At 44.9% G+C, this 70,155-nt stretch overlaps 1 protein-coding gene across 1 annotated transcript; it reads right to left on the bottom strand.

Annotated features, from left to right (window-relative positions):
• Window positions 1-31,780: 31,780 nt before the first annotated feature.
• On the bottom strand, window positions 31,781-32,821 carry LOC309567660 (galactoside alpha-(1,2)-fucosyltransferase 2-like; the record flags this gene model as incomplete). The annotated part of the gene is made up of 1 exon (XM_082273081.1): window positions 31,781-32,821. The coding sequence occupies one exon, from the start codon at window positions 32,819-32,821 to the stop codon at window positions 31,781-31,783; it is 1,041 nt and encodes a 346-aa protein (XP_082129207.1).
• Window positions 32,822-70,155: the final 37,334 nt, after the last annotated feature.

The following is a 70,155-nucleotide window of genomic DNA, read 5'->3' as shown; positions in this document are numbered from 1 at the left end:
TCGAGGGAGAGGAGTCTGTGGACCTCTCAGACCTCATCAGCGCGGGTATCTCCGTTCGTGCGGCGGGATCGCTCCGGGTGACGTCATCCGCCGGCGACTCTGCCCCTAGAGGGCGAGGCGGCTGGTGATTCGAGCGGTCTCCGGCGCCATGTTGCCGAAGACCGTGAGTCGCCGGGAGGAAAAAGTCCGAGAGTTTCCGGACGGCGGGTGCCGCCGTTCGTCTCCTAGCCATCGTGGCTGTGTGGAGCAGGTGTTCCCCTATCAGGATCGGGGTAGTTGTTGTCCGTGAGGACGCTGTGATGGGCCGTAGATATAGTAGAAGCCGGATGCCGCCTGGAGCTCTCAACCTATGCGGCCATCTTGCTCGGCGGTCGCCACGCCCCCCCTGACTGACATTTTTTACACTTTTGGGGGTACCAGTGACATTACTACAGTAATCAGTGCTATACATATGCACTGTTACTCTAAAAATGACACTGGCAGGGAAGGGGTTAATTTTTATTGGAGAGGGAGGGGTTAATGTATGCCTGGTGCTTACTAACGTGTGTGGGGGGAGGTGACTGAGTGACACAGGGACAGATCGCAGATTAAGCTATGCTGAACCCTGCAATCTGACCCTGCCTGTCACTTAGGAGATCCGCCCGCTTTGTTTACACAAGCGGGCGGATTTCCACACTAGATCCCCGACGATCGGGGAAGAGCAGCGGTGATCATCGCCGCTCCTCCCCTGGCCCGACTCCCGCTGTAACTGAATACAGCGGGAGCCAGAGGGGAATGTCTGGTGATGTAGGTCTATGTCGCCAGACGATAACGAGCCACTTTGTCGCAGTACAGTCAACGTGACTGGTCGGCAAGTGGTTAAAAAAGACCTGGATTCTTTCCTGGGTGTACATAATATAAATGGGTACTAATATTTGTAGGTAAAGTTGATCCAGGAAATATCCGATTTCCTCTCGGGGGATCAGGAAGGGTTTTTTTTCCCCTGCTGTAGCAAATTGGATCATGCTTTGCTGGGTTTTTTTTTTTTTGCCTTCCTCTGGATCAACTGCGGGTATAGGATTGTGTATATTGGATTTTGTTGTTGGGTTTTCTTTACTGTTTTTTTTTTTGTTTTTTATTGGTTGAGCCAGATGGACTTGTATCTTTTTTCAACCTGACTAACTATGTAACTATGTAATTATACAGTGAACCCTTAGCTAGACTATTGGTTAAGGGATACAGTTTGGATTAAATTACTATACATAGAGGTATTCGGCAGGGTTGCCCCCCTGTCCCCCATCCTATTTATTTTAGCATTAGAACCCCTAACCATCAAAATTCGGCACAACACGGATATTCGGGGGATAACTTGCAGAGACAGGGTGCACAAATGCGCCCTGTTCGCCATGACATCCTAATGCTTTAAAAGAAATTGCGGTCCGTGACACCATACGTAATGAATGTGCAATAAACTTTTATGATATGTCATTATTTTTACTTACTGTTTATTTGTGTGATGAGCCTCATTTAAAGTCCCCTTGACCAATGTTCTTCTTGCTTTGTACATATTTTGGGATGGATGCTCATCACGTATGGTGCCACAGACCGCAATTTCTTCTTTTGCATTGTATTTTGGGTGGTAGACACCCTGGTCACTCAGTGGTCTGGTAAACAATACACACCAGGTCAGAATTTAGCCACTTGGCATTATGAGGAGTTGGGGATTTATATTTCCATATATGTGTTCCAGGACGTACACACGTCAGATAGTTGTTTCCCCTCCTCTGTATATACATATATTTTCTGACCTGTTCAACAACAATTTTTTATCATAACATGATTACATACTCATCCATATTAGGATACTACCTTCATACTTCTCTGGCAGCAGCTGTGGATGTTCGGGCGCCCTGGATTTTGTTGCCATGGGGACTGTGATGCGCCACTGGCTCGGCCCCTCCCTTTCTTTCCCATTCAATTCTTTGTTTAGACGGTGGGGGGGCGGTCCCCGGTGATGCATCAACGCCATGTTTTCATGCCTGATGCGTGACATCATATATGTCCTGGCGCTGTGGCTGTTGGTTTTCATCTGATGACGTACACAGGGCCAAGTGGATAACACGCCTTCTGGTTTCCGGTATACGTGCTGACCAGCTTTGAGCTCCATTCCTCCCTAGGCCCCTTACTGTTGACAATACATGGCATTGGCGGTGGGCCCAACACTTACCTCATAGCTTGGAGGTGGGTGGTTCGGTATGATCACCCCTTGTCCTTTGGTCTTTCATATCGGTGGACACGCCAAACTGTCTTTCACACCTAAGATATTACTTATAAGTAGTGCTGAGCGAACATGGACTGTATTATTCGTGTTCGTACCGAATAATTGGATTTTTGTTACCCGAACACGGACCCTAAAACTTTACTGTATGTTCGGGTTTAAAATCCGTGTTCGGTCATTTTCTTTCCTGTTTTGTATGTAATGGTGCGCTTTTAATGGCGGGCTTTCAACAGCCAATCAACAAGCGTTTAACTGGTGTGCCTTAAGCCATGCCAGCCATGCCTACTAATGTATTAGTAGCTGTGATTGGCCATCTGAAGCATGTGACCATGTTTTTATAAGTTCGAGAGCCCCAGCGCGCTGCGTCATTCTGCTGTAGATTAGGGAGAGAGCACACATCATAAGTGCTGGCTGCTGATTAGGGACAGACAGTGATTCTGTGAAAAATCGTTTCCGAAAAGAATGCAGGGACAGGTCGGAGTGCAGGCAGGGAGAGTTATTAGAGCATTTTAGGGCGAGGCTGGAGATTAGGCAGGGTCAGTGTTCTACATCGATTTTGCTGTGTGGGGGGTTGTGCAGTGAACAATCTTATTGAGCATATTAGGGCGAGGCTGGAGATTAGGCAGGGTCAGTGTTCTACATCGATTTTGCTGTGTGGGGGGTTGTGCAGTGAACGATCTTATCGAGCATATTAGGGCCAGGCTGCAGAGATTAGGCAGGGACAGTATACATCGATTTTGCTGTGTGGGGGGTGGTGCAGTGAACAATCTTATTGCCCTCACTTGAGCCCACTGAGGAGGAGGGAGAAAAAAATCTATTTTTATCAGTCAGTTGTGTGCAGCGTTCATCTTAGATCTATTTTACTACAAGTTAAAAGGGTTTTTTTTTTTTTTCCCCCTTCATAGCCTTTTTGCTCCAGTGCTGACTGTGATAAGACACTGCTGTGTTCACATGTGCTATTGAGTGATTTTCAATTTTATACACTTTTTTCTATTCCACTATTCAATATACACCCTTTTGGGTTAAAAAAAATTAAATTGTGGCATAGTCTGTACTAATCTATTTAAAAATTACAAACTTAAAGGGGAATTTTCTTTTTTTTTTCCCTTCATAGCCTGCAGCAGAGCTGACTGACATAAGACACTGCTGTGTACACATGTGCTATTGAAAAATCACCAATTTTATATCATATTTTCTATTCCGCTATTCAATCTACACCCCTTTGGGGTAAAAAGAATTAAATTGTGGCATAGTCTGTACTAATCTATTTAAAAATTACAAACTTAAAGGGGAATTTTCTTTTTTTTTCCCTTCATAGCCTGCAGCAGAGCTGACTGACATAAGACACTGCTGTGTTCACATGTGCTATTGAAAAATCACCAATTTTATATCATATTTTCTATTCCGCTATTCAATCTACACCCTTTTGGGGTAAAAAGAATTAAATTGCGGCATAGTCAGTATCGGTACGTGTGAGATACACCTTTCCAATTTTTGGGGCGCATCTTACACCGCCGAGGATTGCAGGGTGCTTCAGTTTGCCTCCTGCCTGTTCTGAACTCCTCCTACTCCTCATCCTGCCTTTAGGGTACAAAAAATAGTAATCGGGGCCTAGTCTGGGTCTGTACGTGTGAGATAGATACACCTTTTGATATCATATTTTCTATTCCGCTATTCAATCTACACCCTTGGGGTAAAAATAATTAAATTGCGGCATAGTCTGTATCGGTACGTGTGAGATACACCTTTCCAATTTTTGGGGCGCATCTTACACCGCCGAGGATTGCAGGGTGTTTCAGTTTGCCTCCTGCCTGTTCCGAACTCCTCCTACTCCTCATCCTGCCTTTGGGGTACAAAAAATAGTAATCGGGGCATAGTCTGGGTCTGTACGTGTGAGATAGATACACCTTTTGATATCATATTTTCTTTTCCGCTATTCAATCTACACCCTTGGGGTAAAAAGAATTAAATTGCGGCATAGTCTGTATCGGTATGTGGGAGATACACCTTTCCAATTTTTGGGGCGCATCTTACACCGCCGAGGATTGCAGGGTGCTTCAGTTTGCCTCCTGCCTGTACCGAACTCCTCCTACTCCTCATCCTGCCTTTAGGGTACAAAAAATAGTAATCAGGGCCTAGTCTGGGTCTGTACGTGTGAGATAGATACACCTTTTGATATCATATTTTCTATTCCGCTATTCAATCTACACCCTTGGGGTAAAAAGAATTAAATTGCGGCATAGTCTGTATCGGTATGTGTGAGATACACCTTTCCAATTTTTGGGGCGCTTCTTACACCGCCGAGGATTGCAGGGTGTTTCAGTTTGCCTCCTGCCTGTTCCGAACTCCTCCTACTCCTCATCCTGCCTTTGGGGTACAAAAAATAGTAATCGGGGCATAGTCTGGGTCTGTACGTGTGACATAGATACACCTTTTGATATCATATTTTCTATTCCGCTATTCAATCTACACCCATGGGGTAAAAAGAATTAAATTGCGGCATAGTCTGTATCGGTACGTGGGAGATACTCCTTTCCAATTTTTGGGGCGCATCTTACACCGCCGAGGATTGCAGGGTGTTTCAGTTTGCCTCCTGCCTGTTCTGAACTTCTCCTACTCCTCATCCTGCCTTTGGGGTACAAAAAATAGTAATCGGGGCCTAGTCTTGGTCTGTACGTGTGAGATAGATACACCTTTTGATATCATATTTTCTATTCCGCTATTCAATCTACACCCTTGGGGTAAAAATAATTAAATTGCGGCATAGTCTGTATCGGTACGTGTGAGATACACCTTTCCAATTTTTGGGGCGCATCTTACACTGCCGAGGATTGCAGGGTGCTTCAGTTTGCCACCTGCCTGTTCCGAACTCCTCCTACTCCTCATCCTGCCTTTGGGGTACAAAAAATTTTAATCGGGGCCTAGTCTGGGTCTGTACGTGTGAGATAGATACACCTTTTGATATCATATTTTCTATTCCGTAATTCATATAGTTACATACATAGTTACATAGTTGGTGAGGTTGAATAAAGACAAAAGTCCATCCAGTTCAACCTGTGTAGATGTGTGTGGCTGTAATCATCTTGCATACCCCTGAATGTTCTGATCCTTGAGATGTACGTCTAAGAGTCTTTTGAAAGCCACCATACTACCCGCAGAAACCACCTCATGTGGTAGAGAATTCCACAATCTTGTAGCCCTAACAGTAAAGAACCCCCCACGTTGCCTGAGGTTAAAACGCTTCTCCTCTAATCGCATTGTATGCCCCCGAGTTCTCATGCAATCCCTTCGACTGAACAGCTTTTTTTCTAAGCCTAGATCCCCATTTAGATATTTAAAAATTGCTATCATGTCCCCCCTCAGGCGTCTCTTCTCCAGGGAGAATAAATCAAGCGATTGCAGACGCTCCTCATAATCAAGGTCCTCCAATCCCCTAATTAGTTTAGTTGCCCTTCTCTGGACTCTCTCCAGCTCCAACACATCCCTTCTGAGGACTGGTGACCAGAACTGGACCGAATACTCCAGATGAGGTCGGACCAGAGTTTTATAAAGTGGAAGGATTATAGTCTTATCTCTGGAATACATCCCTTTCTTTATGCATGCTAATATTCTGCTAGCCTTGGCAGCTGCCGCTTGACATTGCATGCTGTTGCCTAGTCTATCATCAACCAAGACTCCCAGATCCTTCTCCATTTTTGATTCTCCCAAGGGTTCCCCTCCTAACGTGTATTGTGCTTTTATGTTTCTAGTCCCCAAGTGTAAAACCTTACATTTCTCCACGTTAAACCTCATTTGCCATGTCTTTGCCCACTCCGTTATTTTGTCCAGGTCATTCTGTAGGATATCTGCTTCATGCTGTGCTGTTATTGTCCTGCCTAATTTTGTGTCATCTGCAAAAACTGATATTGAACTACTGATCCCGTCCTCAATGCTGTTTATGAATAAATTGAACAAGGTTGGTCCTAGGACTGAGCCTTGGGGGACCCCGCTTACTACCTCAGACCAGTCTGAGTACGCGCTGTTTATTACCACCCTTTGGACACGCCCTTTTAGCCAGTTCCGTATCCAAGAGCAAACCCTGCTGTCGATACCTGCAGACCTTATTTTATAAATTAAGCGCTTATGGGGAACTGTATCAAACGCCTTAGCAAAATCTAGGTACACCACATCCACTGGTCTGCCCCTATCTAGCTCACAGCTCACCTCCTCGTAGAATGTTAAGAGATTGGTTTGACAAGAACGCCCATTTGTAAACCCGTGCTGGTTACTACTGATGATGCTGTTGTCCTTAGCAAACTCTACGATATAGTCCCTTATCATCCCCTCCAGAAGTTTACATACTACTGATGTCAGACTGACAGGCCTATAATTTCCCGGTATATGCCTCTGACCCTTTTTGAATATCGGAATCACGTTAGCTTTCCTCCACTCCCCTGGTACATCTCCTGTCCTAATACTGTCCGCAAAGATCAGGAACAGTGGTCTGGATATAACCTTACTGAGTTCCTTGAGTACTCTTGGATGTACGCCATCCGGGCCTGGTGATTTGTTTGTGTTGAGTTTATCCAGCCTTCCCCTGATTTCCCCCTCTGTTAGCCATAGTGGCAAGTCCTGTGTATTACTACTAACTATACAGTCATGGTCAGTGTACCCCTCCGATTCCTGTGTAAAGACTGATGAGAAAAAAGCATTCAGTACGGTTGCTTTTTCAGTGTCCTCTGTAACCATCCTCCCATCATTGTTAATTATGTGTGCAATATGCTCTGCCCTAGTTTTTTTGCTGTTGATATACTTAAAGAATTTCTTTGGGTTTTTTTTGCTATCCTCCGCTATTTGTCTCTCAAAGTCTATTTTAGCCATCTTGATTTTGTGTTTACACTTCCTATTTGCCTCCTTGTATTGGTCGAAAGCCAATACTGTGCCCTCTGATTTATATTTCCTGAAGGCCAATTTTTTTCCCCTAATAAGTTTCTTAACGCTGAAGCAGGGTGCTTCAGTTTGCCTCCTGCCTGTTCCGAACTCCTCCTACTCCTCATCCTGCCTTTGGGGTACAAAAAATAGTAATCGGGGCCTAGTCTGGGTCTGTACGTGTGAGATAGATACACCTTTTGATATCATATTTTCTATTCCGCTATTCAATCTACACCCTTGGGGTAAAAATAATTAAATTGCGGCATATTCTGTATCGGTACGTGTGAGATACGCCTTTCCAATTTTTGGGGCGCATTTTACACCGCCGAGGATTGCAGGGTGTTTCAGTTTGCCTCCTGCCTGTTCCGAACTCCTCCTACTCCTTATCCTGCCTTTGGGGTACAAAAAATAGTAATCGGGGCCTAGTCTGGGTCTGTACGTGTGAGATAGATACACCTTTTGATATCATATTTTCTATTCCGCTATTCAATCTACACCCTTGGAGTAAAAAGAATTAAATTGCGGCATAGTCTGTATCGGTACGTGTGAGATACACCTTTCCAACTTTTGGGGCGCATCTTACACCGCCGAGGATTGCAGGGTGTTTCAGTTTGCCTCCTCCCTGTTCCGAACTCCTCCTACTCCTCATCCTGCCTTTGGGGTACAAAAAATAGTAATCGGGGCCTAGTCTGGGTCTGTACGTGTGAGATAGATACACCTTTTGATATCATATTTTCTATTCCGCTATTCAATCTACACCCTTGGGGTAAAAAGAATTAAATTGCGGCATAGTCTATATCGGTACGTGTGAGATATACCTTCCAATCTTTTGGGGGGCATCTTCCACCACTGAGGATTGCAGGGTGCTTCAGTTTGCCTCCTGTTCCGAACTCCTCCTACTCCTCATCCTGCCTTTAGGGTACAAAAAATTGTAATCGGGGCCTAGTCTGTGTTTGTACGTGTGAGATACACCGTTTTATAAAATTTTTTTCTATTCCGCTGTTCAATATACACCCTTTTTGAGTGTAAAAAATTAAATTACGGCATAGTCTGTATCGGTACATGTGAGATACACCTTTTTAAATTTGTTTGGCGCATCTCCTTCCACCGCCGAGGATTGCAGGGTGCTTCAGTTTGCCTAATGTTCCGAACTCCTCCTACTCCTCTTCCTCATCCTCCCTTTAGGGTACAAAAAATTGTAATCGGGGCCTAGTCTGTGTTTGTACGTGTGAGATACACCGTTTTATATCCTTTTTTCCATTCCGCTATTCAATATACACCCTTTTGGGGTGAAAAAAATTAAATTTGCGGCATACTTTGCATATTTGACTGTGAGATACACCCGTTGTATACTGTTTTTCTATTCCGCTATTTAATAAACACCCTTTTGGGGTAAAAAAAATTAAATTGCGGCATAGTTTGCCTATTTGACTGTGAGATACACCCGTGCAATACTGTTGTTGTTTTGTTCCGCTATTCAATTAACACCTTTCTAGGGCAAGATCATAAATTACAGAAATATGAGGAGACCGTCAAATAGGGGCCGTGGCCTGGGTCGTGGTGCTGCTGGTAGAGCTCCTGTTGCAAGGAGAGGACGTGGTCGATCTGTGCCAGCTACACGCACAAGTGAAACACCTTCCTCAAGTGTGAGTAGGCGACAGAACCTGCAGCAGTATTTGGTAGGGCATCATGCACCTCTAGAAGTGATGAGGCCAGAAGAAGTACAGGCGATAGTAGATTGGGTTGCTGACAGTGCCTACAGTTCCTTCACATTGTCTCCCACCCAGTCTACTGCAGAAAGGTCAGAGTTGGCACCTGCAGCCGATGTCCAACCGTCTTTCACCTCACCCCCTTGCAAATCAGGCAAGCAGTCTGAGCCCCAAGTCATGCAGCAGTCTCTTCTTCTTTTTGATGACTCTGTCAGCAGGGTTTCCCAGGGCCATCCACCTAGCCCTGCCCCAGAAGTGGAAGAGATTGAGTGCAGCGATGCCCAACCACTTATTTCTCAAGATGAGTACATGGAAGGACCATCGCAGCACGTCTCCGATGATGACGAAACGCAGGTGCCAACTGCTTCGGCACTCAGAATTGTGGAGACCGACAAGGAGGGCAGGGGTAAAGACTGGGTGGAAGATGATGTGGAGGACGATGAGGTTCTCGACCCCACATGGAATGAAGGTCATGCAGGTGACCTGAGTAGTTTGGAGGAAGAGGCGGTGGTCGCACAGAGCCACCAGCACAGCAGAAGAGGGAGCAGGATGCAGAAGCAGAGCGGCCATGCCCTAGACACTACGCCTGCTACTGCCCACCGCAGCAAGGGACCGAGCGCACCAAAGCCAGCTCAAAGGAGTTCTCTAGCGTGGAAGTTCTTCAGAAAATGTGCTGATGACAGGACACGAGTGGTTTGCACCCTGTGCAATCAGAGCCTGAAGCGAGGCATAAACCTTCTCAACCTGAGCACAACCTGCATGATCAGGCATCTAAGTGCAAAACACGAGCTGCAGTGGAGTAGACACCTTCAAAACCAAGAAAGGTCTCTGGCTCCTCCTGCTTCCTCTTCTGCTGCAGTCTCGGCCTCTTCATCCACCTCTGTAGTGATACCGGCACCTGCCAGCCCTCAAACAGACGATCTGTCAGCAACACCACCACCTGGGTCACCAACCATCTCCACAATGTCCCGTGGAAGCGTTCAGCTTTCCATCTCCCAAACACTTGAGAGGAAGAGGAAGTACCCCCCTACCCACCCGCGATCCCTGGCCCTGAATGCCAGCATTTCAAAATTCTTGGCCTTTGAAATGCTGTCATTCCGTCTGGTGGAGACACACAGTTTTAAAAGCCTTATGTCGGTGGCTGTCCCACAGTACGTCGTGCCCAGCCGCCACTACTTTTCCAGGCAAGCCATCCCTTCCCTGCACAACCAAGTGGGGGAAAAAATCAGGTGTGCACTGCGCAACGCCATCTGTGCCAAGGACCACCTAACTACCGATACGTGGACCAGTAAGCACGGTCAGGGGCGTTATATCTCCCTAACGGCACACTGGGTAAATGCAGTGGCGGATGGGCCTGAGGCGGATAGCAATTTGGCGCATGTCCTTCCACCACCGAGGATTGCAGGGCGCTTCAGTTTGCCTCCTGTTCCTAACTCCTCCTACTCCACTTCCTCATCCTCTACTGCCTCCTCATCCGGTCAGCTTAACACCTTCACCACCAACTTCAGCACAGCCAAGGGTAAACGACAGCAGGCAGTTTTAAAACTTGACTGTTTGGGGGAAAAAAACCACACACCGCGCAGGAGTTGTGGAGGAGCATGGAACAGCAGACAAATGAGTGGTTGCTGTCAGCGAGCCTCAAGCCCGGCCTGGTGGTGTGCGATAATGGGCGAAATCTCATAGAAGCTCTGGGCCTAGCCGGTTTGACGCACATCCCTTGCCTGGCGCATGTGCTGAATTTGGTGGTGCAGAGGTTCCTTAAAAATTACCCCGATATGTCAGAGCTGCTGCAGAAAGTGCAGGCCGTCTGTGCGCACTTTCGGCGTTCTCACCCTGCTGCTGCTCGCCTGTCAGCACTGCAGCGTAACTTCGGCCTTCCCGCTCACCGCCTCATATGTGACATGCCCACAAGGTGGAACTCCACCTTGTACATGCTGGAAAGACTGTGCGAGCAGCAGCAGGCCATAGTGGAGTTTCAGCTGCAGCACGCACGCGTGAGTCGCTCTGCTGAACAGCACCACTTCACCACCAATAACTGGGCCTCCATGCGAGACCTGTGTGTCTTGTTGCGCTGTTTTGAGTACTCCACCAACATGGCCAGTGCCGATGACGCCGTTGTCAGCTTAAATATCCCACTTCTATGCCTCCTTCAAAAAACGATTCGGGCGATGATGGAAGAGGATGTGGCACAGGATGAGGAGGAGGAGGAGGATGAAGAGGTAACATTTCCAAGGCTTTCAGGGCAGTCATTCGCAAGTGGCTCCGAGGGTGGGTTCCTGCACCCACAAACGCCAGGGACCAGCTGTCCAGCAGGGGCACAGTTCTGGAGGATGAGGAGGATGAGGAGGAGGAGATGGAGGAGGAGATGGAACCATGTTCACAGCAGGGTGGCACCCAGGCCAGCTCATGGCCATCACTGGTGCGTGGCTGGGGGGATACAGAGGACACAGACGATACACCTCCCACAGAGGACAGCCTTTTGTTGCCTCTGGGCAGCCTGGCACACATGAGCGATTACATGCTGCAGTGTCTCCACAAAGACCGCCGAGTTGCCCACATTCTAACTTGTGCTGATTACTGGGTGGCCACGCTGCTGGATCCCCGTTACAAGGACAACGTACCGTCCTTAATTCACTCACTGGAGCGCGATCGCAAGATGCGCGAGTACAAGCGCACGCTGGTAGACGCGATGCTGCTGGCATTCCCACCTGACAGCGGGGCCACAGTGGAAGCACAAGGCCAAGGCAGAGGAGGAGGAGGAAGAGGTCGCCAACACAACCAGGGCACCGCCAGAACCTCAGAAGGCAGGGTTAGCATGGCCGAAATGTGGAAAAGCTTTGTCAGCACGCCACAAAAAACAGCAGCACCAGCAGCTCATATGGAACGTCTTAGCAGGAGGCAGCATTTCACCAACATGGTGGAGCAGTATGTGTGCACACGCCTACATGTAGTGAATGACGGGTCTGCCCCCTTCAACTTCTGGGTCTCCAAATTGGGCACATGGCCTGAGCTTGCCCTTTATGCCTTGGAGGTGCTGGCGTGCCCTGCAGCCAGTGTATTATCTGAACGTGTATTTAGCACGGCTGGGGGCGTTATCACAGACAAGCGCAGCCGCCTGTCCAGAGACAATGTGGACAAGCTCACGTTCATTAAAATGAACCAGGCATGGATCCCACAGGACTTTTCCGTACCTTGTGCAGAATAGAGATGGATACCGACCTTACCCAGCCATTGTTCTATTTTTGCTCTTTCTCACTCTTTTGGGGTGTACCCTCATTTAAAATGACTGAAAAAAAGCAGTGTTGGCTACCTCGTCCTCCTCCACCGCCGCTTCCACCTACACCGCCACATCCACCACCACCTCAACCTCCCTCCTACTCCATATGGGCCTCGTCCTTCACAGATGAAGAAAATTGTTTTATTTTTCTGTTTTTTTTGTTGTTTTAAGTTATTTCCCTATCCACATTTGTTTGCAGAGCACTTGCCCTGCTCTTAACTACGTTTTGCTGCCATTTGCAGCACTCTAGCCCTTTCCATTGGTGTTTTAGAGCCATTTTAGTGCCTGAAAGTTCGGGTCCCCATTGACACGGACCTGGACTTTATTTTCAAGTTCGGCCGAACCCACCGAACAAGGACATCCAGGTGTCTGCTCAACTCTACTTATAAGTCACTTGGGGACTTTTTTGTTTTGGATTTCAGTCATTTTGAGCACTTTCAGCTTTTGATCTACTTATATTTTTTACGACATAGTGTCATGATGTTGTGCCAGTAAAGTCCATTTTTGAGAAATATTGTTTTAGTTCCCCTACTGATCTACTTGGTTATTACACGTATATTCTCTTATGTCTATTCTATGTCATCTTCTTTGGCACTTTTTTCTCCACCAGTCACACACTGCCTCTTGGGTTTGAACTTGTTCTGTGCCTATTCACCTCCTACTCCATTCATTGGTAATTCCAAGTACTTATACAGTCACTTATTGTTTTTTTCACAGATCATTGCTGGTTACCCGGCTGAAACTTTTGCATAGTGCTTATGGATCCCCTAGACATGGCCCCTTTCTCTCCACCTCTGCCTCCATCCCCTGGGGTGACTGCTCCCTGGCATGCCCCCCCCCCCCCCACCCACAGGACTTTAGGACTCCTTTATTCCTCTTCCAAATTGAGCTATCATGTAAGTACCAGGGCTTTAGCCCTTTTACTACTTCCCATCAGAGATTTATTACATATACCACGTTACTTTGGTCTTTTTCCTTTCATTTTTCCAGACTTCATTCGCTGCATCTACTCCTGAAGAAGTGGATACTAATCCACAAAACGCGTAGAGTTAAAGGATGCCTAGATATGTTTGGAATGTTTCTCTGTTACGTTTTTGTACTTTGTCAAGCTTTTTACTCATATGTGTATATTTTGTGACCATCATGTTTATTATTGATCATATTACAGCTCAATTAATTGCTTTTTACCTGCCTGATTATGTCTGATATTTTTATCCGTGTCATTAGTATACAATAAACTTTTATGCTATGTCATTATATTTATTTACTGTTTATTTGTGTGATGAGCCTCATTTAAAGTACCTTTGACCAATGTTCTTTTTGCTTTGGAAAGCCTAATTCTTATTTTGTCCCTGACTACCTCCACTCTTCATTTTTACTATGAGTTAGAGCTATTTGCTGTGATCTCTGGACTTACAGTAAACAATACACAGTCTCAGGCACTAAACTTAACTTTAGATGACAGCACAGTAAACTCTCTCCAACAAAAATTCCCCTTCAAATGGCAGACGACTGCACTTGGGCATACATCTCACTCCCTCTATAGATTCCTTATACCATAAAAACTATCCCCCCTATATAAGAAACTACAAGAAGACCTCACCAGATGGATGTCTAATCCCCACCCCCAGCCCCCTCGTAGTTTTGGTAGGCTGAGCTCTGTAAATAGGAGCATTCTTCCTAGGTTTTTTTTACCTTTTGTGTACCATACTGATAATGATTAATATGTCTGATTTGCGCATTTTTCAGTAGAATTTTCTGAAATTAATTCGGGGACACAAGAGACCTAGATAGAACAGGTGCTCACTATTTACACCTAAACTGAGGGGAGGTCTGGGGGACCTGGATTTGACTAAATATCATTAGGCGGCACAACTGGTGCAATTGATCCGATTCCATTCCAAGCCAGTTAACCCCTTATGGATACAGTTGGAATCCTCCCACCTCCCCTGTACTCCAATTAGTCACCTGATGTGGGTAAAAGCCAGAGACGGACCGGGTATACTATGCCTGACTCTGTCTGACTTTTCCTTGGGACTATGGGACAGATAGGCCAAAAGATATAGATTGAAATCTCCCCATGCCCCAATGGCCCCTTTGTTGGGAAATTCAATGTTCCCTCCGGGTCTTAGTCCCTCCACATCTGAGTGGGGAACGAATAAAGGTTTTCTCCTTTGCAGATTTACGCGACCATACAGAAATGATATCTAGAAGCACATTACAGGAAAAATACCTTCTTTCCCACATGGGAGCTATTTAGATATTCTCAAATAACGCATTTTCTGAACACTCTCAAACGCACTAGCGACTTAACTTCCTCAACCCCAATGGAATATTTGTGTGGCACAGTGGATAAACACACTGGCCACATATCTATGATATACAATATATTATATGACAGGTCCACTAAACTACCTTACATTATACGATGGGAACAGGACTTGGGGGGAAGAGTTAGAAGCAACAGAATGGGGGAAACTAGCCAATTCAATTCCATATCTTATATTATTATCTCCCTGATTGAGGCGAACTTTAAAGTTTTCTTGAGATGGTATCTAGTTCCAGTCAGACTAGCGTCCATTGTCCAGGGGACCTTCTCCAGGTGCTTTCATGGTTGCGGCCAGGAGGGAACAGTCTTCCATACCTGGTGGACGTGCAGCAAAGTAAGGCGGTTTTGGATCTGCACATACAATTTTATCTATTCCCTCACTCAGGTGAATCTAACCAAGTCACCACAGCAGGCTCTCTTGGGGAGGCCAGGGGAGGGGATTCCGGGATATGTGAGATGCCTAATTGCATTTATATTCACGGCAGTTAGGATATCTATCACCCGATCCTGGAGGTCACCCATGGTCCCTTTTGATCTCCTAAAGGCAAAATTGACATGGATCATGATTAATGAATGCATGGTGGCTGGGACAAGCTGGCCTACTTTGAGAAAATATGGAATCCCTGCATGAAATACTTGTCAGAATCCACCTGATCTGGATAGAGAGACACCGGACCCCTGTGTAGGAGGGCCAGAGCCTGGTACTTAGACACTAACACATTCTTCTTGTCTTTTCTCATCTCCTTTCGTTTTTCCCTCTCTTTTTCTTTATTTCTCTAAACCCCCCCCTCTTGATTTCTCCCTTTTCTCTTCCACAAGACGAATTTAGGTCAAAGCCACTCTTGGGGACCTAGTCGCTTAAATATAACAATATGTTAAAGCGGAGTTCCGGGCACAGAAGTCATTTTTTACTAAACATACGCCCGGGACAGAAAGGGTTGGCACATTCCACAATGGCTAGCCTCTGATCTGTCCCGGTTCGCACTTACCTTTTAGAAGAAATACTTACTTATAAAATTTCTTCCACAGCATTTCCATCTCTCTTGTGGGCAGCTGAAGCCGGCGCGGTCCTCTTCTGTGTCTTCTTCCGCGTCTTCTTGTCCCAGAATGCGCCTGCACCGGCCCCTCTCGTCATTTCCGGTGCACACAGAGGCTCGTGAGTCGTTAGGCTGATTAACGTTTACTTTGCCTTCTTTTTTTTTCTCTTTTCTGTTATGTTTCTCTTATCTGCTATGTACCTAGTTCTTTGCAATATGATGGACTAAAGAAGAATGGTTTCTGTACTGTATTACACTTTTGTGTTGTTGAAAATTCTTTTAAAAACCATTGGAAAGAGAAAGCAACAGATTCACTTTTATGGCCTCCATCTTCAGCTGCACATATGTGAAAGAAGTAGTTTTAAAAGGCCATGACTGTGGATCCTAGGGGTGGTTATGTGTTGGTTTGCGAACCTTCTAAATTATTACAGTCCGCTCATATGGTAGTGTTGTGTTTCTAATGTTTTCACTGTGGTATAAAACACAACCCTGTTTATGGCCACCACTGTTGCCAAGTAATTCTCCACTTAGTGCCATTGCACTTGCAAATTTCTTCACTGAGTAAGACTGCATTTACACACTTTTCCACTATAAACTACTGCACCTGACCATCATTCACACACTTACCCATGGGCTGCCAGACCACCTATACGTTTCCCTAACTGTCTGCTTATCCACCGGAGACAGCTTTGGTAAAGTTCTTAGTTGAAAGGTAAATTCAGTCTACTTTGTCACAGTGCTGAGACATTAACCAAGCCCCAGCACTGTCACATTGTTTATCATGAATAAGTTACTTGCTTCTTCTTACCTGGAAGTATATTCTTGTCAAATTTGTTTATTGAAAGCATAGAGCATAAGAAGTCACCTCAAACATCTGAGTCAAGGGTAAACAGGGTAAGCTGTCACCAACAGTAGAGGCATGTTGCAGATGACACAAAATTGGCCAGGACAATAACTGCACAGCATGAAGCAGATATCCTACAGAATGACCTGGACAAAATAACGGAGTGGGCAACGACTTGGCAAATGAGGTTTAATGTGGAGAAGTGTAAGGTTTTGCACTTGAGGACTAGAAACATAAAAGCACAATACATGTTAGGAGGGGAACCCTTGGGGGAATCAAAATGGAGAAAGATCTGGGAGTCTTGGTTGATGATAGATTAGGCAATAGCATGCAATGTCAAGCGGCAGCTGCCAAAGCCAGCAGAATATTAGCTTGCATAAAGAAAGGGATGTATTCCAGAGATAAGACTATAATCCTTCCACTTTATAATACTCTGGTCCGACCTCATCTGGAGTATTCGGTCCAGTTCTGGTCACCAGTCCTCAGAAGGGATGTGTTGGAGCTGGAGAGAGTCCAGAGAAGGGCAACTAAACTAATTAGGGGATTGGAGGACCTTGATTATGAGGAGCGTCTGCAATCGCTTGATTTATTCTCCCTGGAGAAGAGACGCCTGAGGGGGGACATGATAGCAATTTATAAATATCTCAATGGGGATCTCAGCTTATAAAAAAAAGCTGTTTAGTCGAAGGGATTGCATTAGGACTCGAGGGCATACAATTAGTGTTGAGCGAACACGGACTGTATTATTCGTGTTCGTACCGAATAATTGGATTTTTTTTACCCGAACACGGACACGGACACTTTACTGTATGTTCGGGTAAAAATCCGTGTTCGGTCGTTTTATTTCCGGGTTTTGCATGCTTTGGCGCTCTTTTCATGGCGGGCTTTTAACAGCCAATCAACAATCGTTTAACTGGTGTGCCTTAAGCCATCCCAGCCATGCCTGCAAATGTCTTAGTAGCTGTGATTGGCCGTCTGAAGCATGTGACCAAGTCTTTATAAGTTCGAGGCAGCCGCCGCAGCAGCGTCATTCTGCTGCTTAGCTAAGGGACAGAGCACACATCAATGTGCTGGCTGCTGATTAGGGAAAGATAGGCAGGAAAAAACCATTTGTGTCCGGATAGAATTGAGGGACAGGTCGGAGTGTTTAGGCAGGGCGAGTTGTAGGCATTTTAGGGATAGAGTCTGCTGAATTATAGGGTCAGTGTCTTCTACAAACTACAATCGATATTGCTGTGTGGGGGGTGGGGTGAATCTGCACTCAATCCTGATCTACGATCTCTTCTCAATCCTGTTAGGGACAGAGTCTGCTGAATTTTAGGGAAACTGTGTTCTACAAACTACAATCGATATTGCTGTGTGGTGTGGGATTGGAGATAGGCAGGTGTCAGTGATCCACATCCATTTTTCTGTGTGTGAGCTGCAGTGAACACAATCTTTTTGGGCTGCAGTGAACACAATCTTTTTGGGCTGCAGTGAACACAATCTTTTTGGGCTGCAGTGAACACAATCTTTTTGGGCTGCAGTGAACACAATCTTTTTGGGGTGCAGTGAACAAAATCTTTTTGGGGTGCAGTGAACACAATCCTTTTTGGTGTGCAGTGAACACAATCTTTGTGGGGTGCAGTGAACAAAATCCTTTGTGGGGTGCAGTGAACACAATCTTTTTGGGGTGCAGTGAACAAAATCCTTTTTGGGGTGCAGTGAACAACATCCTTTTTGGGGTGCAGTGAACACAATCTTTTTGGGGTGCAGTGAACAAAATCCTTTGTGGGGTGCAGTGAACACAATCTTTTTGGGGTGCAGTGAACACAATCTTTTTGGGGTGGAGTGAACAACATCCTTTTTGGGGTGCAGTGAACAAAATCCTTTTTGGGGTGCAGTGAACAAAATCATTTTTGGGGTGCAGATAACACAATCTTTTTGGGGTGCAGTGAACACAATCTTTGTGGGGTGCAGTGAACACAATCTTTTTGGGGTGGAGTGAACAACATCCTTTTTGGGGTGCAGTGAACAACATCCTTTTTGGGGTGCAGTGAACACAATCTTTTTGGGGTGCAGTGAACACAATCTTTGTGGGGTACAGTGAACAGAATCTTTGTGGGGTGCAGTGAACACAATCTTTGGGGGGTACAGTGAACACAATCTTTTTGGGGTGCAGTGAACACAATCTTTGTGGGGTGCAGTGAACACAATCTTTTTGGGGTGGAGTGAACAAAATCATTTTTGGGGTGCAGTGAACAACATCCTTTTTGGGGTGCAGTGATCAAAATCCTTTTTGGGGTGCAGTGAACACAATCTTTTTGGGGTGCAGTGAACAAAATCCTTTGTGGGGTGCAGTGAACAGAATCTTTGGGGGGGTACAGTGAACACAATCTTTTTGGGGTGCAGTGAACACAATCTTTGTGGGGTACAGTGAACAGAATCTTTGTGGGGTGCAGTGAACACAATCTTTGGGGGGTACAGTGAACACAATCTTTTTGGGGTGCAGTGAACACAATCTTTGTGGGGTGCAGTGAACACAATCTTTGGGGGGGTACAGTGAACACAATCTTTTTGGGGTGCAGTGAACAACATCCTTTTAGGGTGCAGTGAACACAATCTTTGTGGGGTGCAGTGAACAACATCCTTTTAGGGTGCAGTGAACACAATCTTTGTGGGGTACAGTGAACAGAATCTTTGTGGGGTGCAGTGAACACAATCTTTGGGGGGTACAGTGAACACAATCTTTGTGAGGTGCAGTGAACACAATCTTTGTGGGGTGCAGTGAACACAATCATTGTGGGGTGCAGTGAACTCAATCTTTGTGGGGTACAGTGAACACAATCTCATACTTCTGAAGATTTGAGGGTGCTGCCTGTTCCATACTCCCCCTACTCCTCATCTAGCCTTTTAGGGGTACAAACAATAGTAATTGGGGCCTAGTGTGGTTGTGTACGTGTGATATACATACACTTTTTTTGGATCATATTTTCTATTCCGCTATTTAATCAAAAACCTTTGGGGATCAGTTAAATTGGGGGATAGTCTGTGTTGGTACGTGTGAGAGAGATCCACCTTTCCAAGTTGTTGGGGTTCATCTCATACTTCTGAAGGTTTGAGGGTGCTGCCTGTTCCATACTCCCCCTACTCCTAGCCTTTTAGGGGTACAAACAATAGTAATTGGGGCCTAGTGTGGTTGTGTACGTGTGATATACATACACTTTTTTTGGATCATATTTTCTATTCCGCTATTTAATCAAAAACCTTTGGGGATCAGTTAAATTGGGGGATAGTCTGTGTTGGTACGTGTGAGAGAGATCCACCTTTTGCAAGTTGTTGGGGTTCATCTCATACTTCTGAAGATTTGAGGGTGCTGCCTGTTCCATACCCCCCCTACTCCTCATCTAGCCTTTTAGGGGTACAAACAATAGTAATTGGGGCCCAGTGTGGTTGTGTACGTGTGATATACATACACTTTTTTTGGATCATATTTTCTATTCCGCTATTTAATCAAAAACCTTTGGGGATCAGTTAAATTGGGGGATAGTCTGTGTTGGTACGTGTGAGAGAGATCCACCTTTCCAAGTTGTTGGGGTTCATCTCATACTTCTGAAGGTTTGAGGGTGCTGCCTGTTCCATACTCCCCCTACTCCTAGCCTTTTAGGGGTACAAACAATAGTAATTGGGGCCTAGTGTGGTTGTGTACGTGTGATATACATACACTTTTTTTGGATCATATTTTCTATTCCGCTATTTAATCAAAAACCTTTGGGGATCAGTTAAATTGGGGGATAGTCTGTGTTGGTACGTGTGAGAGAGATCCACCTTTCCAAGTTGTTGGGGTTCATCTCATACTTCTGAAGGTTTGAGGGTGCTGCCTGTTCCATACTCCCCCTACTCCTAGCCTTTTAGGGGTACAAACAATAGTAATTGGGGCCTAGTGTGGTTGTGTACGTGTGATATACATACACTTTTTTGGGATCATATTTTCTATTCCGCTATTTAATCAAAAACCTCTGGGGATCAGTTAAATTGGGGGATAGTCTGTGTTGGTACGTGTGAGAGAGATCCACCTTTCCAAGTTGTTGGGGTTCATCTCATACTTCTGAAGGTTTGAGGGTGCTGCCTGTTCCATACTCCCCCTACTCCTCATCTAGCCTTTTAGGGGTACAAACAATAGTAATTGGGGCCTAGTGTGGTTGTGTACGTGTGATATACATACACTTTTTTTGGATCATATTTTCTATTCCGCTATTTAATCAAAAACCTTTGGGGATCAGTTAAATTGGGGGATAGTCTGTGTTGGTACGTGTGAGAGAGATCCACCTTTCCAAGTTGTTGGGGTTCATCTCATACTTCTGAAGGTTTGAGGGTGCTGCCTGTTCCATACCCCCCCTACTCCTCATCTAGCCTTTTAGGGGTACAAACAATAGTAATTGGGGCCTAGTGTGGTTGTGTACGTGTGATATACATACACTTTTTTTGGATCATATTTTCTATTCCGCTATTTAATCAAAAACCTTTGGGGATCAGTTAAATTGGGGGATAGTCTGTGTTGGTACGTGTGAGAGAGATCCACCTTTCCAAGTTTTTGGGGTTCATCTCATACTTCTGAAGATTTGAGGGTGCTGCCTGTTCCATACCCCCCCTACTCCTCATCTAGCCTTTTAGGGGTACAAACAATAGTAATTGGGGCCTAGTGTGGTTGTGTACGTGTGATATACATACACTTTTTTTGGATCATATTTTCTATTCCGCTATTTAATCAAAAACCTTTGGGGATCAGTTAAATTGGGGGATAGTCTGTGTTGGTACGTGTGAGAGAGATCCACCTTTCCAAGTTTTTGGGGTTCATCTCATACTTCTGAAGATTTGAGGGTGCTGCCTGTTCCATACCCCCCCTACTCCTCATCTAGCCTTTTAGGGGTACAAACAATAGTAATTGGGGCCTAGTGTGGTTGTGTACGTGTGATATACATACACTTTTTTTGGATCATATTTTCTATTCCGCTATTTAATCAAAAACCTTTGGGGATCAGTTAAATTGGGGGATAGTCTGTGTTGGTACGTGTGAGAGAGATCCACCTTTCCAAGTTGTTGGGGTTCATCTCATACTTCTGAAGGTTTGAGGGTGCTGCCTGTTCCATACCCCCCCTACTCCTCATCTAGCCTTTTAGGGGTACAAACAATAGTAATTGGGGCCTAGTGTGGTTGTGTACGTGTGATATACATACACTTTTTTTGGATCATATTTTCTATTCCGCTATTTAATCAAAAACCTTTGGGGATCAGTTAAATTGGGGGATAGTCTGTGTTGGTACGTGTGAGAGAGATCCACCTTTCCAAGTTGTTGGGGTTCATCTCATACTTCTGAAGGTTTGAGGGTGCTGCCTGTTCCATACCCCCCCTACTCCTCATCTAGCCTTTTAGGGGTACAAACAATAGTAATTGGGGCCTAGTGTGGTTGTGTACGTGTGATATACATACACTTTTTTTGGATCATATTTTCTATTCCGCTATTTAATCAAAAACCTTTGGGGATCAGTTAAATTGGGGGATAGTCTGTGTTGGTACGTGTGAGAGAGATCCACCTTTCCAAGTTGTTGGGGTTCATCTCATACTTCTGAAGGTTTGAGGGTGCTGCCTGTTCCATACTCCCCCTACTCCTAGCCTTTTAGGGGTACAAACAATAGTAATTGGGGCCTAGTGTGGTTGTGTACGTGTGATATACATACACTTTTTTTGGATCATATTTTCTATTCCGCTATTTAATCAAAAACCTTTGGGGATCAGTTAAATTGGGGGATAGTCTGTGTTGGTACGTGTGAGAGAGATCCACCTTTCCAAGTTGTTGGGGTTCATCTCATACTTCTGAAGGTTTGAGGGTGCTGCCTGTTCCATACCCCCCCTACTCCTCATCTAGCCTTTTAGGGGTACAAACAATAGTAATTGGGGCCTAGTGTGGTTGTGTACGTGTGATATACATACACTTTTTTTGGATCATATTTTCTATTCCGCTATTTAATCAAAAACCTTTGGGGATCAGTTAAATTGGGGGATAGTCTGTGTTGGTACGTGTGAGAGAGATCCACCTTTCCAAGTTGTTGGGGTTCATCTCATACTTCTGAAGGTTTGAGGGTGCTGCCTGTTCCATACTCCCCCTACTCCTCATCTAGCCTTTTAGGGGTACAAACAATAGTAATTGGGGCCCAGTGTGGTTGTGTACGTGTGATATACATACACTTTTTTTGGATCATATTTTCTATTCCGCTATTTAATCAAAAACCTTTGGGGATCAGTTAAATTGGGGGATAGTCTGTGTTGGTACGTGTGAGAGAGATCCACCTTTCCAAGTTGTTGGGGTTCATCTCATACTTCTGAAGGTTTGAGGGTGCTGCCTGTTCCATACCCCCCCTACTCCTCATCTAGCCTTTTAGGGGTACAAACAATAGTAATTGGGGCCTAGTGTGGTTGTGTACGTGTGATATACATACACTTTTTTTGGATCATATTTTCTATTCCGCTATTTAATCAAAAACCTTTGGGGATCAGTTAAATTGGGGGATAGTCTGTGTTGGTACGTGTGAGAGAGATCCACCTTTCCAAGTTGTTGGGGTTCATCTCATACTTCTGAAGGTTTGAGGGTGCTGCCTGTTCCATACCCCCCCTACTCCTCATCTAGCCTTTTAGGGGTACAAACAATAGTAATTGGGGCCTAGTGTGGTTGTGTACGTGTGATATACATACACTTTTTTTGGATCATATTTTCTATTCCGCTATTTAATCAAAAACCTTTGGGGATCAGTTAAATTGGGGGATAGTCTGTGTTGGTACGTGTGAGAGAGATCCACCTTTCCAAGTTTTTGGGGTTCATCTCATACTTCTGAAGATTTGAGGGTGCTGCATGTTCCATACTCCTCTTCCTCATCCTCCCTTTAGGGTAGGAAAAAATTTAATCGGGCCTAGTCTGTGTTTGTACGTGTGAGATACACAGTTTTTTATCCTATTCCGCTATTCAATACACACCCTTTTGGTGTAAAAAACATTAAATTGCGGCATAGTTTGCATATTTGACATTTGCATATATTGTGCCTTGTTGCGCTGTTTTGGGTACTCCACCAACATGGCCAGTGGCAATGACGCCATTCTCAGCTTAACTATCCCACTTCTATGCCTCCTTGAAAAAACAATTTGGGCGATGATGGAAGAGGATGTGGCACAGGATGAGGAGGAGGAGGAGGAGGATGAAGAGGTAACATTTCAAAGGCTTTCAGGGCAGTCATTCGCAAGGGGCTCCGAGGGTGGGTTCCTGCACACACAAACGCCAGGGACACAATTGTCCAGCAGGGGCACAGTTCTGGACGATGAGGAGGATGAGGAGGAGGAGGAGCTGGAGGAGGAGATGGAACCATGTTCACAGCAGGGTGGCACCCAGGCCAGCTCATGGCCATCACTGGTGCGTGGCTGGGGGGATACAGAGGACACGGACGATACACCTCCCACAGAGGACAGCCTTTCGTCGCCTCTGGGCAGCCTGGCACACATGAGCGATTACATGCTGCAGTGTCTCCACAACGACCGCCGAGTTGCCCACATTCTAACTTGTGCTGATTACTGGGTGGCCACGCTGCTGGATCCCCGTTACAAGGACAACGTACCGTCCTTAATTCACTCACTGGAGCGCGATCGCAAGATGCGCGAGTACAAGCGCACGCTGGTAGACGCCATGCTGCTGGCATTCCCATCTGACAGCGGGGCCACAGTGGAAGCACAAGGCAGAGGAGGAGGAGGAGGAGGTCGCCAACGCAACCAGGGCACCGCCAGCACCTCAGAAGGCAGGGTTAGCATGGCCGAAATGTGGAAAAGCTTTGTCAGCACGCCACAACAAACAGCAGCACCAGCAGCTCAGATGGAACGTCTTAGCAGGAGGCAGCATTTTACCAACATGGTGGAGCAGTATGTGTGCACACGCCTACATGTAGTGAATGACGGGTCTGCCCCCTTCAACTTCTGGGTCTCCAAATTGGGCACATGGCCTGAGCTTGCCCTTTACGCCTTGGAGGTGCTGGCGTGCCCTGCAGCCAGTGTATTATCTGAACGGGTATTTAGCACGGCTGGGGGCGTTATAACAGACAAGCGCAGCCGCCTGTCCAGAGACAATGTGGACAAGCTCACGTTCATTAAAATGAACCAGGCATGGATCCCACGGGACTTTTCCGTACCTTATGCAGAATAGCAATGGATACCGACCTTACCCACCCATTGTTCCATTTTTGCTCTTTCTCACTCTTTTGGGGTGTACCCTCATTTAAAATTTTTGAAAAGAAGCAGTGTTGGCTACCTCGTCCTCCTCCTCAGGGCCAGATTAATGTAGGGGCTATTGGAGCTGCAGCTCCAGGCCCCTACCTTTTATATAGGCCCCGGGTTGGCCATATTCACTGTTACCGCTCTTCTGTCACTTGTAAACACAGAAGTCTGGCTTCTATGCTCGCTTCCCCAGGCAGCACCCTCAGAACCTCCCCACACAGCGTGAAGGCCGGACAAGGAGGGACAGTTGGCGATGCATGGATGTGTTTATGGGCTTCAGAGACAGCATCCCATGTTGAATTAGGCATGCATGGCTGCACCCTTCCTCCTCTGGGTGCATGGCAAGGCACGGCCCTTAAGGCCCTTCAAAATCCTCAGCACCAAGCCCATGATGCTGTTAATCCGGCCCTGGTCCTCCTCCACCGCCGCTTCCACCTACACCGCCCATAGGTGTGCGCAGCCTATTGCATTAAGGTGTGCACCCCAAAGTTGAAATACACATGCATGTGTTTGCCAGCAGGGAGAGTAATGTATCGGGGCCATGTACCTGTAGGCAAGGAGAAATAGAGCAGAGCAGGTCCCAGGGAGATCTTTCCCATCTCCTCACTGGCAATGCTATGTGCCCTAGGTGATTAGGGTGTGCCCAGGCACACCCAGCACACCCTGTGCGCACGCCTATGTCACCGCCACATCCACCACCACCTCAACCTCCCTCCTACTCCATATGGGCCTCGTCCTTCAGAGATGAAGAAGAACATTGTTTTATTTTTCTGTTTTTTTTTGTTGTTTTAAGTTATTTCCCTATCCACATTTGTTTGCAGAGCACTTGCCATGCTCTTAATTACGTTTTGCTGCCATTTGCAGCACTCTAGCCCTTTCCTTTGGTGTTTTAGAGCCATTTTAGTGCCTTAAAGTTCGGGTCCCCATTGACTTCAATGGGGTTCGGTGTCCGGGAAAAGTTCGGTAAAAGTCCGGGACACGGACCCGGACTTTTTTTTAAAGTTCGGCCGAACCCGTCGAACACGGACATCTAGGTGTCCGCTCAACCCTACATACAATGCGATTAGAGGAGAAGCGTTTTAACCTCAGGCAACGTGGGGGGTTCTTTACTGTTAGGGCTACAAGATTGTGGAATTCTCTACCACAAGAGGTGGTTTCTGCGGGTAGTATGGTGGCTTTCAAAAGACTCTTAGACGTACATCTCAAGGATCAGAACATTCAGGGGTATGAGAGATGATTACAGCCACACACACCTACACAGGTTGAACTGGATGGACTATTGTCTTTATTCAACCTCACCTACTATGTGACTGTGTAACTATGGTTACTAGTCTGATAAACAAACTATAACAAATAATTAAAGGCAAGCACATTACGGGACCCCGACAATGACAACAGTAAAGAAGCAGAAAAAAATAGATTATGGGACTCCAACAATGGCAACAATAAAGATGCCGCAAAAAAAGAAAAGAAAATCAACAACAGTTATGATGCAAACAGTGTATGGGGGCCTAAAGCAAGAGCAAGAGAAATAGGAAAAGCATATTAAAGCTTCTAGTATTCTAAGAACACAGCATAGGTAGTATCTAAATATCACTAGATTATAAAGTAGTGGGTAAGGCAAACATTATGCAATGTCTGACTAAAAGGCAGTCAGATTTGATTGATCAGGCTAAAAACTTAAAAAGAGGGTGCAGGTGGGGAAGAAAAGGCGAGAAAGGAGATAGTGAAAAGAAGGAGAGAAGTGTAGGAATAGGAGAGAAAAAAAATCCAAAGGCAGGTAGTGTAACACCCAAGGGTGTCATAAGTGTTCAAATCGAGCAACTTTATCTGACTGCTTTCGTTTTGACATGGATCATTGTCTGATTTATTCTGTGTTTTCGTTTCAGCTAAGATTAGAGCTGTGGACATCCAAGCTTTCCCGATGGTTTGTTTACCTGGAAGTATTTTCTTTACTATTGATGGCAGACCAGAGCATAGGGGAGCAAATAATAGGTGAGTATATGAGCCTGTGGAGAGAGGCATTAGAACAAACCAAACAAACAAATTAAACACTGTTTTTTTAAACCATAGCTGTAGATTCTAGAGGTGGTTTCAGGATGGTTCATTAATCTGCCAAACTTCTATGTTCTGGCAAGAAAGAGTGTTACGTTTTTTCCATGTAATTGAGAGTGGACTCATTACTCTGGGCTATAAAATGTGGAGTACTGAACCACTCGTTGAGCAGTTGTTCATATTGTCTCATAAACTAGACTAATTTAGACTGAATTAGAACTAAATATGGAATTCCAGCCAGAACAATATTTTTTGCTTTGGGTAAAATTGAGAGGAATTATAAAGTCTGTTATGTTTTATTACTAGAACCACAAGCACCGATCTGAGTGTAGCATTAAAAAACCCTTAATGTGGGATAAAAACAATGTTACTCACAAGAGTAGAATGAGTACAGGCATCAAAATATATGAAGGCGTCTGGCATCTAGGGGGTCCCTCTGGGTCCTGGCAGAGCTGGTGCAGGGGAGCGCATGCTCCCCAACGCGTCGCCGTTCGTCTGAAGCTCTGGATCCAGGAAGTGACGTCACGGAGCAACTGCAGCCCACGGACCAGGCAGACAGATGACCCCCACTATCCTTCACCAGCTCCGCCAGGACCCAGAGGGACCCCCTAAATGCCAGACTCACAGGACCTCCTTTATATATTTTGATGCCTGTACTCATTCTACACTTGTCAGTAACATTGTTTCTATCCCACATTAAAGGTTTTTTTAATGCTACACTCAGATCGGCGCTTGTGGTTCTCTCCCCTTGTATCTTATGACAGAGTTGCTTCTCTCTCTACTGCCAGCACCAATCTCAGTGGACCAGAACCCTTATTGGACTTTTTATTGGAACTTTAATACCACCTATCCCCCAGCCCAGTAAGGACTGCCTGAGCATTACTGGCAATCTGTTTGCGCCATTACCCCCCATTCTTGCTATGTTTTATTACTATCTATGTCCCTGTTGGAAAGATTTCCTCTTACTTACGATTCTCGTGAATACTGTTTCTGGGTACAGGGAATCCGCTACAAACAAAATTTCGATCAAATCTAACACTAATACATTCTTCTTAACTGAACAAAAATTAATTGATTTACAAGCAGACAATTATACAAGGTTTCAAAACTGTATAATAACCTAGAATGTATCATCTCCATATCTCAAAGGAGACTCAGGGAACTCAGTAGAAGGACTGGGGCACATGCCCTGAGTATCAGGGTCTAGCAACACCCCTACTCTTACCCACTTCTAGATTGTTATCCTCTGTAAATTCATACTTTAATACAAATACTGCATGTTCCAAACCCGACTTCTTGTATCTTCTTACATTACAAAGTATTTTCAAATGGAAGAAACCAAGTCCAAGCAGGTTTGTCCTACACCTGTATTCAGAAAGGCAGAAAACCAACAGTTTTCAGTTCAGGAGGGCTTTGTACAACAAGACCAAAGCATAACATTTTCTACTCTCCCGACTAACAAGGTTCCCACTAATAGGTTCTACAAAACAAACAGGCAGTACCTGTATCATTTTAGTTTTCGGTCAGTGCTCTGCATTTTTACTCAGCAGTAGGGATGATCGAACGGTTCGGGTCGACCATCGGTTCGACCTGAACATTGACTGTTCGAAATTCGGCCAAATTCCGAACTCTTTGCTAAAAAAGTTCGGAATTAGGCAACCAGAACCGACCAAAATGCAATGGGATAGGAACTGGGCTTTAAAAGCCTGTGATTGGACCAGAAACATCAGTAAAAGCCAATTGAGGGGGCAGGAGAATGCTAGGAATGTGATTGGAGTGACTAGGGGGTCCAGAGGCCAATCATTAGTGAATACGCCCCCCAGTATATAAGAGAGCCCCACCAAATCTCTACCATTTTAATACAGGGATGTGGAAGAGAGTGGAAGCAGTTCTGTTACTTCTGCTCTCAAGTGTCATTTAGCAATTATTAGTGTGAGGAAAGGGATATCTAGTGTAGTTAGGGTACTATTTTCCACTACGGTTAGATTTAATAATCTAGTTTCTGTAGGGAAAGTGTTAAGTTTAAAGGTGACCGTAGTGTAGTGTGGGGTTAACTGACTCTGACTGCTATGGCAGGGTGACAAAACCCTTCCATGTCAGGGTGACCGCTATAGAGAAAAGTTTGTTTCTCTTAGAACACTTACAGAACAGGATGTGGCTTCTCTCCTGTCACCCTGCTTTTTGTTGCAGGCGTTTATAGGGCTTTTTTGAGGACATGTTTGGAGTCAGGCATGACATCTGAACTTCTGTGTAGGGGTATATATACACACACACATGTATGTATATATACACATACACATATATAGGTGTGAAAATAGCAGAAACCTATGCTTGCGCTAATAAAATAATTAACAGGCATATGTCTCCGCTCCTATAACACCTATATACTGTATGTGTATGTGTATAAATACATATAAGTGTGTGTGTATATATACCCCTATACAGAAATTCAGATGTTATGCCTGCCTCCAAAGACCCCCAAAAAATGCCCCAAAAAAACGCCTGCAACAACACACCTGGGCGTTTTTTTTTGGCGCAGGCGTTTTTTTGGGCATTTTTTGGGCGTCTTTGGAGGCAGGCATAACATCTGAACTTCTGTATAGGGGTATATATACAAACACACACTTATATGTATTTATACACATACACACATATAAGTGAGATAGGAGCGGAGACATATGCCTGTTAATTATTTCATTAGCGCAAGCATAGGTTTCTGCTACTTTCACACCTATTTATGTGTATGTGTATATATACATACATGTGTGTGTGTGTATATATATATATATATACCCCTATACAGAAGTTCTGATGTTATGCCTGCCTCCAAAGACGCCCAAAAAATGCCCAAAAAAAACGCCAGCTACAAAAACGCCCAGGTGTGTTTTTGCAGCAGGCGTTTTTTTTCGGGCATTTTTTGGGGGTCTTTGGAGGCAGGCAAAACATCTGAAATTCTGTATAGGGGTATATATACACACACACTTATATGTATTTATACACATACACATATATAGGTGTTATAGCAGAGAAGCCATATGCCTGTTAATTATTTCATTAGCGCAAGCATAGGTTTCTGCTACTTTCACACATATATATGTGTATGTGTATATATACATACATGTGTGTGTGTATATATACCCCTACACAGAAGTTCTGATGTCATGCCTGACTCCAAACATGTCCTCAAAAAAGCCCAATAAAACGCCTGCAACAAAAAGCCGGGTGTAAAAGTAGCGAAGCTACTAACCTGTTCTATATTAATTCTAATACAAACAAACTTTTTTTTTTCTGGTTCTGGACATGCTACAGAGCTGAAACTTCACAGGTACAAATGTTTAGACCCCCCCAGACACTAAATCCAAAGAAATCTCTTTTTTTTTTTCAATAATTTTTTCAATAATTGGCTCTCTATCAAAAATGACAATTGTTAAGAACTTTTTTTTGTGTGATTAATAGTCCCTGGGGCATGACCCAGAACCCTAGGCACTTTTTAGGGGCATTTATTGGGTTTTAGGGCTTCAAAATGGTGATTTTTGATTACCGAAATTCGGGTCCCATTGATTTCAATGGGGTTCTGAAATCCGGGCCGAACTTTCGGGAAGTTCAGGTGTTCTGGTCGAACCGAACTTTTGAAAAGTTCGATTATCCCTACTCAGCAGCAGGATAAAGGCTAGGGGATAGATAAGACTAATATTAAGGTCTGGCTAAAGGGTAAGATACGGACCTAAAAGTGGAAGCTTTATCTTACCCAAAGCTCTACAAAGCCTCCAAGCAGGTATGTACAGTACATACTCATAGCAGCTAATTTATTACACGTATTGTATACAGGAATTAAATCGGTCCCAAACTTGCATTAAAAAAATAGAAGCAGCAGATTAGAAACTGCAACCTCAAGGCAGCTTTGATAAATGTCCCCCAGTGTTTTTATTAAAATGTCTTGCTTTCACCTTTTTTTCCTGTCCTTTGTTGCATCTAAAATCTTTGAAGCCTTCATGACATTTCTCAGAATGTTTTTTGAATGTGACAAAAGCCATGACCATATCTGTGTAATATGTGTTGAAAGAGTCACTTGAAGTCCTCTTTGGAAACCCACGTTACAACAAAGGGGCACAATCAAGACATCCTCTTTGGAAACCCACGTTACAACAAAGGGGCACAATCAAGACACATGGCTAATAGAGCTTTATGCCTCAAGAAGGACCTTATCAAAATCATTACCTTTTAATTCAAACTTCACATTACCATGTTAAAGCTTATATAAAATTGTAGATACTGGGTTACATATATTTTAAGCACTCATATTTGGAGCAGGTGTACACTGTAGCACAAAATAAGCTGTAGTGCTAAGTAAAGACCAGCTCAAAGTTAATCATTACTATATTTATACTGTAAACTGCAATTGACAGTATGAAATATGGTATAAAAATTTAGGATATATAAACTAAAATGAAAGTGGTGTTTTTCATACCAACCAAGGTGTTCACTTTCCTTCTCTAAACTAAATTGTGTAAAACAAAAAAAAAAAAAAAAAAGTATTGGTAAATCTGAACGAAACATAAAACCTTACTTTAGAGACCATGGAATAGAGAATTTTGACACGTGGATCGAATCGGAATTCTGCCGCAATTTTAAAACGCTCTGTAAATTGCACATCAGTGTATTCAGGTGCCAAATTAATTTCAATGCTACCTAAAAATGTGGTGCGTTTCTGCCACAATTGTCGTGCAACAAATTGTGCTGCAATCGTGCAAGCCAAATGGGATTGCAGTGCAATTTGTCAAGCGACAATGGCACCTAAAATTGCACCGCCTTTTTTTAGGTATCATTGAAATGAATGGCACCTACACACACTGATGAGTGTGAGTTGACATTTTATAAGCGCATTTTGAAAATACAGGCAGAATTGCGGCAATTCCGTCTGCGATTCAAAATGTTTGTGTGAACAGAGCCTTGGCAATGTATTAAAAAAGGCCATAAAACAAGTTATTGTAGCAGCTTACAAAATATTACAGTGAACATGACTTTATTTTGTATTATATGAACAATATATTGGCCCACACAGGGGCACTGAGTTAGGGATTCTGTGTAACTAAAAGAGGAGAGAGGTCTGCAGGAAGTCCAATCCATTCTGGGAGAAAGGTAGCTTCATATTTAAAAACTTTAAGGAAAGGAGAGTCGGGCAGAGTGTAGTTTGTTAAATAGATTGTTTCACCACCTACCATGTAGCCAACCCAAACACCAAAGGTTCCTATAGTCATGATGGTGTGGTTACAATGTGCCAGAAGGGCAAAGTCCCGTCCTGGGGAATCCGTTTTACTATCTCCAGCAAAGTAGACATCTCCTAGTGAATTATTAATATTTTCTTGGCACCAATCCATTCCATTACTGGTTACAATGAACAAAGGGTTTTCATATTTTTTTCTGAAATAGTCCATGGCATTTTGCAAATATCTTTTGTCAGCAACCACCCCTTTCCATATATTGGGCATGACATAGACATAGTCTCCTCGACGTACGTGAACTCCTACAAAGGTGACATTTTTCTTGTCTGAACTGATTTTGTTCAAATAGGCATAAGACTCTTCTACAAGGAAGTCATGAAATGTAAATTCGTGTAGAATCTCATCCTTTATGTGGTGATAAAATGTAAAAGAATTAGGGTAACCACTAAAATAAATATATTCCTTTTCAATGTGTCTGTACTCTTCACACATCCAGTCATCAAGGCCATAATACCTCCATTTGATGCTGGAATCTACTTCACTTGGAAGAACTTGCAAGCTTATTTTAAAGATTTCTGACAGTTGCTTGTGCATTGCTGGTGAGATGTAGGCTTGGTAGCCATTCATCTTGGCAAGGGAGTAAAGGGTAGCATACTGCCCCATAAGATTACCCAGGCGCCCAATAGCATTGATAGTCCATATGCCAGATGAATGGTTTGCTTTTTCCACAACTAATGACTTCTCAGTGAGCACTTCCCCTCTTTTAGAAAACTGTTCGTATTTTTTCATAAACATACTGTCTTCCGTTGTGGTATTGTAAATATAGAACAAACTAAGAATCATGAATAAAACCATGACAATGTTTAGGGTCCAGAAGATTTGCTTTTTCATTTTTCAAGATGTTCTAGCTAGAAATTAAGAAAAGGTACACATTAACAAAGAAACAAAATACGTTTGATATAAAACCCCAAAAAGATCTGGTGTCATCAACAGTTCAAGTAAACCTGTGTTCAAACCATGTAAACCCCAATAGCTGCCCCAGTGGTAATAAATAAAAGTAAGAACCCCGTAGATTGTGATTCTGCACCAGGCTTTTACAGAGCCATGAATACCACAGACTTGTGGTCTTGAAAACTAGGGGTAGGTAAGTGATAGATGTTAATGTCTCCTCTCCCCAAATCTCATAGTTGCACTTTTACTCTGCCTCTGGCTCCGCTTAAGCAACCTCTGCAGTTTGAAATCAGAGAGCTTGGTTGGGAGTTACATTCTTGCTTGTTTAGCATGTGTAGTTTGATGTCCAAAGCCTGCCCACAGGTTAACTTTAGAGTACAAGTAACATTTTGCAAATAAAAACCCTATATGGCTTCCCCTATACTGACCACAGATGCAGCACAGACCCGATTCCTACTGCTGTGCCCTCTGCCAACCTGGGCAGTGTTTACATCTATGTTTTATCGGGAAGCAAGTCCTGTAGTGTGCAGGTGCCACATCAGGCTCTTTAGAGATAAATGGGAACGCCCTCTGCACATTCATTTTGATGTGGGACTGTGGAACACAAAATGATTGCTTGTACTGATTCTTTCTACTTTCATATTTAGAGAGCCTTTAATTCGTGTAAAGAAGATGTGCCAAGTACTTCATGTTAAAGCAGAGCTCCAGGCTCCCCTCCAGAAAATTAAAAGTCAGCAGTTACAATTATAAGGACACTTACCTTTTTCTGGATCCTGGGATGTTCTCATTCAAGCTGATTCTTCAATCGGCTTTGGGTGCAGGCGCTGGAATCTGAAGTAAGGTTAACAGGAAGTGAAGCCTTGCGGCTTCACAGCCGGTTTCCTGCTGCGCGTGCGCAAGTTGTGATGTGCCTTGTGAATGATCCTGTAGTCTTCTGGGACCTATGCTGTGTCCCAGAAGACTGCAGGGGTAGGGGGCGAACTTCCAACTCAGTTTGCTGCAGCGATCTGAGCCGGAAGTGTGAGAGGGGTACCTGTAAAAACCAGGTACCTGCTCCCCCTGCAAATAAAGTGCCAAGTGTGGCAGTGGAGGGTGCAAACAAGTGGAGCTTTCCCTATTGGGTGGAGCTCCGCTTTTTTTTTTTAATAAAATTTTATTGAAATTCAACTCAGTACATAAATAGAAGGACATTTGATGAGCGACAATAATAGGGTACAAATTATAAAACCTCGTACGCTAAGCGCACACAATATCAGTAGGGTGCTCTGGCATCATGAAACAGAATGTCGAGGAATTTCAGGATCCAGAGTAACATGGACATTCCAACCTGGTTAAGTACCATAAACTTTTCATCTTAAACAGAGGGGTATAGGAGAGATGGGGAATAGGGTGAGTTAGGGGGGGAAAAAAGACAATTGAATACATGGGGCACAGGGAAGAGGGTGAGGAGTGTGAGGGGGGGGGGTGGGAGGGAGGAAGTGGAGCAGAGGGAGGAGGAGATAAGGGCTTGGAACAGGAAGGGTGGAGGGGGAGACACCTGCCTATGGCATTTGTACGGTGTAACTTATATAGAATAGATATAACAACATACACCAAATAGTTATTCATTTATCTGTAGGCATCCGTATTAACCCAGCATATAACTGTTAAGCTCGTGTCCTAGCAATACCTGTCCTTTATTCTGCGTGATAAGTGTGACCGTTTGTCAGAGGCTTGCGCCAGTCCACCAAGGTAGTATAGAAGGTTCAGGTCAGTTCTTAGGAGTGTGTAGCAGTCCTGCAGGGGAAGTGAGGACATGGGAAGGCAGATTCCACTTATTTAGCTTTACGGCTCCAGGCAGACGAGGGTTTTTGTTGGTACCCACCAATTCGGTGTTAATGACTAGGTAAGCAGATCACAAGTTTTGATATGCATAAATCATATAAATTTTCATTTGCATTGCATTTATTCATCCCCTCTAAAATGTTTTAAGTGTTTGTTTACAATTTATTGGCTGAGAATCTGGCTAAAGTCTGGCACTAAACACAAGATTCTGGGGGTGAAATACCATTGCAGGTACAGTATCTTTCAGCAAAAGGATTGGTGGTCTTTTTTTACAGAGGATCCTGGCACAGAAAAAAAATTGTAGGAAAATAGGGAATTAGGGTTATATTTGGATAGTTATTGTTAGGGTTCAAATTATCAGAAGGGTTAGTTTGTGGGTCATAGAGAGGATTATTGCTGCCTTAGGGTAAGGCATTGCTCTCAGTGCTAAAAAAAAACTACCAACACTAAGTACCCTGTGCTGAAAGCTGATGCATCAGTGAAAAAATATCTCCCAAAACACACAAAAAAACAACTGATCTATACTTATACTGTATGATCGGAATTTAAGTGGGAAATAGTCATAGAGAAATAACAGAAGGGGTGCGCTATACCCATGCACCAAACACACCTAAAACTTCACTTATTTTCATAACTGTCTTAACCACTTGCTGACCGCCGCAAGTACATATACTGCGGCGGTCAACCCCTCACAGGCAAAGTGACGTACCGGTACGTCACTAGCCTGTGAGGCTCTGTAGAGCGAGCGCGCGCCGCCGGAGGCGGGCTCCCACTCCCGCACGGTCACGGACCCCCCCGCACGTGTGAGCGGCGGACCCGATGTCCGCCGCTCACTCAGGATCGTCCGTGACAGCGGGAGAAAGGCAGGCGGCTAGTGTAAACAAGCCGCCTGCCATTCTCCCCTGTTTAGGAACAGTGATCATACGGTTCTACTATGTAGGACCGTTGATCATTGTTCCTACACCTCAAGCCACAGCCAATCACAGTTAGAATCATGCCCCTAGGGACACACACAGCCCCTCCCTCTCAAATAAGGGTAACCCCTTCACTATCAGTGTCATTTTACAGTAACAGTGCATATGAATCGCACTGATTACTGCAGTAATGTCACTGGAAACCCCAAAAGTGTCTAAAATGTCAGTCAAGGGTCCGATCTGTCCACCCCAATGTCGCAGTACCGCAAAAAAATCGCAGATCGCCGCCATTATGCGTTAAAAAAAAAAAACAACAAAAATGACAAATATCTTTCCCTTTGTTAGTAAACGCGATAACTTTTGCGCAAACCAATCAAAATACGCTTTTTGTGATTTTTTTTTTACCAAACATATGTATCATAAAACAAATTGGCCGAAAATGTTAAAAAATTTTGATTTTTAAATTTTTTTGGGGGAATTTCATATAAAAAAATGTGAAAAATATTGTTATTTTTGCAAAATTTACGCTCTTTTTTTGTTTATAGCGCATGGTCAAAAAATCGCACAGGTGATCCTCCAGTCCCATGTCCTCCTGCATCCCATGTCCTCCTCCTCCAGTCCCATGTCCTCCTGCATCCCATGTCCTCCTCCTCCAGTCCCATGTCCTCCTGCATCCCATGTCCTCCTCCTCCAGTCCCATGTCCTCCTGCATCCCATGTCCTCCTCCTCCTGTCCCATGTCCTCCTGCATCCCATGTCCTCCTCCTCCAGTCCCATGTCCTCCTGCATCCCATGTCCTCCTCCTCCAGTCCCATGTCCTCCTGCATCCCATGTCCTCCTCCTCCAGTCCCATGTTCACCTGCATCCCATGTCCTCCTCCTCCAGTCCCATGTCCTCCTGCATCCCATGTCCTCCTCCTCCAGTCCCATGTCCTCCTGCATCTCATGTCCCCCCCCCCCCCACATAGTGCCAGTCTGCGGAGAATGGCGGAGCTTGCAATTGAATGGTATTGCAAGGACAGGTGGCAACCCTACCGTGTTTGGGGCCCCTCGGGACGCCTCGGCCCCCTACATGTGTATGGGCTGTACCCCCCTGATGTCCACAGGTTACCATATTAGTCACCTTGGCACAACAATTTGCTGGTAAAACAGGTGCTGAGACATATCAGCAATACAGATTATTAATGAAGACATTTCATTAACACTGAAGTGCCGACACGACATTATGTAGGCAAGTGTGTGGGCCAGGCCACAGACAGAGCCTGCCGGGACCCGCTGCTGAATCTTTGAGAATCCTGTAGGGGGAGGAATACTTATACCCCCCTATTGCTGGCCAATGCTTATACCCTCTATTGCTGGCCCTGTGGTACATCAAATAACTAAAGGGTGAGGTTTTATGTCTCTGAAACACCCACAAAAAAACAAGAGGAGGACCCCTACTGATTGATATGCAGCAAAAAAGATTTCAATGTGCATCACTCACCATTACACATCTATTTCAGGGGAGATGGAGGCTGGTGTCTTCATAGGGGATTCTCATGTATAAATCTGTATCCTTTCCAGGTAGCCAACATGGTCTCTGTGCCCTTTTATATATTTAGTCCATGTAGAAGATACCAAAGAACTTCTCACAAGGACACTCTCTGCTTCACCCACTCTTCATTATTTCATCAGTAGCCAAAAAACAGCACATTTTGAAAACAACTTGAAAGCCAACATCCATTTTAGGAAATCTGCTCTTTCTTGTCTCCCAGTGAAATAAAGAAGAGCGGGTGAAGGCAAGAGTGCCCCTGTGAGATATTCTCCACCCATCCTAATGGGGATAGATACAAGAAATAATGGACATGCCAGTAACTGCAGGTGATAGGAGTTAGGAATGGATGAAAAATGTAATAAGTGAGTTTAGTGGAATTGTTTAAAGGTGAATTCCAGGTATGGCTATTTTCTATATAGGTACATTTCTCCAGCTTGGACCACGTGTCACCGCTGGGATTTGTGGTTCTGGGTGGCCTCTGGCAGAGCAGTGTTCTGGTCTGGAACTTCTGGCTTAGCAGCAGGCAGGCCGCAGGCGTAAAAAACAGAAAACAGCTACACACTGTCACTCAGGGCCGGACTGGCCTAGCGGGATACCGGGAAAAATCCCGTTAGGCCGGCGGCCCTGGGGCCGCTTTGAGATGTGGCCGCAAAGAGTTTTTCTCTCCCCTTTGAAATTGTGGCCGCCAGCCCGCCTGACTGGGTATGCAGACAGAGTGCAGTTAGCCGCCGGATTTGAGCGGCTAATCTTACTGGCTGCCGGGAGAGGCGGATCTTACTGGCTGCCGGGAGAGGACGGTGACAGGTGTACTGCCGATAGTGCGCTGTACGCTGTGCTGAGCACCATGGGCACCCACCGGGAAGATATGGCCATGAACGGGATTGGGGAGAATGCCCACCTCCATGATGACGAGGTAAGAGGGAGGGGAAGGAAGTCCCTAACACCGGAGACATCGGGCGGGTGATCGGGGCTGCCAAGAACAGAGATCGGGGGGCCCGGACCGAACATAGATCCCCCTGACTCTTCAGTGTAACATTGCTTCTCTTTAATGAGATGACCTGTCAGTATCCATCTATGATTACCACATCCCTGTGCTCCCTGTACTGTGCTCTTCATCTTTTCTACTGAAGATGATCTTCCTATCACTGATCATTACATTACAGTGTATATATATAGATATATATATATATATATATACTCTATACCATAACACTCACTGCCAGGGTTCCTCTCCATCAGTCTTCCTACCCCAGAGGGAGCCCTAAGAATAATGATTGTCTCTCCGGTCCCCCATGCTATAAATGCAATGAACAGCTCACAGGACATCATCCTAATCAGTAAGTTTTAGGAGGAATGGGGGGCCTTATGTTGTGTCCCTCCGCCTGTACATGGGAATTGTGGGATCCGGCTGTACACAAGTGACCCTGACCTTGTACATTGGTGGGAAACATATAAGTGACCCCATACCTCGGTGGGCAACATTTAGCTAACCCCGTACATTGGTGGGCAGCATGTAAATGACGCCGTACATTGGTGGGCAGCATGTAAATGACCCCGTACATTGGTGGGCAGCATGTAAATGACCTTGTACATTGGTCATTGGTGGGCAGCATACAAGTGACTCCGTAAATTGGTGGGCAGCAAATAAATGACCCCGTACATTGGTGGGCAGCATATAAGTGACCCCGTACATTGGTGGGCAGCATATAAGTGACCCCGTACATTGGTGGGCAGCATATAAGTGACCCTGTACATTGGTGGGCAGCATATAAGTGATCCCGTACATTGGTGGGCAGCATGTAAGTGATCCCGTACATTGGTGGGCAGCATATAAGTGACCCCGTACATTGGTGGGCAGCATATAAGTGACCCCGTACATTGGTGGGCAGCATATAAGTGACCCCGTACATTGGTGGGCAGCATATAAGTGACCCTGGGAAGAGGGGGATCAGCATTGTATTAGGAGGAGGGGGGAACAGCATTGTAATAGGGGGAGGGGGCCAGGGGGAACAGCATTGTATTAGGGGGAGGGGGCCGGGGGGTGCAGCATTGTATTAGGGGGAGGGGGTTGGGGGGTGCAGCATTGTATTAGGGGGAGGGGCCGGGGGGAAACAGCATTGTATTAGGTGGAGGGGGATCAGCATTGTATTAGGGGGAGGGGGCCAGGGGAGAGGGACAGCAATGTATTAGGGGGAGGGGGGATCAGAATTGTTTTAGGGGGAGGGGGCCAGGGGAGGGAACAGAATTGTATAAGGGGGAGGGGGGACAGCATTGTATTAGGGGGAGGGGGGGATCAGCCTTGTATTAGGGGGAGGGGGCCAGGGGGGACAGCAATGTATTAGAGGGAGGGGGGATCAGCATTGTATTAGGAGGAGGGGGAGACAGCATTGTATTAGAGTGAGGGGGCCGGGGGGAGGAACAGTATCGTATTGCGTAACAGCATCGTATATTGTAGGTGGAGTGGGCCGGGGGGAGGGGGGCCAGCAGTGTATTAGATAGTGGGGAGGGGGGTCTTCTGTGTATTTGATAGTGGAGAGGGGGGGCCAGCAGTGTATTAGATAGTGGGAAGGGGGGGTCAGCAGTGTATTAGATAGCAGGGAGGGGGGTCAGCAGTGTATTAGATAGCGGGGAGGGGGGTCAGCAGTGTATTAGATAGCAGGGAGGGGGGTCAGCACTGCAGTGTATTAGATAGTGTGGAGGGGGTTCAGCGGTGTATTAGATAGTGGGAAGGGGGGGTCAGCAGTGTATTAGATAGTGGGAAGGGGGGCCAGCTGGGCTGTTCCTAGAGCCTGTGGCCTCCCAGTGTAACGCTCCTGCGTTTTATGTATGATGTGGATTTTCAGCTGCAGAAATATTCCACTTCAGTAGTCATGTAGAGAAACGCTGAGACACCAATCCCAACTCTCAATGACTCATCATGTGTGGATGATCTCAATTCAGCAAGTAAATACACACACTCAATAAGATGTTTCCTAGAGTGACTTATGTATATAGTAACACAGTGATGATAGGCTGAAGAGACAGGTTGGGTAGAGATGGTAGATGACAGACACTTGAAAGGAAATGTTCTTGAAAGTAAGATAGTAGCAGATGGGATGCAGATAGGTTTAGCAATCATGTATGGTAGCAGATGACAGAGTAGCAGGTGGACATACAAGAGAGATCAACCCAGTGCAAGAACAGGTGGTAGTAGGCTCAAGAGCTAGCAATCTTAGATAATGCAGATGTAGTAATAGTCCTTAGTATGCGGAGCTAGATAGTGTAAGCTTTAGTATGAAAGTTATAGAGGTTTCCCCTGTGGGGTACTTATCACTAATAGCAATGTAGCAGAGGAGTGGTTCGGCAAGAGCGGATGATCCGGTAGCGGGATACAGGGATCAGCGCAGCGTGGTTCCGACAGCGAGGTATGCTTGCAAGCATGAGAGCTTCAAGACAGGTTAGCATCAAGGCACAAAGCAGGTTGAGCGAACACATGTGAGTGAGAGCCGGCGATCTAAATAGCCATCCAGTCCGGCGCTCAGTGATGACAGCATCAGTCTTAAAGGTGTATGCGCACCTTACCAAAAGAGAATGGTGGGGCGCATACACTTATGAAAGAGTAATTAGGGTACCCAAAGGTACCAGAACATTACAGTACCCCCCCCTTAAGGCCGGCTCCTGAAGGCCTCTGGAGCTGGTTTGTCTGGGTACGTCGCATGAAAATTGCGAATTAATCTAGAGGCATGTATGTCAGAGGTGTTCAGCCAGGTGTCGTCTTGGGGCCCATAGTTCTTCCATCGAACCAAGTACTGAAGTCTTCCTCTGTGGATACGAGAATCCAGAATCTCTTTTATCTCATATTCTTCTCCACCTTCAACTTGTACAGGAGGAGGAGGTGGGATAGTAGGCCTTATTCCTTGGTCAGGAACATGGGGCTTCAGTAGTGACACATGGAAAATGGGATGTATTTTGAGGTCTATTGGCAATGTAAGCTGTACTGCAGCTTTTCCAATAAGTTTCTTGATTGGGAAAGGTCCCAAGAACAGAGGTCCAAGCTTTTTGCTAGGGATTTTCAGTCTTAAATATTTTGTTGAGAGCCAAACGAGGTCCCCGATAGCGCACTGAGGAGAAGGTCTTCTGCGAAGATCATAGTACTTCTTTTGTTGACTATGAGCGTGTGCAATGGTAGTATTAAGCAAACCCAGAGAGTCCTTTATTTGGGTAAGATAGTCTGAAGCTACTGGGTTATTTGAAGGAAGGATGCGTGGTGGAAGAATAGAGGGATGAAACCCATAGTTCAAGTAGAACGGACTCTGCTTGGTCGTACTGTGGGTTGCGTTGTTGTAGGCAAATTCTGCCAGAGGGAGAAGATCCACCCAATCATCCTGTTGGTAAGAAGTGTAACAACGTAAATATTGCTCGATGCATTGGTTGACTCTTTCAGTCTGTCCGTTGGTCTGCGGATGGTAAGGAGAAGTGAGCTTCCGCTCGATCCGTAGTATGTGACATAGTTTTTGCCAGAACTTGGAAATAAGTTGTGATCCACGGTCAGACAGAAGAGTTTTTGGGATATCATGTAACTTAAAGACATGTTTCATCAGGAGTTCTGCCGTTTGTTTGGACGAAGGTAGTCTGCGAATAGCAATGAAATGTGCCATTTTTGTCAGATGGTCCACTGACACTAAGATGGTATTAAATCCTTTGGAAGGAGGCAATTCCACTATAAAGTCCAAGGACACAACTTCCCATGGAGTTTGGGGTATTGGTAGACTGCATAGTAGACCGGATGGTCTCGTAGTGTCAATTTTGGACCTGGCACAGACATTGCATGAAGAGACAAATTTTTGTATAGATGTTTTCATGTCAGGCCACCAGAATTGCCTGGTAATCAGATTAAGAGTCTTTGTCATACCCATATGTCCTGCCATAGGCACATCATGCGATAATTCCAAGATCTTGGTGCGTATGGTAGGTGGTATGTAAAGTTTGTCGTTGTAGTAGAGGAAGCCTTCTGCATCAGTATTTAGTTGTGGTGGGGGTGAATCCAAACTTATACCATGCAAAACCTCTTCCTTCAAGGAACGGACAACTCCAATAATGCGTTTGTGAGGTATTATAGGAACGGAAGGGATTTCGAAGTAGTTTTCTTCAGTTAGTCGTGATAGTGCATCCGCCTTTTTGTTCTTATCTGCAGGTGTGCAGGTCACTAGGAAGTTAAACCTTAGAAAGAATAGTGACCATCGTACCTGTCGGTGTGAGAGAGTTTTGTTAGTCTGAAGATATTGGAGATTTTTATGGTCCGTGTATATAAGTATTGGTAATTGGGTGCCTTCGAGTAGATGTCGCCAATTCTCCAGAGCCAATTTTATAGCAAGCAGTTCCTTTTCACCCACGGGGTAATTTATCTCTGGACTGCTTAGGGATTTAGAAAAAAAGGCGACTGGATGAAGTGGTGAAGTGTGAGTTGGTCGTTGGGAGAGTATTGCTCCTACTGCCATGTTTGACGCATCTACTTCCAGAATGTATTGGAGGGATGGGTCTGGATGGCGTAGTATGGGAGCAGAAGTAAACCTTGTCTTTAACAGGTGAAAAGCTTTATTTGCTTCATCTGACCATTTGAATGGTTTTTTAATGCTAGTGAGCTGTGTGAGGGGTCTCACAATGGCAGAGAAGTTTCTAATGAACTTCCTGTAGAAATTCGAAAATCCAAGGAATCGCTGTAGCGCCTTGCGTGTGGTTGGTGTAGGCCAATCCTGAATGCAGGATATCTTAATCATGTCCATCTCGATTCCTGTTTTGGATATGATGTAGCTTAGAAACAGTACCTCTTCTTTATGAAACAAGCATTTTTTCAGTTTCACATAAAGGTTGTGTGCAAGCAATCTCGATAATACTAGTCTTACATGTCTTATGTGTTCAGACAGGGATCGTGAATATATAAGTATATCGTCCAGATATACCACAACACAGACATCTAGTAAGTCTCTGAAAATATCGTTTATAAATCGTTGAAAAACTGCAGGGGCGTTGCATAGCCCGAATGGCATTACAAGATATTCGAACAATCCGTATCTGGTTCTGAATGCAGTCTTCCACTCGTGTCCATCACGGATTCGAATGAGATTGTATGCTCCTTTCAGGTCCAATTTTGAAAAATAGGTAGCTCCACGCACCTGCTCAATGAGCTCAGGGATAAGCGGTAGAGGATAGCGATCTTTTATTGTAATAGCATTCAATTGCCTATAGTCGATGATAGGCCTGAGACTTGAGTCCTTATTACGGACAAAAAAGAGTCCTGCTGCTGTGGAAGAAGTGGAAGGTCTAATAAAACCTTTTTCCAAATTCTCATCCAAATAGTCTTTGAGATGGGAAAGTTCATCCTGTGAAAGAGGATAAACATGACCGAACGGCAATTTGCTATTTGGGAGTAGATCAATGCTACAATCATAGTCTTGATGGGGAGGTAGTGCTTGAGCATTTTTCTCAAGAAAAACCTCAGAGAGATCCTGATAACATAGTGGTGCAATCTCATCTGTCACCACAGACAGGATCTTCCCGAAAGACGGGAGGTTACACTTACCCTCGCAATAGCAAGAGAGGAAGGTCAGGGTCCGTTCCTTCCAATCTATGGTTGGTTGATGTGTGTGCAACCAGGGAAGTCCCAAAACAATGGGAAAGTGGGGTGAAGGTATTAGATCGAAGGTAGTGGTCTCCATATGAGACCCGTTAGTAGTGACTAGGAGTGCCTGTGTCTGATCAGTGATCGGACCAGAGGATAAAGGAACACCGTTAATAAGACTCACTGAGACAGGTTTAAGTTTAGAAATAATAGGAACTTTATTTAAAGCAGCAAAACGTATGTCAATATAATTTCCACAAGATCCTGTGTCAATCATGGCCTTAGTAGTAATCCTGTTCTGGTCCCACTGTAATGTTAAGCAAACAGAAAGATAAGGGTTAGTGATTGAAGTTGTCAATCCCCCTAGGAGGACATGTGAACACTCACCCTTCTTTTTGTAGACTAGGGGACAGACGTTTATCTTGTGATCCGGGGATGCACAGTACAAGCAGAGATTACCAGATCGTCTACTGGCTCTTTCCATAATTGATAGAGGTGGGCGTATGGTTCCTACCTCCATAGGAACGGGGTCAACGGCCAAAATCCGAGAAGAACTGGATAATGGCATTCCCATTTTCTCAGCCTTTCTTTCTCGTAGTCTTCTATTTATGGTGATACTGAGTTGTATCAATGCCTCCAGGGTTTTTGGCAGATCCGCTCGGGCGAGCTCGTCTTTAACAGCCTCTGATAGGCCAAGCCTAAATTGGGTTTTCAGAGATGCATCATTCCATTCTGAATCAAGGGTCCATCTCTTGAATTCTGCGACAAAGTCTTCTACAGGTCTCCCACCTTGTTTCAAGGATCTTAATTGAAGATCGGCAGTACTCTGCCTATTGGGATCATCATATAGGCTAGTGAGTTCTGCTAGGAACAAGGCATAGGAGGTGAGAAGCTGATCGCTTTTCTCAAAAAGAGAGTCTGCCCAGGCCCGAGGATCGCCTGTTAGGTAAGAAATAATAGTACAAACCTTAATGTGATCAGTAAGGTAGGTACGGGGTTTTAGCAAGAAAAGTAACTCACATGCGTTTTTAAATTCGCGAAATTTTTTGCGATCGCCTGTAAATACCAAAGGAGGATTTATTTTGGGTTCAGGGGACTGAGCAGTGGTAAGTTGTGTCAGTCTAATTACCTGCTGCGACAGAGCCTGATTGTCTTCTTTTAATTCAGCAAGTGCGTGTATTAACGCACTTACTTGCTGTTTTAATTGTGTCATCTGAGTGGTTATTTCTGCTGAATCCATTTGTGGTTCGTTCAATCTGTAACGCTCCTGCGTTTTATGTATGATGTGGATTTTCAGCTGCAGAAATATTCCACTTCAGTAGTCATGTAGAGAAACGCTGAGACACCAATCCCAACTCTCAATGACTCATCATGTGTGGATGATCTCAATTCAGCAAGTAAATACACACACTCAATAAGATGTTTCCTAGAGTGACTTATGTATATAGTAACACAGTGATGATAGGCTGAAGAGACAGGTTGGGTAGAGATGGTAGATGACAGACACTTGAAAGGAAATGTTCTTGAAAGTAAGATAGTAGCAGATGGGATGCAGATAGGTTTAGCAATCATGTATGGTAGCAGATGACAGAGTAGCAGGTGGACATACAAGAGAGATCAACCCAGTGCAAGAACAGGTGGTAGTGGGCTCAAGAGCTAGCAATCTTAGATAATGCAGATGTAGTAATAGTCCTTAGTATGCAGAGCTAGATAGTGTAAGCTTTAGTATGAAAGTTATAGAGGTTTCCCCTGTGGGGTACTTATCACTAATAGCAATGTAGCAGAGGAGTGGTTCGGCAAGAGCGGATGATCCGGTAGCGGGATACAGGGATCAGCGCAGCGTGGTTCCGACAGTGAGGTATGCTTGCAAGCATGAGAGCTTCAAGACAGGTTAGCATCAAGGCACAAAGCAGTTTGAACGAACACATGTGAGTGAGAGCCGGCGATCTAAATAGCCATCCAGTCCGGCGCTCAGTGATGACAGCATCAGTCTTAAAGGTGTATGCGCACCTTACCAAAAGAGAATGGTGGGGCGCATACACTTATGAAAGAGTAATTAGGGTACCCAAAGGTACCAGAACATTACACCCAGCTGGGCTGTCCCTGGAGCCTGCGCCGCTCTCCCAGCCCCCCCCCCCCACAAGGAGTAAGAGAAGGAATAAAAAGAGAGAATACATGGAATAGAGAGGAAAAGTGGGGGAAGGACAAAGAAAAAGGGAGAGAAAGAGTAAGACATTAGGATAGAGAGGGAGATAAAAGGGAAAGAAAGGATAAAGAGTAGTAAATCCTAAAAGTACCATAAGGGGTTTTAAATCTGTATGAGTGGTAGGGACCCAGAGAGCGCTAAATGTCCACTGGTTAGGGGCGCAAATTACTTGCCTTGCCTTGGGTGCTGACCACCCACGCTACACCACTGGGGCTGGTATGAAATTATTTCCAGGGCTGATTTTTATTCCCAGTGCGGCCCTGCTGTCACTGCTAGAAAATATGTGCCATGCCAGTTTGCTTGTTACGTGTGATGTGACAGCCAGGTGCACATTTTCAACTTGAAAATGTGCACCTGGCTGTCACATCACATGTAACAGGCAAACTGGCATGCCGCATGGCACATGTTTTCTAGCAGTGACAGTGTGTGTGTAGCTGTTTTCAAAACAGCTACACACTGTCACTGCTAGAACATATGCTATGTAAGGAAAGGGCACAAAAACAAACACAACACTGCTGGGATTTGTGGTTCTGGCCTCCGGCAGAGCATTGTTCACTTATGGCTTAGCAGCAGGCAGGCCGCAGGCGTAAAAAACAGAAAACAGCTACACGCTGTCACTGCTAGAAAACATGTGCCATGCCAGTTTGCTTGTTACATGTGATGTGACAGCCAGGTGCACATTTTCAACTTGAAAATGTGCACCTGGCTGTCACATCACATGTAACAAGCAAACTGGCATGCCGCATGTCACTGCTAGAAAATATGTGCCATGCCAGTTTGGTGCAGGAATTGGGGCTGATCTGAGGTGTGATAGTGCAGGAATTGGGGTGATCTGAGGTGTGAAGGTGCAGGAATTGGGGTGATCTGAGGTGTGACGGTGCAGGAATTGGGGTGATCTGAGGTGTGACGGTGCAGGAATTGGGGTGATCTGAGGTGTGACGGGGCAGGAATTGGGGTGATCTGAGGTGTGACGGTGCAGGAATTGGGGTGATCTGAGGTGTGACGGTGCAGGAATTGGGGAGATCTGAGGTGTGACGGGGCAGGAATTGGGACTGATCTGAGGTGTGATGGTGCAGGAATTGGGGTGATCTGAGGTGTGAAGGTGCAGGAATTGGGGTGATCTGATGTGTGAAGGTGCAGGAATTGGGGTGATCTGAGGTGTGATGGTGCAGGAATTGGGGTGATCTGAGGTGTGATGGTGCAGGAATTGGGGTGATCTGATCTGTGAAGATGCAAAGCTCACTTGATTTCTTAGTATTATTCAAGCGGTTTACAGCAGTTATGAAGTTGACAATTGTTTTTTATGTATCTGGCACTCCCAATTTCTTTGAAAACATTTTTCGGCACACTGTGCCCAAAAAGGTTGTCTACCCCTTGATTAGAGTAACCCTCATCTTGTGCTGCTTCATAATATTTTTAGGACTCAACCATCAGAACATGATTTAAAGTAAGAAAAAAAAAACCAGCATCATATGGCAGCTCTGATCTAAATTGGACCCAGTCTGTCAGATTAAACTAAAAAAGGTACCGTAATCGAATCCACACATCCTGGAACATTAAATCCTGTCATCAACCATCCCGACGAATGCCACGCCCCGCCACGCCCCCGTCACGCCCCCCCCCCCCCCCCCTCCTGGGCTGCTCAGTCCAAAATGCCCGGGCCTATTTTTTGTCCCAGTCCGGGCCTGCCACAACCCAAGGACATGGATTGATACTGAGGGTTACTCAAGTGCTCAGCTGCCCATAAAAATAAAATATACCACAGTACTCTTCCAGCCTGGGAAAAGATTGCACATCTACAGTATCAATCTACTATCTTCATCAGTCCACAAAAACCTCTCTTTTCCTCCTACAACTAAATCCAATTGCCCCAATAAATCTAAGTGCCCAAAATGAAAAAAATAAATAAATAATTCAAAACCACAAAATCCTTAATTCCAACATGATCAGCCTTATAACAAGGCTTTGTCAGAGTTGTACAGTGCAAAAAGTGTGTTAAAAAAAAAAAAAAAAAAAAGCACATGGCAAATGGAGGCTGTTTGCAGTACAGATCTATCTTTCTAGATTTCTATTTATCTAGATTTATATAAATAGATTTTATACCTAGATTCTCTATAAATATCTCTCTCAACTAAGAGAATTTATAAAAAGAGGTGTTGTGTTTGTACCATACTAGCACAAGTATGCCAGTTTATTGAATATAATTGATTTTAAATTTTTATGAATACAGCGTACACAGTTCAGCAGTCTACGGCATGTATTGTATAGCACAGTGTTCTTAATGCAACAGTATGTGGCATATGGTGTGCTATTTCATTTGTAGCACCCTCGAGCTTAGTGTGCTAGTGTAAATAGTTTTTCGGTAGTGTAGGTAAATTGTTTGATTAGACTGGCAGCCAAGCCATTGTTTTGAATCTGGGTCAGGGTTTGAGTGATTCAGGGAGGCTGGATCTCTGGTGACTCCGCCTGCTTAATGGAAGATTGCAGAAGCAGCTGGGAGGAGTCTAGGAGGAGCTGTCTGGAGTGTTCATGAGGGCCCCAGCCAATCCTCAGAAGTACTGGAAGGGGGTTGGCACCTCATATATATACTCAGGGTCAGCTCAGCAGGAGAGAGTGAAGTTTGGGTGGAAGCTGGAGTTGGAGTGCTGAGGAGGCCGTCGGAGACCCTTGAGGGTAACCCCCTAGTCTAAAGGGGCAACCTCAAGTCTGGGGCTCAGGTGCAGGAGGGATCGTCTGACAACATAAGGAGGAGCCCTGTCCAGCCGCACGGGAGCAGGTGTGAGAACAGCAGGAGCCAGCGAGCATGTCTAGGCGATCTCTAGGGAGAAGACCGCTGGGTGGCTTGTGAGTGAGACAGTCTAGGAGAACTGAGAGACAGCCTGAGAGGACTGAGGAGTGACAGCCTGGAATAGCTGTGGAGTCAGTCTAGGAGGAATGAGGAAGATTAGCCAGGAGGGCTAGAGAAAGAGGCAGCTGCAGCCAGGTAGGGTGGCAGTGCCTGAAGAGGTGGTGCTGGGAACAGTAGCCACAGTAAGGTAGCTGGTCACTGGGACTTTTTCTAAACACCAAAAGGGGCCCGTGGTCTGTAAAGGGCTTTTACTAGATATGGCTAAGTGCCTTGTCAGATCCCCCAAATAGTGCTCCAGCTGGGCTTGGGTGTTTCTGCAAGCAAGATTTGTGCAGGAGGCAGAAGATGAGTGTATATATTGACTGTATATAATTGTGTCCCTGAAGATTTTTCTTTGTTAAAAATTCAAGTGGGCATCCCAAAATACCTCTTTCCCCATCCAAGTTTAATACCCCTAATAAACAAAACAAAGTTGCTGAACTCAAATGTGCTGTGGAAATGCGGTGTGCCTAGCTGTGCAGGGTGGGAGATCCCTATTTACCAGTGGCTTCTATGGGGGTAGCGCTACACAATTATGACATTCAATGGAGACTTGTAACAATTAGTGGAAAAGAGTGCAGTAGTGGTCAGCAAAGAACATATTCAGTCATAAAGTCTATAATACCCCCATTTGATGTGGTTAATTACATAGTTGCATAGTTGGTAAGGTTGAATAAAGACAGCAGTCTATTCAGTTCAACTTAAGTGTGTGTGTGTGTTTATGTCACTACCATTTTCAACCTCTGTATTTTGTGTTCATTGAGAAACACATCTGAGAGATTTTTGAATTTATCTACACTCCCTACTGCCACCTCTGCTTGTCTACTTTAGAGACTTTAGCTTAAATAATGTATTCCCAATGTTAGAGTCCCCACTCCCCAGTTAAAGATCTGTATATAGCGATCATATTCCCTCATAGGAGTAGAGCTGAGGCTGCCAATCAGCTACAGATCTCTCCCCTGTCACCACTTTTCTCATGGTGTCAGAAAAACTTGTCAGCAGGGATTCATGCTGATAGCAGAGAAATAAAGCAGCAGACAGAAATGACACTTAACCCCTGTTAACCTGTGCTCTTAACCCCTACAGCCCCTGAAGGTTTTACCCCCTTAATGACCAAGCCATTTTTTGCAATTCGGCACTGCGTTACTTGCGGTCATGCGACCCTGTACCCAAATACATTTGATGTCCTTTTTTTCGCACAAATAGAGCTTTCTTTTGGTGATATTTGATCACCTCTGCGGCTTTTAGATTTTGCGCTATAGACAAAAAAAGAGCGACAATTTTTAAAAAAACGCCATGTTGTTTACTTTCTGCTATAAAACATTCCCAATAAAATGTTTTAAAAAATTTAATTTTTTTATCAGTTTAGGCCAATTTGTATTCTGCTACATATTTTTGGTATATTTTAATTGGTTTGCCCAAAAGTTTCTGCGTTTACAGACTACGCGAAAGATTTTTGGACTTTTTATTTATTTATTTATTTTTCATTTCAATAGTTTTTTATTAAATTTTCAAGAAAAAGAACAAATAACAAATACGTTATACAGGTACACCAGTTGAAATCCGCAACAATCACAATGAACAATGTATACCCAATTCAGCCATCAGACAGCGCCAACCTATTACTTGGGATAGGGCCTCCCGCTAGTCGGCCCCCCAGCCAAACAATTCCGTGCAGCGCCAACGGGGAACCCACCCCGGACCACCCCCATCGGGAACAACACTGTGATCCAGCGCGGGCCCCCCCCCAGCCCCCCCGGGGGCCAGGCGCCAACCCACGGGACGCCCACCCACTGCCCCCACGTAGCGTGTGGGCATTGAATGTGGTAGTTACAATTAACTCTGACAGCATTTCAACCCTTGTACAGTCGAGAAACATAGATCCTTAATACATAAGACTATCAACTGGACAGTCTAAAACTTTAACCTCATATGCAAGTACATGTCATCATTCAAAAGTATAAGCATTACATTATAACAAAACACCTAGAGACAAGGCTGCCCCTATCCCGGGTATTTCGATGACCAACAACTCCACATCTGTTCAAATTGCGTGCACTGTCCATTAACATTAGCAAAGAATCTTTCATATGAATAATGGGAACGAACTCTATTAATCACCCCCAACACTTGAGGTTTATTTTCCAATCTCCAAGCCGCAGTAATAGTTAACCTGGCTGCGGTGAGGATATGGGTAACGATAGCTCGGTGTAAGGGAGGCACTTTTTGGATGCCTAGGTTCAATAGAGCCAAGGCTGGGGACATTGGCATCAGCTCCCCGGTCACCGACCTAAGTAGAGCGAACACCGCCGCCCAATAGCCTGTGAGACACCGACATTGCCATAGAAGATGAAATAGCGTTCCCTGTCCCCCACACCCCCGCCAGCAGGCCGTGGAAGCGTCACCAAACATTCTGCCCAGGCGCACCGGGGTCAGATAGCTGCGGTGGTGGATTTTGAGAGCCACCTCCCAGTGAGTAGTACAATGTGTCAATGAATATCCGGAGCGAGTGGCCAGCCGCCATTCACGCTCCGTATATTCCTCCCCTAGGTCTTTTTCCCATGTTAATTCGTTAGAGGACTTGCTGTACCTAGTATGGTGTTGCAGTGCCTTGTAGAACCACGAAATACCCCTTGGTTTGCTATAGTGGTTTGAGAAATAGTCCCAGATATCAGAAGGTACCTCCACTAAGGGATTAGGGTGTTTAATATGGTAGTGATATAGCTGGGCCCTAAAAAAAGAGGGATTATTAACAGGATGGTTGCGTATTTCCCGGTATGAGGATGACCTAGACCATTCCCCAAGAGGTATTTTCAGTGAAGGTATAAGATATTCATAGGAGTCTAGCTTCAATTCCAGTTTAGTTTTAGGGATCCCTGTCAAGGATTGTGCCACTTTCCAGGCTCGTAACGTCGCCTGCAAAGAGGATATCCTGGGGATGCAGATTGCACTGTCAGATACAAAGGCCAGAAGCAAGGCCGGGAGTTCCCTTTGCGCCACTATTGCCTTTTCTAAAAGCACCCATAAGTTATCTGAGGTGGGGTCAAACCAAGCTTTCGCTTGATCTAATAGGGCGGCCGCGTAATAAGTTTTGAGGCGCGGGAAGCCGACGCCTCCCACAGATCTAGATTTAATCAGTATAGAGTACGGGATCTTCGGTACCTTACCCCCCCACAGGAATCTCCGAAATTCCTTGTCCATATTATTGAAGAATGCTTCCGGGATTACCACCGGGAGTGTCCTAAAATAATAAAGAATCTTCGGTAGCACCAGCATCTTGAGTGCAGATATGCGTCCCAACCATGATAGTTCATAGGAGGCGATATGTGCTAGGTCGTCCCGAACGATGGACTGCAATTTGGTGAAATTAGTATGATATGTTTGAGATGTCGGCGCCACCAAAGATATACCTAAGTACGGAACCGATTTAGTGGTCCATTGAAAAGGGTGCTTACTCTTGAGGCTTTGCAGCTCTCTAGCAGACAAAGAAATCGGCAAGCACATGGACTTTGTTACGTTAAGCTTATAGTAGGAAATGGCTCCAAAAGCTTCCAGTTGGCACTGCAAATGGTGGAGGGATCGTGTTGGGGAAGTCAGGGTAAGGATCACATCATCCGCAAATAGCCCGATTTTGTGATCTCTTCCCCCTACTCCAATACCCGAGATATTGGGATCACTCCTAATGGCCTCCGCCAGGGGCTCCATAACCAAGGAAAAAATAAGTGGTGACAGGGGGCACCCCTGGCGCGTTCGATTGGTAATCACAAAGCTGTCAGACATGGCACCGGATGTAAACACCCTGGCCGAGGGTTTAGTATATAGGGCAGAGATAGCAGAAAACATAGGTCCCTGAAACCCAAATTTGGCCAATATCGCTTTTAGGTACCCCCAGTGAACCCTATCAAACGCTTTTTCTGCGTCTAACGTCAGGAACACCGAAGGCACCTTCCTGTTTTCAGCCATTTGCAAGAGATCCAACATTCTCCTAGTGCCGTCCGGCGCCTGTCTACCTTTCACGAATCCCACCTGATCCGCCTTGATCAGGCAGGGAGTTACCTCGGCCAGGCGCACAGCTAGGATTTTTGCATATAGCTTAACCACTTGCCTACAGTGCACTTTCACCCCCTTCCTGCCCAGACCGATTTTCAGCTTTCAGCGCTCTCACACTTTGACTGAGAATTACTCAGTCATGCAACACTGTACCCATACAAAAATTGTGTCCTTTTTTTCACACAAATAGAGCTTTCTTTTGATGGTATTTGATCAATACTGGGTTTTTTATTTTTTGTGCTATAAATATAAAAAGACTGAAAATATCGTGAAAAAATGCATTTTTCTTTGTTTCTGTCATAAAATTTTGCAAATTAGTCATTTTTCTTCACAAATTTTGGCCAAAATTTATACTGCTACTTATCTTTGGTAAAAATAACCCAAGTAAGTGTATATTATTTGGTCTTTGTGAAAGTTATAGAGTCCACAAGTTATGGTGCTATTCATTGAAAATTGATCACACTTGATCACACCTGATGTACTGAAGGCCTATCTCATTTCTTGAGACACTAAAAGGTCAGGAAAGTACAAATACCCCCCAAATTACCCCTTTTTGGAAAGTAGACATTCCAAGGTATTTAATAAGGGGCATGATGAGTTTTTTGAAGTTGTAATTTTTTCCCACAATGCTTTGCAAAATGAAGATTTTTTTTTTTTTATTTTTTTATTTTTACAAATTGCCGTATTAACAGGTTATTTCTCTCACACAGCACATGTATACTTGCAACTACACCCCAAAACACATTCTACTACTCTGCCTGAGTATGGCGATACCACATGTGTGAGACTTTTTCACAGCCTGGCCACATACAGAGGCCTAACATCCGAGTAGCAGCGTCCGGCATTCTAGGAGCACAAATTACACATATCATTTCCTGACAACCTATCGCACTTTTGAAGGCCCTGGAGCACCAGGACAATGGAAACCCCCATAAAATGACCCCATTTTGGAAAGCAAACAGCCCAACGTATAATTTTTGAGGCATAATGAGTCTTTTGAATATGTCATTTTTTTCCACAAGTTTTTGGAAAATGTGGAAAGAAAATGAAAACACATTTTTTTTACACAAAGCTGTCCATTTATGCAATATTTCTAACACATCGCATGTACATAGCAAAACTTGCACCCCAAAATACATTCTGCTATTCCTCCTGAGTATGGCGATACCACATGTGTAACACTTTTTCACAGCCTGGCCACATACATAGGCCTCACATCCAAGTAGCGCTTTACACAAAGTTGTCCATTTATCCACTTTAAGACTGGGCCTATTTTTGACACTTGGTGTTTACAAGCTAAAATAATTTTTTTTGCTAGAAAACTACTTTGAACCCCCAAACATTATATATTTTTTTTTAGCAGAGACCCTAGAGAATAAAATGGAGATCGTTGCAATATTTTTTATCACACCATATTTGCGCAGCAGTCTTCCAAATGCGATTTTTTTGAAAAAAATTCACTTTTTTGAACTAAAAAATAAGAAAACAGTAAATTTAGCCCAATTTTTTTCCATAATATGAAAGATAATGTTACGCCGAGTAATTAGATACCCAACATGTCATGCTTCAAAATTGCGCATGCTCACAGAATGGCGCCAAACATTGGTACTTAAAAATCCCCATAGGCAACATTTTAAAAATTTCTGCAGGTTACTAGCTTAGAGTTACAGAGGAGGTCTAGGGCTCAAATTATTGCACTCGCTCTAACGATCGCGGCGATACCTCACATGTATGGTTTGAACACCGTTTACATATGTGGGCGGGACTTGCGTATGTGTTTGCTTCTGCGCGCGAGCTAACGGGGACAGGGCGCTTTAATTTTTTTTTTTTTTTTTTTTCATATTTATTTTATTTATTATTTTTTTATTTTTACACAGTTTAAAAAAAGAAAATGTTTTGATCATTTTTATTCCTATTACAAGGAATGTAAACATCCCTTGTAATAGAAATAGGCATGACAGGTCCTCTTTATTGTGAGATCTGGGGTCAAAAAGACCTCACACCTCACAACTACACTAAAAAAGCAAAAAAAAAAAAAAAATTGTTGAAAGAGGGAAAAAAAAAAAGCAAAAAAAAAAAGCGGCCCTTTAAACCGGTTGCTAGGCAACGTCTTTTGACGTAGCTCCGGTCCTCCAAGACCATAGAGTTGAGTGAGGGCCATCTTGCCCTCACTCGACTTCCTGTCTCTGAGGATCCGGGACCGGATAGTTTTCCCCGCTGCCGGCGGGTCCGGTAAGCTGGGAAAACGTCTGGGACGCGGCAGGAGGGGGGGGGGCACCTCTTCCCCTGCACCGTAAGGGTAATTCCGCGGCAAATCCGCCACTGGGACCACCCTTATCTGAAAGCCGACCGCCCGCCGTTTCAAAAAATACCGGGGTTATGGGGGCTATCTGCTGCCATAACCCCAGTATTTAGCTTTTAATGGCCGACGCATATAGTCGTTAGGCGGTCAGTAAGTGATTGCATGTATATGGCAAACAGGTGACGATGACTGACGGGGTGACAGGTGACGATGACTGATGGGGTGACAGGTGACGATGACTGATGGGGTGACAGGTGACGATGATTGATGAGGTGACAGGTGATGATGATTGATGAGGTGACAGGTGACGATGATTGATGGGGTGACAGGTGACGATGATTGATGGGGTGACAGGTGACGATGATTGATGGGGTGACAGATGACGATGATTGATGGGGTGACAGATGACAGTCACTGACGGGGTGACATGTGACGATGATTGATGGGGTGTCAAGTGACGATGACTGATGGGGTGTCAAGTGACGATGACTGATGGGGTGACAGGTGACGATGACTGATGGGGTGACAGGTGACGGTGATTGATGGGGTGACAGGTGACGGGCGATGGTCACTGATGGGTGACAGGTGACAGGTGACGGGCGATGGTGCACGGCGGTACTGATGGCAGTCTCTGGTGACCGGTGAACTTTAGGCTACGTTCACATGTGAGCGTAGCGATCACGGTCAGAATCACTGCGATTCTGCCCGTGATTCAGAAATCATTGCAAATTGCGGGACGCCTGTGCGTTGCCCGTGATTTGCAATAGCACCCCAAATGCTGTGCGATGTTGCTGCGATTTCCGCCTGCCGAATCGCGGTAACATTGCGCAAACAACGCATGACGCTCCAAAGAAACTCTTGTACCTTTTTTGGGCGTCATGCGATGTTTGCGCGATGTTACCGCGATTCGGCAGGCGGAAATGGCGGCAACATCGCACAGCGTTTGGGGTGCTATTGCAAATCAGGGGCAACGCACAGGCGCCCCGCGATTTGCAATGATTTCCGGATCGCGGGCGGAATCGCAGTGATTCTGCCTGCGATCGCTGCGCTCACATGTGAACGTTATGGGTGTCAATTTCTGGGCACTGATGAGGTGACTGTTGGGTGACAGGTGACATTGGGGGGGGGGCTGAGGACAGTGTGGGGACCTTTATTAGTGTGATTTTTACTTTTTACATGTGTACAGAGCAGTAACTCAATGTTTCTAGCTCTTCTCCCCTCATACTGGAAACTGTATGAGGAGAGAAGAGCTAGTAACACTGAGTTACTGCTCTTTGTTTACATTTTCTGATCGGCTGTGAATGGATTCACAGCCGATCACATAGTAAACAGTCACTGTCAGTGACTGTTTACTACCGCCGGTGACAGCTGTGTTCCTACGGAACACAGTGCCACCGACATGACCGCGCTGCGCGCTCCCGATCGCGCATGCGCGGTCATCTAGTGGGCGCCTTCATTGTGATCGGCTGTGTCATTGGAACACAGCCGATCACGTGGGAAACAGCCACGCCCATTGGCTGTTTCCCCCCTGCCGGTGACGGGGGGTGTCCCGGGGACACCCCGACACCGGTAGTGCAGGGCGGCGCGCACGCGATCGCGCGCCTGCCCTGCTTAAAGTGCCGCCGTCATATGACGGCGGCCCAGGATAATGGTCGCTCCGCTCCGCCGTCATATGACGGCGGGCGGGCGGCAAGCGGTTAAGATCCGAATTTAGAAGAGAAATGGGACGGAAATTTTGGGGCACATCAGGCGTTTTGCCTGGTTTCGGAAGCGCAACAATCACTGCTTGTAACATTTCCTCTGGGAAGGAGGCCCGCTGGGCAGCCGCATTAAATACTTTACAAAGATATGGGGACAAGGTTTGTTGGAATGCCTTGTAGTATTCAGCCGAAAAGCCGTCCGCTCCTGGAGATTTGTTAGGTGGTAGGGACGAGATAGCCTTTCGAACTTCCGCCTCTGTTATAGGGGAATTCATTACCTGCCGCATCTGATCCGTTATAGTGGGAAGATGCAAGGAGTCTAAGAAGGACTTAATAAGGGGTTCTGAAGGTTGAGGGGTCTTCGCATCATCCTTAAGGTTGTAAAGTGCCTTATAGTAACTAGAAAAGGCGTTGGCTATAGCAGTGGGGTGGCGTACTAGGATATCAGTTGTGGGCTCTTTGATAGAGGGCAATTTAGTTTTTTGGTGCCTCCGTCTCAGGAAATTAGCTAACATTTTGCCCGATTTGTTACCCTGAGAATAGTATCGTGCTTTAGATAAGAACAAGAGATGCTGATGTTCTTCTAGAAGTTTAAGACGGACAAGTTTTCTGCACTCAGTAAGCTCCTCCAATTTAAGTGGGGTAGAGTCTGCTTTATGAGCGATCTCAAGGGATCTGAGCTTCCCCATCAGGGAATCCAACTCCCTAGCCCTCGCCCTTTTTACTCTAGAGGCCTGTTGGAGAAGAATCCCCCTGGAAACCGCCTTGTGTGCGCACCATAGTGTGAATATGTCCACCTCCGGAGTGTCATTATCCTCAAAATATTCCCGAATCCGACCACCCATCCGCTCCCGATGGCCCGCGTCCCGGAGCAGAGACACATTGTTGCGCCACAGTTGGACCGGGGTAGTCATATGGGGCTCCGAGAGCACCAACGAGACCGGAGCGTGGTCAGACCAGGACATAGTGTGGATGTTAGACTTCTCAACCGCTCTTAGGAATTGTAGGTCAGCCACAAATAGATCTATTCTCGAGTACGATCCATGAGGGGCTGAGTAGTACGTGAAGTCCTTTTCCGTAGGGTTCAAACAACGCCAGACATCATATAAGTCAGAGGTGTGCAAAAACTTTTGTAGGGTAGCCCTCGCACGCCCCTGAGTGGGAGAACAATCCAACCCTTTATCTGCAATACAATTAAAATCCCCACAGTACAGTGTGAGACCCTTTTTCACACGATCCACTTTTCTCCTCAGCGCCCGTAAGAATCGCAATTGCCCCTGATTGGGAGCATAAAGGTTAACAATTGTGTAGGTGATATTATTAATGTCACAGACTAGGATAAGGTACCGACCTGCCTCGTCGGCCAACGAGTCGTGTAAAGTGAAGGCAACAGAATTTTTAATAGCAGTAAGTACACCCTTCTTTTTAGTAGCACCCGAAGAGGAGAAAATGTGGGGGTAGGACCTGTCAGAGCACCGAGGAGGATTGGACCGTGCGAAGTGGGTCTCTTGGACACAAACTACATCTCCATGTAAAGCACCAGCCTCCCGCCAGAGAGACCTGCGCTTGAAAGGACTGTTAAGGCCGTGTGCGTTAATAGAAACTATCTTAATAACCATTTAAAGAGAAAAGGCATAAAGATAATGAAACTTTGCAGTTATCAGACTGAATTCACTACAAGCAGGGTCCTCATAGGTCAAGCAGCCTCCGCCATATCGAGATAGGAAAAAGGACAGACAGTGCGGACAGTACCTGTAGAGAGTGTACAAGGACACAGTCCCCCATGTGTGCTGCTGGTGTTGAGCGCATGCAATGTAAAAGTTCTTGGTCATCAGGGTAGTAGTTTCCAGTTCTTCGTAGACAATGGTGAGGTCAAAAAAATGAACTATAAAACAAAATGAAACATAAAAAGCACAAAAAACAAGTAAACAAGAGTTCGGAGTAAACCCCGTCATGCGATAAGATCGCAGACACTGGTCAGAGGGGAGTCAGCTCCGAGCACCCGGTCACTCCTGGACCCCGACTCATCCAGGTAGGAGGTAACTTCAACTGCTCAGAGTGGAAACATCAAGAGGAAACTATAAAGGCAAAAAAAAAAAGAAAGAAAAAAAAAAAGCGACTTGAAGAAGGTGCAAAAGGAATCCGCTGTGGATCCATGGTACTAGTATCCCGGGAACTTCTCCAGCAGCTCGGGCTCAGCTGTTGACTTTACGCCATTCCGGTTCTAGACGGGTAGGTTCTGCACGAGGAGAGGTCTCCTGCGGGTCCGGGAGAAAACCCCATTTTTTAGTGAGGGCAAATCCTTCCTCCACCGATCGGACGACGTGTGTACGGCCCTCTCTAATGATAAGTAGCTTGGTGGAGAACCCCCAGGAGTATTGCACCTGGTTGTTTCTAAGCAGCTTGGTCAATGGGATAAGCTTCTTCCGAGCGGCCATAGTAAATTGCGATAGGTCCGCATATACCGAGATACCGTGGTAGGGATCAGGCAGTGGGGTGGTTTTCCTCGCAAACCTCATAAGGTCATCCTTCACGTGGAAGAAGTGGATGCGCGCAATGACATCCCTTGGAACTTTGTCCGGTAAATGCTGTGGTTTTGGTAAGCGATGGGCCCGGTCCACCACCACTTCAGTGATCGGGGTGTCCGGCATTAGGGCTAGCAGCATAGCCTGCACATAGGCTCTTAGTTCTGGGGGGGTGACCGACTCGGGAACCCCCCGCAACTTCACGTTATTGCGGCGGGCCCTGTCCTCCAGGTCCGCCATCTTGCTTCTCAGGGCATCTAGGTCATCCCCCCGGGCATTATAATCGTCCACTAGCTCGTTGTGGGCAGTAGAGAATTCCTCCATTTTCCCTTCAATATGATCCACCCGGCCTCCAAGTTCTACTACGTCAGTCTTTATGCCATTAACACACGCCACTATCTCCCTGTGAAACGCTCCATTAATGGACATCAGCATGTCCTTCATAGTGACATCTGTGAGTGGCTGCCCAGTAGTAGGAAAATCCCGTATATTAGCGTAGAATTCAAGTGTGCTATCCAGGGATCCATTGCCTTCCCTACTGTCGCCCGCACATCGGTGTGCCTCCGACCGTTTGGTCGCATGTTTTTGCGGGCTGTGGGATGGGGAGCCCCCTTGGGATGACCTGCTGCTGGCCGATGGAGAGAGCAAGCCCGGGTCCCTCCCGCTATTGTGCCGTGATCCGGCCGAGGCTCCGGCCTGCAGCAAGGCCCCGGCGCCATTTTGGGACCTGGGTGTACTTGTAGAGGAGAAAAAGTCCGTTAACTTACGGGGCCCCCCGCGATCCTTTCGCTTCCGCATCTTGCTCCTCAGGGTTCCCGGTTTCACGAGGGTGTAAGGAGAGCCGGAGTCGCTGCCCTACGTCGCTTTAGGTGTTGCGGAGAGACCGGGAGTATCGGAGCTCAAACCTCACGCGGCCATCTCCTTCGGCTGCCGGCCACGCCCCCCTATTTATTTATTTTTATTAGTAATGGCAGCGATCAGAATTTTTTGCGGGACTGCGAAATTGCAGTGGACAGATCGAACCCCTGAAATTTTTTACACTTTTTGGGGACCAGTGACATTAATACAGTAATCAGTGCTAATTATTATGCACTGTTACTGTATACAGTAAATGACACTGGCATGGAAGGGGTTAATACTGGGGGTAATCAAGGGGTTAATGTATGCCTAAATATGCTTGCTCACTGTGGGGGGGGGGGGCTGATCTCTCCCTGCCTGTGTGACAGAAGACTCGCCTGCTTTGTTTACATAAACAGGCAGGTCTTCTGTCAGTTTATCTGATGATCGTGGGAGGCTAGCGGCAATCACTGCCGCTCCTCCCGCGGCTCGCCTCCTGCTGTGTCTAAACACAGCGGGAGCTTGGCTCCGGCGGCGCGTGCGTGCCACGAGACCTCGTGCATGAAATCACGTAGTACTACGTAGTTTTGCGCAGCTGAGCCGCCCTGCCACAGTAATACTATGGTGGGCGGTCGGCAAGAGGTTAATTGAGACAAGTACACACTATAAAATGATATTCTTTGTTCATATTTCATGTCTGAGGTTTACAACCACTTTATGCATCTTCTTTCAAGGGTCGAAAACGTTTTAACATTTTTTTAAGTCATTTCTTACAACTGCTTTCCTCCAGCCCCCTTATTAGCTTTGTTAATTGAAGAAAGAAGAGGCGCAAGCATGGCATTTATTGAGACACAGTAGGCAAGGAGCCAGGTTGGGTTTAGATTAGATACAGCCAATTGGTTCTGCCATCTCCGGTATTCAGGCAACCTGTAAACCGGGACTGCAGAGATTAGCAGTGGACCAATTTAAATGCTGTAGCGAACACAATGAATGACAATTACAAACACTAAAATGTAATAAAATAATATTATAAAAGTATCCTAAAAATTAGGTGAAATAGAATAAAAAATAATAATGAAAGATAAAAAACAACGTAAAATGATGCTACTTGATAAGCTATGAATAAAATGACAAAGTATAGCAGATCAATAAAGAATATAAAAATGCGGACAAATTCATGTAGCTGCGATTGAGTCATAACAGCAAGAGATTAGAAGACTATGAGGTTGAGCATGCCGATTATAGCGCACATCCATCCACCCTCTCCCGCACGCTGAACCCCGCCGGTCTTACCTCACCCCGCTGTCTCTTACCTGCACCGTGCATCCACCCTGCCGTACCGGTTGGGAACTATCGGAGAGGAGGCTGAGGACGGCTCGTTCTGGAGCACGTGGGAGATCCAGGAGGAGGCGCTGTAGGGACGCCGGGAGGATACGTGAGCCCGGCGCCCGCAGCCTGGTGCGTAGAAGCCCCTGGATGGATAGCCCCGCCTGAGCCCTGGAGCAGAGAGCCGGCCATGATCCCCGTTGGCTGAAGTAGACGGAAAGCACGCTGCAAAGGGGATGCAGTCGGGGGTGAATATACCTGGCAACCCAGCCATCCGGGAGAGGTGAGAGGGGACAGTAAATACAAACTTGGTGTGGGACTATTCTAAAAAAACAAGATTGATAACACAGAATTTATTTAAATCGACCACAGATAAGGTAGTACTATAACACTCAGAAAACACCTAGAGACTGCCATTATCCTAAAGAGGAATTCCTAACAATCTCACTACTCAGGCTTTAAAAAAAAAAAAAAAATAACCCTCTGAGACTGTGGGAATAAAAAATTTGGGAGACAAATAAATAAATAAGCCCTCATTAAAATATCTGGAAATTTAGACATCTATACTACACACTGATCCAAAAAAAAAGGGGGGCAAGGAGACTGAAAAATGAAGAATAACCCTGCAAAAGATGGAGGAGCAAAGTTACCAAAACTTAATGCAAGCCCGGCATCAATTAAAAAATATATGACCACTGATATAACAGCAGAAAACAATGAAAGGCAAATTTCAACAAAGCCAATCAAAATAATGAAGGCAATTAAAAAGCCCCGTAAAACAACAGAAAATAGTCGTGATCAGTCCAAAGATAGTGTACAAATGGACAGTGTCCAGACGGATAAAAATCCTGATATAGGAGGAGAAGCAGCGCAAAGTGTGAAAGATCAACTCCCTACAAAGGATGAAATGAGGGAAATGTTCTTAAATCTGGAATGGTCTATTAAAAAAGACATGGTAACCCTACATGAAGATTTAGGACATATGTTAAGAGGAGTAGAGGGAAAAACAGATCTCCAAGGGAAAGATCTGAAGACACTTACAAATGACACAAAGAAATATATGTTACAAACTAGAAGACCAGGAAAATAGAGATAGAAGAAAAAACTTAAGAATCAGAGGACTGCCAGAAAATGGGAGAGAGGAAAATTTAGAAGAAATGTTGGAGATAGTGTTTAACCCTCTACTAGGAAGAGAAATAACAACGAAGTTAGAAATGGAAAGAATTCATAGAGTCGGGAAACTACAAAATGCACCAAAAGAGTATCCAAGAGATGTTATAGTGAGATTCCACAGATATGATGTAAGTGCTCAGATCTGGGAAAAACTGGAAAGCCGACCCCCTCTTAAATATAAAAAAGAAGAGATACAAGTTTATGCAGGTCTTTCACAGGAAACATTAGCAAGGAAGAGGATACTTAAACCAATAGTAGAAATAATGAAACAACAAAATATCCATTATTTTTGGGGGTTCCCGGCATGCCTAGGAGTCAGAAGAGAAGGGAAGATAATAAAACTAAGATTCCCAGAAGAATTAGAGGATTTCTGTGAGAATCTGAAAATTCCTAGGCCTGAAATCCCGGAATGGACAGTCATAAGGAGAAAAGAAGTAGACGAAGAAGATCTATGACATCTAAGGACTAAGAAAAAATAAAACAGTGAAAACGAAAATCCAGTAGAGACAGGGGGTGGGGGACGGACCGGTGGGGGGAGGGGGGGAGAGAGGGATGTGGGTGATGGGAAAAAGAGTGATTTACAAAAACTGGATAGATCGCCGGGGACTCAAGTAATCTAATCCTACATGACACCATGGGAGATGTAGGGGGAGTCAGACGTTCAGGTGCAGAGTCCCACCCCCGGGGAAAAGTCGATACAAGGAGGGAGGAAGTGGCTCGACTGGAAAGGCCCAAGGGGAGAAGGCCTAGAAACCCATGGGTACACAACCTGGGAGAAGGGGACAAGAGAGGGGGGAGGGAGGGAGGGGAGGGGGGAGGTGGGGGGAGGTGGGTGAGGGGGGAAGAGGGAGGAAGGGAAGGGTAAACTACAACCTAGTGTATACACTCCATTCTTTTGTTGGATAAGTATGTGTTTTCTTTTTCTTCTCTTTGGGAAGATTGGAATACCTCTCTCAATTGTGTAAATGACAGAAGCTAATTATGTAACGTACAATATCAGAGGTTTAAACTCCCCTGAGAAGAGACAGAGAATGCTGAAAAAAATTAAAAACATGGGAGTGATTTAGTTTTCCTACAGGAAACCCATATCCTACATTCATCCAATATGAGGCTATACTCAAAAGAACACCCCACTTGGTATTATGCTGACTCTACAACAAAAAACTCAAAAGGGATTGCTATTGGGTTTGCCAGAGGAATTCATTTTGTTCTGGAAGAGAGGATGGCCAGATTTATTTTTCTGAAAGGGAAATTATTTACAAGGGAGGTGACCCTGGTAAATGTGTATTGCCCAAACGACAAACCCATGAGATACCTTGGGAAAATCCTAGATAAACTAATAGAATTTAGAAAAGGGTGGGTGATACTGGCGGGAGACCCTAATTTTTGCCTAGATCCAGAAATAGACAGTACGTCAGCGGTACAGAGGTGTAGAACAACACACCTGAAAATGATTAAAAATAAACGATTTCAATGTCAATTACTAGACACTTGGAGGGTGTTACACCCGAAAGAGCGAGACTACACGTTCTACTCCTCTGTACATAAGACATACTAGAGGATTGACTACATTTTTATAGACCATAGAGGGATTGAATCAGTGATAGAGGCTAAAATAGGGATTAAGACATGGTCGGATCACGCACCAGTTAAAATAAAGTTGAAAACAGTAAGGGGACAACCTAAAACAAGTGCATGGAGATTAAATGAGGAATTATTGACAGAAAAAAAATGGGGAGAAGTTAGAAAAGAATTAGAACTATACTATCACATCAATGAAAATGAAGAAACATAAAAAAAATACACTATGAGAGGCACAAAAAGCCTACATGAGGGGGATCTTAATCTCTAAAGGAGGAAAAAAGAGAGAGTAGAATATAAAGAAAAATTGATAAAAGAGATCTATGAGTTAGAACAAAGTCATAAAAATAAACAGACGGTCGAGACCCAACACCAGCTAAATTACAAGAAAAGAATTAAAAGAATTACTAGAACAGGAAATCAGAAGGGGGGTTAAGGAAAGCCATCAAAGAAAACTATCATGGGAATAATAAGATCGGGAAGAAATTAGCGAAGATTATGAAAAAAATAAATCAATAAATTATATAGAGAAAATGAGAGATTCAAAGGGGGAAATGGTATACTCAACGACCAACATAACAAAAATTTTCTAGGAATACTATGGGAAAATTTATAATATCAAAGAAGTAGGAGGAGAAAGAGACTTAAATAAAGAGGGAAAAATTAAACAATATTTGAGAGAGGCGAAACTACCTAAAATACAACAGGAACAATTAAATCAATTAGAAGCCCAAATTACAGAAGAAGAAATAAGTATAGCCCTTAAAACCACATCTTCAGGGAGGAGCCCCAGACCGGACGGGTTTACGGTGAACTATTATAAAAGATATAAAGATCTGCTGTTACCCAAGTTAAAAGACTACTTTAATGGCCTCGGGCAAGAATATGGTATGAGTAAGGAGGCCCTCCTAGCATCAATTACAATAATCTTGAAAGAGGGAAAAGACGCGACTGTATGCTCAAGCTATAAACCTATCTCACTCTTAAATATTGATACAAAACTCTTCGCAAAGGTGTTGGCGACCAGGATGAAAAATTTAATGACAGAATGGGTACACAAGGACCAAGTGGGCTTCATACCCAGGAGACAGGGCAGAGACAATGGGGTAAGAACAATCCTGCTGATGCAGCAAATGGCTAAGAGTGGATCCCATGGATTAATACTATCGATAGATGCAGAGAAAGCATTTGACAGAGTCAGTTGGGACTTCATGATAAGAACTTTGGAGGAATTAGGAATTGGAGAAAAAATGATGGCTTGGATAAAAACATTATATAGCCACCCCACTGCTAAGGTGAGAGTAAATGGGGTCCACTCTGAGCCATTTGGGATGTCCAACGGAACAAGGCAAGGATGCCCATTGTCCCCGTTGTTGTTCGTCCTTTCATTGGAACCTCTCTTAGTTACAATTAGGGTGAGCCCAGACGTAAGAGGAGTAGAGGTGAGGGAGGTCGAGCATAAGATTGCCGCATTTGCGAACGATATATTGCTTTATATCTCCAGACCAAGGACAACCCTTCCAAATGTGATAGAAAGCTTGAAAAAATATGGAGAACTATCTAACTTAAAAATTAATCCAGCTAAATCAGAGATATTAAATATCAATGTACAAAAACAAGAAGAAGATAAATTAAAACTGGAATTCTCCTTTACATGAAAAAATCTAGGACTAAAATATTTAGGAATTATCTTGACAACAAAACCCGAAAGACTTTACAAAGAAAACTATATCCCACTACTAAACTAAATTAAAACAGAACTTAATAGGATATCACACAGACCGCCATCATGGATAGGGAGAATAAACATAATAAAAATGGCAATCCTACCAAAAATAACCTACAAATTCCAAATGTTACCTATTTTGACCGGTACTCTGATGGGCTGGTGACAGGTACTCGGGTACTCTGATGACGGGTACTCCGATGACAGGTACTCAAGTACTCAGATGACAGGTACTTGGGTACTCCGATGACAGGTACTCGAGTACTCTGATGACAGGTACTCGGGTACTCTGATGACAGGTACTCAAAGTACCTGAGTACCTGTCATCGGAGTACCCGAGTACCTGTCATTAGAGTACCTAAGTACCTGTCACCAGCCCATCAGAGTACCCGAGTACCTGTCACTAGCCCCTCAGAGTACTCGAATACCTGTCATCAGAGTACCCGTCATCAGAGTACCCGAGTACCTGTCACCAGCCCATCAGAGTACCGGAGTACCTCTCTGTATCCCATCAGAGTACCCAAGTAACTGCCTCCAGCCCAGAGTACCCGAGTACCTCTCTGCAGCCCATCAGAGTACCTGAGAACATGTCATCAGCGTACCCAAGTACCTGTCACCAGCCAATTAAAGTACCCGGGTACCTGTCATCAGAGTACCTGTCTCCAGCCCTTCAGAGTACCTATCTGCAGCCCAACAGAATACCTGGGTACCTGTCTCCAGCCCATCAGGGTATCTGAGTACTTATCTGCAGCCCAATAGAGTACCTGAGTACCTGTCTTCTGCCCATCAAAGTATCCGAGTACCTGTCTCCAGCCCTTCAGAGTACCCGAATACCTCTCTGCAGCCCATCATAGTACCCAAGTACCTCTCTGTAGCCCAACAGAATACCTGAGTACCTGTCTCCAGCCCATCAGGGTATCTGAGTACTTATCTGCAGCCCAATAGAGTACCTGAGTACCTGTCTTCTGCCCATCAAAGTATCCGAGTACCTGTCTCCAGCCCTTCAGAGTACCCGAATACCTCTATGCAGCCCATCATAGTACCCAAGTACCTCTCTGTAGCCCATCAGAGTACCCGAGTACCTGTCTCCAGCCCAGAGTATCCAAGTACCTGTCTCCAGCCCAGAGTACCCGAGTACCTGTCTCCAGCCCAGAGTACCCGAGTACCTGTCTCCAGCCCAGAGTGCCCGAGTACCTATCTGCAGCCCATCATATTACCCGAGTGCCTGTCTCTAGCCCATCAGAATACCCAAGTACCTCTCTGAATCTAATTAGAGTACCTGAGTACCTTTCTGAAGCCGATCAGTGTACCTGAGTACCTGTCTGCAGCCCATCAGAGTACCTGAGTACCTAACTGCAGTCCATGCCTCCTAGATTATGTGTTGGGGTGTTTGCTTTCCAAAATGGGGTCATTCTGTGGGGGTTTCCATTGTCTTGGTGTTCCAGGGCCTTCAAAAGTGTGATTAGTTGTAATGAAATTATATGTGTAATTTATGCTCCTAGAACACCTGACGGTGCTCCTTGAATGTTGGGTCTCTGTATGTGGCCAGGCTGTGACAAAGTCTCACATATGTGGTATCGCCATACTCAGGAGGAGTAGCAGAATGTATTTTGGGGTGCCATTTTTGCTATATACATGCTATGTGTTAGAAATATCTTATAAATTGACAACTTTGTGTAAAAAAAAAAAAAAAAATTTCATTTTCTTTCCACATTTTCCAAAAACTTCTGGAAAAAATGACATGTTCAAAAGACTCATTATGCCTCATAGAAAATATGTTGGGGTGTTTGCTTTCCAAAATGGGGTCATTTTGTGGGTAATTTAATTGTCCTGTTGCTCCAGGGCCTTCAAAATTGTGAGGTCGTTAGGAAATTATATGTGTAATTTATGCTCCTAGAACACCTGACGGTGCTCCTTGAATGTTGGGCCTCTGTATGTGGACAGGGTGTGTAAAAGTCTCACACATGTGGTATTGCCATACTCAGGAGGAGTAGCAGAATGTATTTTGGGGTGTAATTGCAAGTATGCATATACTGTGTGTGAGAAATAACTTGTTATTAGGACAATTTTGTGTAAAAAAAAAAAAAAATTATTTCTTAATTTTCCCAAGAATTTTGGGAAAAAATTACAACTTCAAAAAGCTCACCATGCCTCTTACTAAATACCCTGTAATGTCTACTTTCCAAAAAGGGGTCATTTGGGGGGTATGTGTATTGTCCTGACATTTCAGGGCCTCAAGAAATGAGATAGGCCGTTGGTACATCAGGTGTGATTAGGTGTGATCAATTTTCAATAATTGGCACCATAGCTTGTAGACTCTATAACTTTTACACAGACTAAATAATAACCACTAATTTGGGTTATTTTTACCAAAGATATGTAGTAGTATAAATTTTGGTCCAAATTTATTAAAAAAATTACTTATGTTGTAATAGAAACTAAAATAAAATGCTTTTTTTCAAAATGTTCACTCTTTTTTCACTTATATCACAAAAAATAAAAACCCAGTGGTGATTAAATACTACCAAAAGAAAGCTCTATTTGTGTGAAAAAAAAATTGTAAAAAATTAGATTGGGTATAGTGTTGCATGAGTAATTATCATTCAAAGTGTGAGAGCGCAGAAAGCTGAAAATTGGTCTGGGCAGGAAGGGGGTGTAACTGCTTTGTATGGAAATGGTTAATATAATGTTGGTAATGTGTTCATTAACTCTCACATTAAAGGGTCTGGTGGTACGTTCCACGTATTGTTTTTTGCATGGACAAGGCAACAGATAATCTACATGGGTGGGGATACATGTAAAGAAAAATTTGATATGATAAACACAATTAGTGACAGTGGTTTAGAAGGATAAAAACTTCCTTCTGCTGTCACAATTGAGCCTACACACTCTACATCTCCGGCACGAGAAAAAGCCAACAAGGTCTGCAATGAATATATTTCTGTGCGTTAGTGCACATTTACCACAGAATATTGCAGTGAATCAGTGCAGTTTTACTGCAGTATATTGTAGTGTGTCTGTGTAGTGAGTATTTAAGTTAAAGGGCACCAAACACCACTTTCCATTGATTAAAGTGCATCTACGTACACATTTCCACACCTCTTTTACATTTTATTAAAAAAGCGCCCCCCACCCATCATGCCTGGGAGGCCAACAAAGAGCGACAGACATTTCCAAGGCAATGTGAGGGGGCCAGCAACGTATGTGTCCTCAGGCATAGGTGGATTTGCTTCATCCTCAGGCAAGACATAATTTCCTTTGTTTAGTAATCTTGCCTGTGCCATCCAGCCACAGCATGCAGAGGAGGTGGTGGACTTGCCTACTAAACCATCAACATTCTCCTCATCCTCCGTCACCCAAGCAGAGACTAGTGCACAATCCAGCTGCCAGAGTGGCTTATTCTGCCTCCTTGTCCACAGCTACTCCTGCCATAGTCCCAGCATCAGGCATGGAGAAGTCATCTGAGTTACTTGAACACAGCATCAGCCACTTGCTCCTTGATGATACACAACCATTACTTGATTCAGATCTTGGTTCCGGGGTTAAGGAAGGTAGGAACTTGAACCTACAGAGAGGGGAGAACACTAGTAAATAACAAATTGGCAGTCATGTTTACCCAAGTTTATCTCCAGTGATAAAGAGGATGGAGGGGATGATGATGATGTCACTGATGCGACTTTGGTGCCAGATAGAGCAGAGGAGGAAGTGAGGGTGAGGCACAGCCCCAAAAAGGCAGCCATCATTGAAGAGTAGAGCGCAACCACCCTATTCCACCAGATTGTGGAGCTGTTATCTCCCAACCCACTTCCTACAGCTCAGCTGTTTGGGCCTTTTTTTAGTACATGTGCAGCCGGTCACACTGTTGCAATTTGCAAACTTTGTCTCAAGCACATCAAGCCTGGCAAAAACACCAGCCATTTGGATACCACATGCTTGACAAGACATTTAACTTTCCACCACTCAGCCTATTGGCAAGAGCACCTGAAAATCAGACAAATGGGACACAATTCTGCTCTTCCTCACTCCTCACCTTTCCAGTCTAGTCCTGCTATACCTCATGACCTCTCAGCAGCCTCCACTGACAGGGATTATG

This window comes from Pelophylax lessonae (genome assembly GCF_965119305.1).
Source record: "Pelophylax lessonae genome assembly, chromosome: 12".
Classification (NCBI taxonomy): domain Eukaryota; kingdom Metazoa; phylum Chordata; class Amphibia; order Anura; family Ranidae; genus Pelophylax; species Pelophylax lessonae.
This window is presented reverse-complemented; position numbering and strand designations above follow the sequence as displayed.